Below are 66,990 nucleotides of genomic sequence, written 5' to 3'. Positions count from 1 at the left end.
TGTGACAAACGAACATACTTGCAAACAGACAGACAGCACAGTCTTACATCCTACTCTTACTGTGTGTGCGCTAAAAGTGTTTCAACTGCATTAAAATACTGATATACTGTGCTACTGTACGACCGTAATTAAATGCTGTGTAGTTTCAGAAATGTCCACACGATGGCAGTGTTTCTCAGGACAGTGGCACAGCAATGTATTGTTCTGCATTATACTGAAGAGCGGTGGTAGCACAATTATAGCAGCTACAATTGGGTGGGGATGCCATTGGTAAAATGGGATCCCGGTATGCTAACTGTGCCCTTCCTGAGTCATCTTCAATGGCAGTGCAGACACACAGACAGTGACACCACAATAGTTGTGTATATAACTGAGGTCAGTGGTAGCAGCTGTAACAGGGTGAGGCTGCTATTGGTAGAATGAGACCACAGTGTGAAGATTTTCATGTTTTCATTTTGTGACGCCCAGTAGGATCAATACTCACTGGTAACACAGAGAGATTTTTAAATATCCCAGTGTGATCCTATTCGAATCCCACAGTTTTACTCAGTAAAAACCCCGAGCCAGCAGAACCATTAGCAGACCACAGTAACACGAGCAATGACAACTTCACAGTGGACTGGGAACAAATATACTGCAGTGTTGTGATGAATCCCAGCCCATTCAATTGTGTGAATGAAAAGTTCAAAGACAAACATCTTCCCATAGGACTACAGCAAGCTCCATAGTCAAGAGGCAAGTATTATTAATTATTAAGTGCAAGTAGGTGATCTATTGCACTTATTGGAAATGCACTTATTTTGCACAGATAAAGAGTGGAGAGCTTGGCACAGGCTTCCCCCTGCCTGTACCACACGTGACAGGGACCCTCACCATGCCACACCCCTATTCTCTATCTAATGCACCCACCCTTTCTGTAAAATCAATCAATCAATCAATTAATCAATTGCTATAATTTATTATATGTAGTGCCTTTCAAAGTGGACCACCATCACAAAGCGCTTTACAAGATAGTGAGGAACAATGCATAATACATTAAATACAGTGGAAATACAGGGCATAGTACATTAAATACAAACAGTAAAAAACAATACAAATACATTAAATACAAGGCTAGGGTGTGAATTCTAAACATTGAGGATGTGTGTGACATACAGAATCATATGAATAAGATGGAGTGAAAAACCTGAATAGCAATTTAGACAACAGCTAATAACAGATATCAGGCTTAAAGAGCATTGAAAGCAAGAGAGAACAAGTGGGTCTTCAGAGTTGATTTGAAGCGAGCGACTGGGAGCTATAGTCAGTAAAGCTGGGAGAGTTCCAGAGTCAGTGCCATGAAGCTAAAAGAGTGCTCTCCGAGTATGGTGCACTTTTGCTTGGGTATAACAAGCAAGCCAGAGTCAGAGGACCTCAGCTGTGTGCCTTGTAGGCAAGCAGAAGAATTTTGAAAGTAATCCTGAACTTTACAGGTAGCCAGTGCAGCTGGGCAAGACAGGGGGTAATGTGATCATGTTTTTTACCTCTGGTAAGGATCCTAGCAGTGGCATTTTGAACCGGTTTATGGAGCATGACATAAGACCACCATAGAGGAGATGAATGTATGACAGAGAATCACTGCATCTGGGAAGGAAAGGTAGGGACAGACCATTGAGATGTTTTGGAGGTGGTAGAAGGAGGATTTGACTACAGAGCAGATTTGGACATCAGGGGAGAGGTTACTAACCAGAAGTACACCAAGGCTTCGTAAAGTGGAAGAAGGAAGAATCAGACAGTTTCCAAGGTTCAAGGCAGCAATATTGAGATTCTTGAGTTGTGTTTTCTATCCTGCTAGAAGAAGTTCAGATTTGTTAGTGTTGAGCTGAAATTGGCAGACATCCAGGCCTCGATGTGTTGCATTCAAACTGGACCATGGCAGAGGGACATCTAGGGTCTAATTCAGTGGTCCTCAAAGCAATTTTGGCACGAGCATAAATTGATCTTATTGGACATTTGCGGGCATGCTGACTATTGCATAGGTTCTTATCTTACACAGTGCCTTCTCGCTATATGGTTTCAGTGGGGTTATTCTTGGCTCACTCTAATAAGGCCAAGTCTCAGGCAGTAATTGTGCGTGCTGCGCTTATTCGTTAAATAATTTACATAAAATACGCAATGCAAATATTTTTTAAACAGCATATTTACACAGATAACTGTGAATAAACTAAAATAAAAAAGTGTAGATAGCATCTCGCTTTATTTCAATTTGACAAATTTGTCAACACTACTCTGTTTAAAGATTGCTCATCTCCAGTGCAATTACAAACGAAGAGGAGTCAAGGTGGTTGAGTACTATACTGGGTTTGTGATAGGAGAGTGTAGATTTTGTTCTGAAAGAAAGAGGGAAAATCATGACAGCAACTGTTTCAATGATCTGGCTAAGGGTGGTGTTGTAAAGGGTCAGGGCGTCATCCACCAAAGATGGGAGGGTAGCAGTCAGAGGGGAAGAAGAGACACATTCTTACACTCTCACAGTATTATAGGATTTAGCAGATTCTTGGGACTGAATGAAATAACAGTATCAGTAGTATCTGAAGGTGAAGGGATATTAATATTGGCAGTGATAAGAAATCATCACAGAGAGAGAGATATCTGAGATGGAGAGATTGCTGATGTCAAGACCCCTGGTAATGAGCAGATCCAGGGTGTGTTGGCACGGGTGTGAGTGGGGATGTTGACAGATTCAAAGAGCTCAAGACAGTCTAGGAGCATAGCAATGTCGGTCACTAGAGGGGAAGAAGACAAGTTGACATGAATGTTGAAAGTCACCTAGGAGTAGAATTTTGTCAGTTGAAGTGCAAATTAGGGTGAGGAATTCTACGAACACTGCAATGAAAGCAGAGTTGTTCTTTGGTGGACGTTAGATGACAGCAAGGGTGAGGGACATGGGAGAGGGGAGTTTAATAGTGAGATGCTCAAACGAAGGTTGGCAAAGAGAAAGTTGTGGTAGCAAGCACATAGTTAATGATAACAGCAGTGCCCCCACCTCTCTGCCAGTGAGGTGTGGCTTGTCAAATAGTGAGTAGCCATTTGGGGTGGATAGATTTAGTAAGTGCTTGTCATTTACAGAGTGGCGGGTCTACTAGGCAGAGAAGATCAAGATTAGTATCAGTTATAACTTTGCTGAGAAGCAGAGATTTTTTTGTCAGAGAACGACAGTTCGGGAAGGAGAATTTACAATTTGTAGCAGACAAGTAAAGGAAGAGAAGAAATTATTAGCGGTATGTGAAGCACGTACTTACCAGTGTTCATTCTAGGAGTGGTGAAAGAGTAGGCACACTTTGTCCAGGGAATCCAGATGTTTGGTGTCAGAGTAGGAATGAGGCCTCTAGCAGCCATTTGGAGAGGTTTGGGAAAGGTCCTCCTCAGTCTACCTATCCTTGCTCTGACTGCCACAGCTCAGACTGCCCTTGGACATGTGGCCCTTATACTGCCACAGCTCAGACTGCTCTTGGACGTATGGCCCTACGACTGACTGGCACTTAGAATGGCTGGTGTTGTAAGACACTGTTTGCTAATTTATACTATCCTGTAGGCCTAGAGCCATTTACTGAATGCAATATTCTAATCGACCTCACAATTCAACACAGACCAGCACAGTTAACAAAACTTAATTACAAATATTAAATGCAGAGATAGTTACCCCAGCAACAACGATTTGTTCTGAATCAGTTAAATGGAGAGAGTTACCCCAGCAACAAAAGTACTGAACCAGTTAGTTCAAAGTTTCCGGGCAATTTTGAAAATCCTTTTTTTTTGTTTGTTTTTTGTTTTTCTTTAACGCCCTAACGTATAGAAAAAAAAAGCAAAAAACATGCAGATTATTATTGGATGTTACAGAAGTCCAACTATTATGGGATGCGCTTTGTTTCTTAACAGAGATGGCATTTTTTGGGATGGAATGTGTGTGTGTGGGGGGGGGGGGGGGGTTGTGTGGGCTGTTGCCTTGGTAACATAGCTGCAGCAGGGCAGTATTATGGGATTGATATGTGGCAGCAGCTGACTTCCATTATGGGATGTGGGTTGTTACGGCAACAGGGAATGAGGCAGAACTTCTTTTTTTATTAGCACTAAACAAACTGTCCTTCTGTCTGTCTGTCTGTCTGTATGTACACAGTTAGATTGGTCACTTTTACAGTTTTACTATGTCAAGAGAATTGCTTGTCCAGTTTTATTTAAACTTTGTATGATCATTCTTTCATATAAGGTATTCAGAGTATCAGGATGTCTGTCTGTCTGTCTGTCTGCCTTTTTGTCGAAGGCCAATAGTGGGTGTTATCTCATCGTTATTATATCATCAGAAATCTGAATAGACCAATTATTTCTTTCTGGTATTGTCTGAAAGCAATTTAGCAGTTTCCCTGTGCTTTTCCCATAGTTAACTCTGCATCTCTCATAGCGTACCATGATTTGCTAGGTTTTATATATGCTTTACCATCCTTTGTCAGCTTTACATTGTGCATGCTTGACCATGCTTTCAATGTGCTTTATTACGCTTTACCATGCTTTCAATATGTTTATTAAACTTTTCTGTGGGAAAACTTTATAGGGGATGCATCCTGACAGTTGAGCTGAAAACAAACAGTAGTGCAGTGTGCAATGTACTTCTATTGCAATAAAATACAGTTAAATACACTAAGAGCCGGGAACACAACATACAGGAAACTGCACCATGACCACAGAATAGCACCCTGAACCAGGGCAGTGTGGGGGACCACATTGAGTAGTCATCTCCAAAACAAAAAACAGAAACCCTGAATACTGAAGAAGTGAGCGCCACAAGCGTATCTTTCAATGGTACTCCGTAATACAGGACACATTGATTACATGTGTATAGAGGCACTGCAGTATTGTAGGCCAGTAGTCAAGTTCACAGCTTACAAATGAGGGGTTTCTATGTGTGAAAACGCACAAAATACTGTCATTAAAATGACATGCCTGACTATTATGGGATATGAACAGTGGCAGAGAGTGTATTATGGGATGTGCTGTGTGTGATTAGTATGCCTATTATGGGATGTCACTATGCAAGTGGGGGAGGGGTGTGTGGGTGTAATATTATGGGATGTTGCTAAAGTTAGGCGGGGCTGGTGTTCATGAATATTATGGGATGTGAGAGGACTAAGAAGGCCTGCATCTTTTGTGTCTGTCTCTGTCTATCCCTGGTGACCCAGGAAGGGGGTTGGGGGATATTATGGGATGTCACTTGATACTGGAGTGTCAGAGGTCAAGGTATTATGGGATAGGCTGGTTGCTTAGGTAACTCCTTTTGAGATCTGGGCTTTGCGAGTTTTAATATGGGGGAGGGGCAGTCATCGTTTTTTTAATATATTTTGCCTTTTATGAATATGTACCCCTATCTGATCAGATTTATTATAATATATTATAATTAAAAAATAATAATAATTACCGAATAAATTATGTCAGTGATTTTCATGTGAAAGTGAAAAAAAAGAAAAAAGAAAGAAAATGGTGATGAACCATGTTGTAGCTTTTGTTTATAGATTTTTCTTCCAGAGCTATAATAAGACCTCCTATACAGTACAAGCAGGGGCATGTCTATCCTGTTGTAGTCCATTGTATGCTATAATATTATATTGTGTTGTGGTGTGTTGTGTTGTGTTATGTTTTGTTCTATTGGGCTCATAGAGTGAGACACAAGTAGTGGCAAACAGGCTTTAAGGGGACGACGGGGGGACGACTACCCACCTAAAATATAAACAAACTGGACTATCAGCATATAGGAGACTACGGTACAGCACAGGGGAGCAGGCAGAGGTAATGTACTACAGTATATGAAATATTCATTATACTAAGTGTTATTTTGTTTAAGACTCGATTGGTATTGTTTAGTGGAGCAGATAGTATTGGGATGTGTACCCAACAGCAAACCTTCAGTGCTGATCTTTATTGAACACTATGGAGTTATATTAATAATACTGGTTATTATGGTCTGCCTGTTCATTTCCATAACAACCCACAATGGTGTTCACCAATACTATGGGTGCAGCCACACTGTAAAGGGATTGGCTACAGGGGTCTTCTTATCTCCATGGAAATGGCCTTATGGTTATTATGGTCTGGGTGTAATTGTAGCTTATGACTCTTATCATTTTGGGCTGCCAGACAGTTTCCTTGACAACCTATGGTAACAGTTGTCCACTGATTGGTCATTATGGGCTGCCCATAATCTCCATGGCAACTATAAGAAAAAAATGCAATCTTGGCAGTAGCATATTATGCTGCTAGCTCCCATGTCAATGGTACACCCCAAGAACACCTTATAGAAGTAATATTATGGGATATACACCAGTTACACATTACATACCTGACACCTTGTACACCACTGCTATATAATACAGGATCATTATGGGCTGTAGGTGTCTCGATGGTAACGTGCACATTTGACTCCACGTGACCACTGATATAGGTTAGTATTATGGGATGGGGAACCATGACTGTGGATTATTATGGTCTGTCGGCCCGACCTGTCTCCTTGACAACGGCAGTTGCTAGGGCCGGAAGAGGGGGGTATTATGGCCTGGCCGTTGTCAAGGCAACCTCGGGGATATTATGGGATGCTTGCTCCCTTTTTTCATCCCCTTTTCTTTGTGTGTGGGTCTGGCGGGGGTGCTTGATCCTTCGGTACTGAGAACGGAGAAGCCATTTTATAACGCTGTGAGGAGCTATACTGTACAAATACAACGACATTTGACCTGATATTAGGATCGACCCAACGAAAATAAACACAGGACATAGTCGGCGAACTGCGGCAACCGGCTTATATATAAATATATATCTATATATGTATATATGCAAGGCCGCTGAACATACAAAACATTTGGATAATAATAGTTTTGTTAAGAACAACCTTTGGATATATTTTGCATTAGTTTGCTTAGAATAAGATTTTTAAGGCGGTATTTATGTGTGTGTGTTGCTTATAACCACGCTTCACTTGATCCTTCCCTCTCGAACCGGCATAGTGGAGTACGGACCGAAGCAGACAAAGGACACCCCTTGACAAAAATAGAAAATGTCGGGCAGCGAAGATGATATGCCAGAGTTTGGTGAAAACGAAGACCGCTCTCTGCTTCAAGGTAAAACACATTATTTTGTATGTAAATATAAAGTTGCATTGCTAGTGGCAACGTTTAATTTTTTTACGCGGCGTTTTATCTTATCCAGATCTGTCAACAATGACCCAAATTCAAAGACGCTGGTTGCCTGTTATTTATTATTTTTAAGTGGTTTGTTGAGTGTGTGTGTAGTTAAATATCCCTCATGCTGATGCGTGTCTCTACGTATGTGTGATGGTCGAAACAGAAGTACTTTTTTTTTTTTTTTTTAGATGATAAAACGCGCCATTGGATTTTGACTTGAAAGTTTGCAAAATACAGCATTGTCATTTGTTGGCTAAAATTCACAAAATATCTGACCAGATTACTACTGTAATGGTGAACTTCATTATTTGTGTTTGGATTTTGGGTTATGGTAGAAAGCCGGTTGCGCGTGTGGCGAATTAAAACGAGGCCTAACACCACTCCTACCGCCCCTCTGTCTCCTGCTAAAATTAAAGTTTTTTAAATAATTTAACTGATTTTTTAGCATGTTACGTGTTTGCTAAGTATGTTGAATATTGTGGTTAGACTACAGTACTGTATACAGCAAATGCTGCAAATATGTATAATCGGCGTCTTACTATAATTAACATGAAACCAATACCATATTCCCAGTACCTGTAATTGTGTACTATTGTGTCCCCCCCCCCCATCAGGAGGGTGTTCAATATATTGAAAAACGATGTAAAGGGACTTTAATTTAAGCGGTATGTCAACCCCCGGTAGTGTACTACATAGATCCTGTGTAGCCGGCACGATAAGTAAATAATACAACCATATAAATACACATTTTATGAAGTGAAACAGTCAGATGTAATGTGTTAAATATGAGGCAACTTGCAACTCTGTGCAGCCTTGTTCCTAAATGTTTATTCGTGGTTCGGTTTTAAGGTTGGGCCTATCATCGGTGTACTGGTAGTTGACACCGACATCAACCTCATACAATTAAGTTATCATCATCTCCAGTTTAGTAAACGTAGACTGTTAATATTTGTTTTTTTCTGCACAGTCTAATTTGATTTTTTTTTATCCAGTGACTCTCGTAGCGTAGCGGACTAAATACCGGAAATGGTTCATTAAAAAAAAAAAAAAAAAAAGTTGGTCTCTTCTGTTGTAGCTGAGTTTTGAGGCCATAATTAAATTTAAAACCCATTACATTTACAGTATCTAATGCATTCCTTATGCATTACATAGTGCATCCTCGCAGCATTTTAACATTTAAATATGATGGCAATTTTGTTAATATAATAATATCTGATGTAATCTACTTTTATTATCGTCATTAAGTTGTTACGTATTTAAAAGCATCGAATGACATTCTGGTGTTGATATGAAAACACCCGGTAACAGAAGTAGAACTTCTGCAAGTTATAGTAATTTTTTAATTTTTAGAGTTGGGGGTGGGGGGGAAGCGGGGGCTGGCGCGGGCGCGCCGCCATTATGGTGTAATGTGATTCCAACATATATTGCATACATTTAATGTAAAATGCGCAAAATGTTTTGTATTTTACAAACATGTACATTAAAAAATGTGTAATTTTTAGTTGATTGTATGACTAGATGTTTGATTGCAAGTTAATGGACGTGCATGTCATTGGCAGACAGATCGCAAGCGGCATTCTCTTTGTTATATAAAATGGCCTGCTGGTGACAAAGTAAAAATGCTAACACAGTTCAAACTGATTTTGTGACTCATCCACACGAAAACAACTTCTGCTGCTGGAACGGAGTTGTTTTATTGTCAAATCTGATAAAAGATTCGTTGTTTCTCAATTAAAAAAAAAAAAAAATCATTTGTGTGCTCTTGTGCATGATTTTTCCCTCCTGTCTGATAACTGCCAAACCAGTCCTTCTTCAAAGACCCCTAGCTTCCTACAGACAGATATTGTGCAGTTCCATCCTGTTAACTCGTGGATGGCAAGTTCTGGTCCAAGGGAGGCTTCTCCTCTGGTTGGTTGGTGTTTGTGCTGCACCAACCGGTTATTCACAGAAACTGGGAGCTGACAATAGGGTGAGAGTTGGTTGATTGGGCTCGCTTTAAAATTCAAAATGAAACCAGTGAAGAAACATCTGCTTCATTTGTGTTCATTGCTGGTTTTCTTAAGCCCTGCATACATGTGGAAACATGTTTCAAGACCACATGTTTCCTTGTGTATGCTGGATGTTTCCAGAAACAAGGGCACATGATTCTTGGCATAGACCAGGGGTTCTCCTTTGAGAAATATTTTGCCTCTAGTCAATCGGAGATACTATGAGTATGAGTAATCGATCATGTGACTTTGCAAGATGGTGACCTCTACAGAAGATCATGTGGTTTGGAATCCTACTACAATCAGTTGTTTTATTGCTATGTGTTCTGATGCAGTGTAGTGCCATTGTTATTCGTGGTGTACAAGCCTCTAACTCTAAAGAGTCTGGATCCATGCGAACAAAATTGCGCTAACTTGAGCCTAGCGCACTTACAGGGTTATGTTCCGCTCCTCTCACCTCCCGATTTTAGGATCCACACGACTGCACCTGTACTTTCCACTTTTACAAAGGTTTAGTGCAATTATAAGTGCAGCACCACTCTGTGCAGTAAGGCTTTCCTCCATTTTTGGAGTGTGTTTCATTATGTATGCACGGCCGACTGTGGAGAACCTGGGATGAAATTCATTAAAATGGGCACTAGCACTGTATGAACTGATTATTAGGATCGGGCTCTCCAGAGGTTAATTCACCATTCTAAGTGAAACATGAAGAAACTGCTGCTTGGGTTTGTGTGGATCGCTGTTCTCCACAGTCTGAAAAACAGCAATCACAATCCAAGCAGCTGTGTGTTCTAGGGGTACGCTGATTTAAGATTTACTTGGCTGAGAGCTGATGATTACCCATCCAATACCGTCTGATGCTAATAAGGCATAGATACAGCAGTGCATGTATTGTAATTTACACTACTGAAACAAGGCATATATTTAAAAATTAATTGCAGATGACAAATCCGCAGATATTGTTCATTGCATTTATTTCTAAAAAGGAATATCAAGGATAGTGGAATTGAAATCGGCTCCTTGCTTGACAGTGATTTCTGCTGTATAAAATAACGGTCACATAGATACAGTAGCATTGTGTATTAGTGCTGGGAAACACTCCTTGTAATAAAAAAATGAAATGATTTACAGTAACATGCACTTTGACAACTTCTAAATGCAAAATTTAATTCGTGTTAAGTGTGTATTACGTTTATGCAATGCTTTCAGCATGGCTACACGGATCACAAATGAACTGTCTTGCAGCTTCAGCCAAATTTGGGAAATGGCAACATGTGTGTTGCATATGACTGCAAAGACAATTCCTGTCTCTGTATTCCTGCATACGCATACCAAACCAAGCATTGAGTTTGAAGCGGTGAGAAGTTAAAGCATACAGTAAATATCTGTGTACGTAATCTGCTAGAACAGCAGACGGCTGATTTGTGTAATTTTACCTTCTATCGGTGCTGATTCTGATGTGCTACCGATTATCGGCACACCCCTAGTGTTTTCACTTGTTCCATTTGGAACAGTAGACTCTTCTTGCTGCAGTGCCGAATTCGATGGGGGTTTGCGCTTGTGTGTGTCCTGGAATGCCGACTGTTTTATTGAACACTTCCCTCGCTGTCTCCCCTCCCTCAGATAATGACGAGGATTTAGATGAGGACCTCTCTGAAAGTGATACCCCGAAACCCAAGAAGAAAAAGAAACCCAAGAAACAGAGCAAGACCCCCAAATCCAAACGAGGGAAAAAGGAGGTAGTGGTTATTACAATTCTTAAAGCGGCTTTTCTAGACTTGTTAAAAATGTGCAGGTCAAATATCTGCATGGGTTTAGTGTTAATCCAGGAGACAGTGTATTTATTCAGTGTGTTCCATGCTTGCGCACAGCAGTGTTGTGAGAACATGGTTCTGTACACAGCAACGCTGCAGTGATTCAGGGCTGCTTTTCCATGGTGGCTTTCAGACTGGCTCAACGTGTAATCCTTAACTTTTAAACTTTCATAACATGGAATCCAACATCCTTGGTCTCCGTTCAGTCTTGTTGGTAGTAGCCGTTCTTGTAAATCATAATTCTCTTGATTTTCAGTTAGATTGGCTGGACTATCTGTAGTAGATAAAAATCAAAAGACAAGCTGCATGTGTTGCCCTTACAAAACTCTAAGTCAAGTATCTTTTGGTTTTATTAGCTAGAAAACTTTAGATTTTTAAGTTTTTCCTCAGTGTTGCCTGTTTCCTGTAGGATATGGACGCCAGCTCCCCCGAAGCGGGTGACTTTATGGTGGAGGATGACAAGGAGGCCCGATCGGAGAGTGAAGGGAGTGATTACACCCCTGGGAAGAAGAAGAAGAAGCAGCGACTGAGCGCCAGGAAGGAGAAGAAGGCGGGAGGAGGAGGAGGGCTGGGGGCAACGCTGGCGGGCAGCGGGAGCAGCAAGGCTAAGAGGAAGGAGCCGGAGCCGGAGGAGGAGGAGGAGGAAGAGGAGGAGGAAGACGATGATGACGACTCAAAGGTCAGGTCATTTTCAACTCTCTTCTAATGGGACTGAAACAAAATACTGGTGATACAATACCGATCCCCCACATGCGGGCTGTGATACGATCTGCTTCACCATACAGGTCATGGTCCTCGTCAGGGTAGGGGTCAGTTCCTGATTTTCAATTTCTGTTCATGTATTTCCCAGTCCCTTGTAATCAATTCCAACATATCATTGATCAAAATTGCATTCAGCAGTGTTCTGTTAAAATGAGCTTCTCCATGGCAACAAATTACTTTAATTGAAGTTGGTGTCGATGATCAATTAAATTGGCTTCAAATGAAAGCAGTTGAACAATTGCAATAGCTATTATCTAAAATATGAAATTGATGTTGAAAAGGAATTGGAATTGAAGAACAGAAATTGAGCCCAACCTAGGTACTAATGGCCAACTTGTATGTTGCATAACATTAAATGATCATTTTAATGGCTTTTGTTAAATTAAATGGAAAGGGAGAGTATGTATTGATGCCAGCTAATATAAATAATATTCTAATATAAAAATTTTGCAGTGGATAGTATCAGTCTAATTCTTTGTCTCAGGAGCCCAAGACCTCCGCTCAGCTCCTGCAGGACTGGGGGATGCAAGATATTGACCACGTCTTCTCCGAGGAGGACTATCGAACCCTCACCAACTACAAGGCCTTCAGCCAGTTTGTGAGGTGAGACCCCGCACACCACAGCGTGCAGAAGCTCCAGCACTGCCCCGCGGTCAGACACGCACGCTGTGCACTGCCCCCACAGGCCGCAGGCAGACTCTGCACCACCCCACAGTCAAACACATGCATGCTCTGCACAGCCCCCGCATGCAGGCATGCAGGCAGGCACGCTCTGCACCGCCCCACAGGCATGCAGGCAGGCACGCTCTGCACCGATCCGTAGTCACCGACACGCACGCATGCTCTACACTGCCCCACCCCACAGTCACAGACACACACCCCCCTTTGTAATCCCGGCCCTCCTTCCCCTGTTCCCAGGCCTCTAATTGCTGCCAAGAACCCGAAGATCGCCGTGTCGAAGATGATGATGGTCTTGGGTGCGAAGTGGCGTGAGTTCAGTACCAACAATCCCCTGAGGGGGAGCTCTGGAGCCTCGGCCGCTGCTGCAGCCGCTGCTGTGGCTGCAGTCGTGGAGAGCATGGTGGCAAATCAGGAGGGAGGGGTTGGGGCTTCTGCCCCCAGCAGCACAGTGCCCCCTGCAGCTCCGGCTGAGGCACTGCCGCCGGTACGCAAAGCGAAGACCAAGGAGGGCAAAGGTGAGGCGCAGGGGCAGCACCCGACATGCCAGCTTTCCATGGGTTCCATTTCATGTAGGAACATATTTAAAAAGCATTCTGTGGCCATATTCAGAAAGAACATTTCTTCAGGGATGGCAGTGAGACTCCCATTGCGTAGTGGTTTGATTAATTACTGGTTTTTCTATGAGTTTGACACACCTGAGCATGTTACCAATACTCTGTGGCTAATCAAGTTAGTAGTGAAACTGCTATGCAATAGGAACTCCATGAAGTAGGAGGTTATGAATATTAACAAATGGATTCAACCAAGGTTTGTTTGAAGTCCAGTTTCTGTTTTTTTTTTTTTTTTTTTTTTATATAGCACTAGGAACTTTGACTGCCTCTTTTTTAAAGAAGTGCAAGTCAATTGTATTGCCTCGTGTGAGCTTTATTAATCCTCCCACCCTTTTTTTTTTTTTTTTTTTTTTTTTTTGGTATAGTGTAGGTTGTCAAAGCTGTTTAATAAATGACTTATCATTTCTGTAGAGAGAATCAATTGGCGGTAGATATGGTGACTTGGATGCTTGTTTTAATGCCTGCATTTCTCTCTCACTTGCTCTCTCTCCAGGCCCAAATGCTCGGCGCAAGACGAAAACAGCCCCCAAAGCTCCCGAGAAGAAGAGCAAAGCCAAGAAGGTGGCTCCCCTGAAAATAAAATTGGGAGGGTTTGGAAGCAAGCGCAAGAGATCATCTGTGAGTACTGGGGCTGCTTCAGTAGGAAAGGGGAAGGAGCTGCCTAGAAGTCTATAGGAAAGAGCTCCACTCAACACTGCAGAGCTGTATACAGAGAGAGATACATTAGGACAGAGATCAACAGTGCAGACCTGTAGAAAGGCCTGTAACCAACCATCCCACTTACTGGATTTATCAGAATTCAGTAATGCGCCACCCTTGATAGAACGCAATATGCAGTATGGCAGATGTGGAGGAGGTTGTTGGTTTTTGTTTTCTTAACAATTCAGATTTTACATGTGCAGTTTTTGCAGAGATGTTAAGCTGTGAATGGTTCCAGGAGAGCTTATTTGTCTGTAAGCCACCTGGTGGATGTCTGCTGCTACTGCACATACAGAAGAAAATGTTGCGTGTCTGATGATGACTGTGTAATAATGTCTGCAGGGATGGAAATGGACAGCATCATTGACAGCAGTTTACTGTTTCCTGTGTAATGGTAACAATCAACAGGGGTGGGAAATATTAACTCCTGGGAAAAAAAAAAAAAAGGAGTTTCACCCATTCCAGGTTTTACTGAAAGGTTGATTAGCCCCAGTGTATATGTAACAAGCACAGGTGTCTTATTAAACTCCTAGTGAAACCAGGAATGTATTAAAGTGCTGTGCAGTGGAAGTCTGGTTCTTATGAGTTTTGTTATCCTGCGTGTTTCAGAGCGAGGAGGATGATCTCGATGTGGACTCTGACTTTGATGACGGCAGCATGAACAGCTACTCTGTCTCGGATGGATCCGCCAGCCGCAGCAGCAGGGGACGCCGCAAAGCCAAGGCAACGCGCAAGAAAAAGAAAGGTAAGACTGTTTTGTCACCTCCAGGTTGGGGGTCCATTACGAACGGCACTGGTTTTATAAAGGAATGCTAACCAGGGTGACTTGAATTTTCGGGTAAGAGTAGAGATTAATCATGATCGAACATCATCACTGCACCCCCCCCCCCCCCCCCCCCCCCCCCAACTTTTGCTGCTTAAACTCCAGAGCTGCTATAGGAAACTATACAGAGCTGTATAGAGAAATGCATCCTTCTTGGAGGGTGTAACATTGCGTTGCCTTTTTTAAAGCATCGCTAACCAAGCTTTTTTTTTTTTTTTTTTTTTTTTTTAATAATTCTTACCCTTTCATTGCATTTGCAACATTATAACCATTTTTAGTTTTGAACATCTTCTGGTCCTTCACTGGTATTTTATACAACAGAGTTTTTCTCTGTTCTAGCAGTGTTAGAAACTCACACTAGCCCCGCTGCACAGAGTCCTGGGGTTCCGATCTCCTCAGTGGTCTTATTGAAATAAGGAGCCAGGGGTTTGCGCAGTCAGACCTCTGTTTGTTTAGTAGTGTTTTCCTCCCTTCTCTATAGCTGCACGAACAACTCCTTCTATTAGTAAAGGTATGCTTTCGGGTGTGAGAGACTCCATTAGTTCAGAGCAGGTTTGGCTGTGCATTGCAATATTATCACTAATTGAGGGAACTTAGGAAATCCAGGATTGTGTGCAAGACTGGTGTGTGTTTTTAACCCTGTGTTTTGGTCAGTGAGTCATACCCCTGTATCCTGTGTTTGTAATCCTGTGTGCTGGTCAGTGATTCAGCCCCCCTGTATTGTGTATTTGTAACCCTTTGTGCTGGTCATTGATTCAGACCCCTTTTATTGTGTGCTATAGGAGATGAGGATGCTGATGGCTATGAGACTGATCACCAGGATTACTGTGAAGTGTGCCAGCAGGGCGGAGAGATCATCCTATGCGACACCTGTCCTCGAGCCTACCACATGGTCTGCCTGGACCCCGACATGGAGAAAGCCCCCGAGGGCAAGTGGAGCTGCCCCCACTGTGTGAGTCAATACCCCTCTCCACCGTCTGGGCTACACACTCTTCAGGGCTTGCAAAATTTTGATAATGATACTTGCCCTTCGGGCAGTCCATTGTCGACATTTGGTTGTCCAGAAAAGTCAGGCTGCCCATAATTGACCTATGGAGTGTGATTTGTACAAAGTACACTGTACTCAATACAGTTACAGTATCTCAGGGTTCATATACTTTTTCAACATCAAAATTCTGTACTTTTTCCAGATTTCCATTTGTTTTTACCAGACTTGTTTTAGTTAGTTTCTACTAGTATTTTGATAGTTGACCACACAGCGGGCAGCCACAGAGCATTATAGCTTTTTTGATCCAGAGCAAAAGCTGCTGCTGGTTTTCTAGAAGTATTTGTCAGAATCTCGTGGTGCATAGCTAGCAAGAAGCAATGCAGGTATGCAAAAGAGAAGTATGATATAATCTAAGAAATGTCCAATATTTGAACTACGTTGCATTATTTACAAAGAATATACAAAGTTGTATACTTGTGCCAAAATAGGGTAGACTAATGGTCCCAATAGTATACTAAAACCAGACAATTCTGGCACAAGTATACTTGCAGTATGTTACTTTTTTGTAAGGAATGATACTGGACTCTGATCCAAACTTCTTAATACCCTCTGTTAAATGTTGAACACTATGGGTGCTGAAAAATAACAAAAATGAAATGACAAATGTACGCACATTATATAGTAAAATGTGCAAGTGTGATCTATTAAGAATTTGCCTGTCTGACTCGGTCTCTTGTGTCCCTCCACAGGAAAAGGAAGGGGTGCAGTGGGAGGCGAAAGAGGACGTGTCGGAAGCGGAGGAGGATGTGGAGGAAGCCGCCGTGGAGGAAGACGATCACCATATGGAGTTCTGCAGGGTGTGCAAGGACGGGGGGGAGTTGCTGTGCTGCGACACCTGCCCCTCCTCCTACCACATTCACTGCCTCAACCCGCCCCTGCCGGAGATACCCAACGGGGAGTGGGTGTGTCCTCGCTGCACTGTGAGTATGAGAGGAGTGGCTGCCCAGCCCCCTATCTCCAGCTCAGCCAGGGTTCCACAAATCCTCTTTTCTGTCAAGATCCCCTGACATTGCATACAATGGATCCCTCAATGAATCCCTAAAAGTGAAATGTCCCTCCTGTAATTTCTGTTTTGCTGTACAATGATACGCACTGACTGCGTTGCAGTAGTCAAATGTAGATTATGAAATGTACTGTCAGGCTAGTGTCCCGTGTTAGTGAGAATAACTACAAAGCGCTTGAATGCAGCGTTCGTGTAGATCGCTGAGTTCCAGTAGAAGGTGCCTTGCTGGTATCATCAGGGTCTTTTGTGCCAGTCTCCCTCTAATCACTCCTCCTCGTTTTTATTTTGCTCAGTGCCTCCCAATGAAGGGCAAGGTGCAAAAGATCTTAACCTGGCGCTGGGGGGAGCCCCCCTCCCCCACCTCGGTCCCCAGGCCTGCCGGCTCTGGACTGGATGCATCCCATCCGAAGCCTCTGCAGGGGCGCCCTGAGAGGGAGTTCTTCGTCAAGTGGAGCAACATGTCCTACTGGCACAGCTCGTGGGTCTCTGAGCTGCAGGTGAGGTAACAGCCAGGCTGGCCAACAGTACAAGCACAGGACTGTCAGAGGATTATTAAGGGTTAATTTGAGGATGTGGTGTGATGAAACATGGTGCTGCTTGTAATATAGCATGTACTGTAGATAGGATGCCAAATGGGGCACAAGGGTGATTTTTATCAATCGGAGACCGGTTTTAAATTAACTCGTTAATTAGTCAATTGTTAATGGTCAAGATTTTATTAATTGCTGTACCACTTTAATAATGGAAGTTATTTATTGGGTTTTCGTTTTAAAATAAAAATTGTACATGATTTAGACGTCTATACAGTATAATGCATTGAAAAATGAATTGCTATTAAAGTGGTTTTGCTGTTAAACATGGTATGTTGTTCCAGTTTTCTATTAAATGTGTGCTGTGTTTTCACTGACACACCTCCGTGTGCTCTCTTCAGTTGGAGCTGCACTGCCAGGTGATGTTCAGGAATTACCAACGTAAGAACGATATGGATGAGCCGCCCCCTGTGGACTTCGGATGCGAGGGGGACGAGGACAAGAGCACCAAGCGCAAGAACAAGGACCCCCTGTATGCGGAGATGGAAGAGCGCTTCTACCGCTTCGGTATCAAGCCTGAGTGGATGATGATCCATAGGGTGCTCAACCACAGGTAAGGGGCTGGGCTGGGACACAGGCACTGCACAGGGACCGGGGCTGTGTGTACAAACACTGGACATGCAGTAGAGCAGTACATGCAGTAGTAATCAATACATGTACCAATCCATCCGTCACTATAAAACAAATCTGGGGCTGACAAGCAGGTGAGGATTGATGCTGTTGACTGGGCTAATATACTATTTAGAATGACATTGCTGCTTTTCTTAGACTCTGTAGAGAACAGCAGTCCACACAAACCCAAACATCTGTTTCATTGGGACTGGTAAATTAGCCCGACTTTCAGAGCGAATATTACCCTGCTGTATTCCACGAGACATTGCAGTGAAGCCCTATTTATGACATCACTGTGCCGCTTCCAGTTTTTATTGTGCTGTGTGTTTCATATCGGCACGACTGACCAGGTCACCTGCTTGTGTAAAATCAGACCAGACATCTTTTGGAAGTCCATTCAACTGCCATCCATTCAAAACTGATAATAGGCCACGTGCCTCAGCCACTTAATAGTATTGACTTAATCAACCTTTTTTTTTTCTTTAAATCAAATTGACAATGGACTGAAAGGATGGTAATGATTAGAAAACAAATGTAGCTGGATTTGTAACTTGTATATTAATAATAAAGTGGTATATAATAGATGTACGGGACTGAGTCTCTGCTTGGGTTATATCACCACTCAGTCTCGACTTTGTTTTGCTCTGTTCAGTTCTACTCGTGCTGATATTACAAGCTGACACACATACTCGCACACACTAACATTGAGTGAAATCTATACTCTGCGACTATTATAAGTGTAGTTACTGCTAATAGCTTCCAATAGGGACAGGACTTGCATGTGATAAGGCATCTGTGTGTATCTCTCTCAGCATCGATAAGAAGAACAATGTGCACTACCTGATCAAGTGGAGGGATCTAGCCTACGACCAGGCAACCTGGGAGTCCGAGGACATGGAAATCCCGGAGTACGACTCCTTCAAGCAGAGTTACTGGCACCACAGGCAAGTGAACTCTATCAACCGTAAGCCCATTCTCTCGGGGACAGGCAGCCTCAGTTCAGGGTGTGCTCCCAAAGCAACATTGGAAATGTTGTTGTTTTGGCACCTACAAACAAGCACTAATATTGGATCGTTTATTTGTGTTCCTGAGTCTTGGTCCAGCCTGTAGTGAGCAGTCGCTCTGTAGCAATACTGATTTTGGTTTCCAACTTTTTCACTCTCCCCCTGCAGAGAGCTGATGATGGGGGAGGATGGGCGCCCCGGGAAGAAGGTGAAGCTGAAAGGGAAGCTGAAGAAGCTGGATCGACCCCCGGAGAACCCTGTAGTGGATGTGAGTAACCAGGGAGGCCCCTGACCCACGCTGTCATCATCATCAGTTAAACACCCTGCAGTGCTGCAATACAAATACTAGGAAGGGTCCCCGAGTGTCTTCCTTGGTACAAGCATGGCTGCATAGTGTGCTGGTAGAGCCCTATGGTCAGGGGAGCGCAGGTGTTTTCACTGAGGATTCTGGAGGAAGTGTTCCATTGGCTGTGGTGCACCTGTAGGTTAGGAGGCAAAAACGGCGGGGACTGTTTTTCCTCATCGCACTGCAGAGAACCCTGTTGGCCAGGTGCTCAGAGAGGACACCTGCAGAGGTTGGTAGCTCGCTGACATACGCTTTTGAGTTCCAGGGTGTAGAAGAGGAAGCTGGCTCTTAGGGATGGGACGGTGTAAAATTTGCACGGTATGATAACCATTAAAAAACAAACAAATGTGGTAACCTTAAAATCACGGTATACAGTACATCATGAACGTTCTAAAATAAAGGCTTAAATGAAGAAAGACTAGTGGAAACGCAGTGTAACAAAATGTTTTTTTTTTTTTTTTTTTTGGTTCCTGGGTAGTAAATGTTATTTCCTAATTGCTTATGCCTCAAAAGTATAGAAAATGGTTATTATTCCCCACAAACTTTGCTTTTGTGATCAGGACAGTGATATTTTGAAATTTACCTATTTTCCAGAACATTCCAGATAGATTCAGTGCTGAGTAAACTTGGAGTAACTTCTGGAACTTTCCAGTAATACAAATAGTAGTATAAATACAGGGGCCTTAAGCCCACCGGTTCAGTTTAGTTCCAGCTGCCTAAGTGGATAAATATCTGCATTTTTCTAAGAGATGGCATCAGGAGGCTGCAAGCATCCGGCAGACGCATTTTGCTATGTCTGCGGACAATTTATCAAGACAAGAGCGAAAAAGTACTCCGTGGAAGCATCTGCTAAGATGTGTGAGGCCTACAAGGCATATTTCGGCATGCCTGTCGGAGATCAAGACAAACCTTGGGCACCTCATTTCACCTGCGAACGCTGCAAAAAAACTCTGGAAGGTAAGATGGACAATTGTTGCTCAGAATTTTATGTTATAAAATTTGTTAATTTTAAAAATTAGTAAAAGTTTTTAATTTTAAAATGTTTTACAATTTTCAATGTTATTGAAAAAATATCATATGAAAAATGTTGCGAGAATCTCTTACACATTAGTCATGGGTGAAATAAATGTATTTTTGTAGGATGGTACAGAGGGGAAAAGAGAGCCATGAAGTTTGCTATCCCAAGAATTTGGCTGGAACCCACTGACCACTCAAGCAACTGCTACTTTTGCATGGTGGACCCTTCCAAACGTCGGACTGGCAAGAATGCACCTGCTATCATGTATCCGGACCTTCCTTCATCCATCGCCCCGGTGCCACACTGCCATGAGCTCCCCGTACCAACTCCTCCGGAGAGAGAGCAGCCATCTTTAGAAGAGAGCAGCAAGTCAGAGAGCGAGGAAGACGTTGTAGATCCACATGACAATTTCAGAGGTGGAGCTGAGGAGAGAAACCCATACTACCCCAACCAAAAAGACCTCAACGACTTGATTAGAGATCTTGGTCTCACCAAGTCCAATGCCGAGCTTTTGACGTCTAGGCTCAAGCAGTGGAACTTGTTGGATGAAAGTGTGCAAGTCGCAGATCAGAGGAAGCGTCACCAACCTTTTTCCAGCTTCTTCACCTGTCAAGATGGGCTCTGCTTCTGTCACAATGTGACCAGTCTGTTCGAGGCAATCGGAATCGCCTGTAACCAGAACGAGTGGCGCCTCTTCATTGACAGCTCACCCAGGAGCCTCAAAGCCGTGCTGCTCCATAATGGTAACAAGTACCCATCTCTTCCCCTGGCTCACTCGGTGCACCTCAAAGAGGATTACAACAGCATCAAGACCTTGCTGGACGCCTTGAAGTATGATGAGTATGGCTGGGAGGTCATAGGAGACTTCAAAATGGTGGCATTCCTGATGGGTCTCCAAGGTGGTTTTACCAAGTTTCCCTGCTATCTTTGCCTTTGGGACAGCAGGGACACCAAGGCGCACTACCACAGGCGGGACTGGCCACAGCGGACAGAGTTCTCTGTGGAGAGGAACAACGTCAAGTGGGAGCCACTGGTGGACCCCTGGAAGGTGCTGATGCCACCACTGCACATCAAATTGGGCCTTATGAAACAATTTGTCAGAGCTCTAGATAAGGAGTCGGCAGCCTTCAGGTACCTTCAAGACTTCTTCCCTAAGCTGTCTGAGGCAAAGGTCAAAGCCGGTGTCTTCGTCGGACCACAGACAAAGAAGATCCTGGAGTGCAATGAATTCCCTAAGAAGCTCACTAGTAAGGAGAAAGCAGCTTGGAACAGCTTTGTCGCAGTGGTTCGGGACTTCCTGGGCAATCACAAGGCCGAAAACTATGTGGAGCTGGTTGAGACTCTGGTGAAGAACTACGGCACAATGGGCTGTAGGATGTCCCTCAAAGTCCATATCCTTGATGCTCATCTTGATAAATTCAAGGAGAACATGGGAGCGTACTCGGAGGAGCAAGGCGAGCGCTTCCACCAGGATATACTGGACTTTGAACACCGCTACCAAGGACAGTATAACGAGAACATGATGGGAGACTACATTTGGAGGCAGATTCGTGAAAGTGATTTACAGTATAATTGTAAATCTCGAAAAAACTACTCGCTTATAAATCTTTTGTAGTCATTTTTGTATTACTTTAGTATAAATACATGTTAATTTGGATTCATATGTTTTTTTTTTTTCTGACTTTGTGAACGAAAAGACACACATTCGCCCGTTTTCTCATTGGAAATAGGTAAATTTCAAAATATCACTGTCCTGGTCACAAAAGCAAAGTTTGTGGGGAATAATAGCCATTTTCTATACTTTTGAGGCATAAGCAATTAGGAAATAACACTTACTACCCAGGAACAAAAATTGTGTTGAATAGTGAAATCACTTAAATTACTGTAATTCACAAAATAAAACCAACAAATCAACTTCCTTTCATGGAAGGATTTAAACATTTGGTATTTAGTATTTTACTATGCCAAATAAGTTGGTATGTTTTTATTTTTTTTTATATAGACAGTCATCCATCCATTATCCTTAAGCACTTAATCTTTTTCCTGAGGGTCACGGTGTTTTTAATGTGGATTGGGCTTCCCATACACGCTACAAAACAATAACACACGGCATTTGCCGACATCTATAAACAAATATAAAACAATAAACAAATACAAAATAACACAGGGGCGGAGGGGGGACCCCGTTCTAAAATAAACACTGTACAGGGCTGCTCGCCTGTTGCAGGGAGGGAGAAATATATATATATATATATATATATATATTATATATATATATATATATATATATATATATATATATATATATATATATATATATATATAAAAAATTTGGGTATCATATTTATAAACACAGATGCAGGTAGTGGCCAAATAAAATGGAAACACCAATGTAAAGTCATTTATTAGGGTGTTGGGCCTCCATGTGTGGCCTGTATGCGCCGTGGCATAGTCTACCAGCCAGGAATAATGCAGGAGGGATGCGGCACCATTCTTCAACTCGCACCTGGTTGATGGAGGTGGAAAACGCCGTCTCTGCCGTCATTCCAGAATATCCCATAAACTCAGATGGGTTCAGATCTGGTGACTGAGAAGGCTATGACATATGGATAACATCGGTGTCATGCTCATTAAACTATTGGCTGACCACACGTGCTCTGAATGGGGGCATTGTCATTCTGGAAGACCCCTCCCCCGGCAGGAAAGAAATACTGCAACATGGGGTAAAGATGATCACTCGGTACCATTTAAGTAACGATTAGCATTGACCTTGCACCCAAACCATGCAGGAAAATGCACCCCACAACATTATGGAACCACCAGAACCCTTCACTGTTGGAACCAAGCACTCAAGGCTGTAGAGTTCTTTAGGTTGACGCCACACGTGCACTTGTACATTTGTCGAGAACATGGTGAAGGATGATTCATCTGACCATATCGCATTTCTCAGTCCGTTGCTTGTGCTCTTTGCACAACTGGACTCACAAATGTGCATTGCCAGATGTGATGAGCGGTTTGTGCACTGCAACCTGACTGGTATCCCGCTCTGGAGTTCACGGCGGACCAGTTTTTGATGAAACTGGCTGCTCACACTCCAGTTTGAAATTTCCAGTCACTTGATCTGCAGTGGCTCGCCTGTTTTGCTTTGCAATTCGAATTAATGCACATATACCATGATGCTGGAGTATGCGCTTCCGCCCACTGTTGCCCTTTGCTTTGTCTTTCCCTCAGAGTTCCATGCCGACATCACTTTAGACCAGTGGTTTCAAACTCGATTTACATGCGGGCCAATGTCGACCCTGAAATTGTTATGTAGGGCCAATGACGTTACAGAAGATGGTTTTTATGGTTGAGAGTAACGCAGGCATAGCTCTGTCATGAATATAGGTTGTCAAAAAGCACTTTGTTTTTTCGCTTGTTCAGCAACCACGTGACAGCAAAAAAAAAAAGAAAAAAAAAGAAAAAAAAACTTAAGGATCTGACTACTCTTCTTTCATGTCACACTTTTTGTGTTTGGTTGATTTGGAATAAAAAAATCAATCTGGGATTCTTGCATGTTGGATTAAGATTTGGTGCATTTTGAAATGATTCATGTCAGATTGATTTTGAATAAAAATTCAGCTTCAATTCGGCATTTTTGCTTTTTCATTTGCGTTTTAATTATTTAACAAATTAGATAGACAGAGAACTGCATACGTGAAACGAACAGGTACGTGTAATTCTAATTTTATTCATATTTGAACATGTGTCCAGCTCATGGTTTGTTTCTAAAATCCTTTGCAAAAGCGTTTTTATTTGTATCACACAAAAAAACGCCTCCATGAACACCTGATACCTTGTTTTGTTCCGAGGACCAACTTGAAACCACAGACAGTTTGGTTAGTGTTTTTTTTTTTTTTTTTTTTTTTTCTGTTGTACTATTCATTAAAAAATGCTGTATCCGAACACGGTATATATAATATGTATTGTATGTTCTCAATACTGCCTCTTTAAAATTGCAGCAGAAAATAGTAGCAGTGTAACATCACTGCCTTAAGTATCTTTTACAAACTAATCGGTTGTTAAGTAGTGGACTCATGCTAGCTGCAACCACCAACATTCAAGCTTTCTCGTACTCCCTTTGCTGCTTGTTGCATCCAAACGAACACATAGAATGTGGATAACATTTCCAGTCTAAGACATGCCCTCCCCCAGTGTCACAGACAAGCGCTCATACAGCTGACTGCAGCAGCAGGAAAAACAACATCCAGGAACAGCGATCTTGTTCTAAATCTCCAGAGTTCTCTGGGGCGCTACAGTGTTTTAACACAGCATGGTATGAATGAAGGACATTTTGTAAAGTATTTAGTTTTGTTAGCTATGTTTATTTTAGGACTATTGACAATATAAAAAAGTCCAGAGTTTCCAATATCACAATATATTATCAAATGTCATGGTGTAGGATCAGGAATATTTTTTTTGCGCTTACATATATACATTGTTTCGATGGCAACGTTGGAATGTAAATGCCGTATTACTTCAGTTTGGCGCCGCCCTCGTATTGATGCCACAGTCATATATCAGTTTTATAAGAGGCCGCCCTCGAGTAAACGCTGCTATCAAAGAAACGTTAAGATTGTTTTTTGTTTGTTTTTTTTTTCTCCACCTATTAAAAAAAAAAAAAAGAGTAATCAAATAGATGTGCAATGCCCCCGAAGAAACGGGAGCCTCAATCTAGCACGAAAATTACAAACTAATGCAAACACATATAGTGAGCACATTTTAATTTATGGTGGTACAGTTCTGAAAGAGAATCCAAAATTAACTATGTACAGAACAGCAGTCCTTCTGAAGTTTTTCTAGGTGGTTTTGTTTTTAGTTAAATTGTAATACCTGTACAAATAAAAACAATGTGCTTACTATCTAGGAGAGATTTATTTTTGGTTTCTCATGTAGAGAAATTACAAACAAGCAATTTACATTGAGAAAGAGTAGGATATACTGTAGTTTTTACTGAAATCAGTTGATATTCTGAGGTAATTTTTAGTGAAGAAAAACATCTACGTCTCACTCTTAACTGCCACACCAACATTGTCCCACCCCTTAACAACAAATACACTCCCGATTCGCTGGTACAGTACTCCCCTGACCCTCCAACTCCCACCTAACAGGCTTGTGGTAACTGTCACCAATAAATGTACTGTAGTCAAAGTAGGTTCGCCACACACGCTGCTACATACAGGTAGGCTACCGTATTAAAGAAAATAAGCAACCGCGATACTTGTAATTTAAATATTTCAGCATTTGAAAATCGTATTAATAAAGGCTGCCCTTGTATAATCGACGCCCTCGTTTAAGAGCCGCAGTCATTTTGATCAATTTAAAATAAACGCCGCTGCACCAAATTGAAGTAATATGGTGGATGCAGAAATCTTCATATGAACCTGCATACACTTTCTGTTAGACCTAGTGATACAATACGTTACATTATTCAGAACTTTTCAGTTACGACTGAAAACACGGACATGAAAAAAGCACAGATGGAAAGTGTATGTGAATAACAGTAAATACAGTGGTATAATCAAACATATCCACAGAAATGAAATTCTCATTTATCCCCCCAGCCCACGATCAAGTTCGACCGGCAGCCGGATTACTTGGACTCCACGGGGGGCACGCTGCACGGGTACCAGCTGGAGGGGCTGAACTGGCTGCGCTTCTCCTGGGCTCAGGGCACCGACACCATCCTGGCAGACGAGATGGGGCTGGGCAAAACTGTGCAGACCGCAGTGTTCCTGTCCTCGCTGTACAAGGAGGTGAGGTGCTACAGGCACTATGGAGGGGAGACACAGTCTATATAGACACTACAGACTGCTAATCTTAAACAACAAAAAAGATAACTGCACTTACCCTTTTAGAAATATATAGAACTTGTGCTTTGTCATTAACATTCAGAGTAAGATCTACACTCTGCGACCATTATAAGTGTAGTTACTGCTAATAGCTTCCAATAGGGACAGGGCTTAAGGCATCTCTCTCTTTGTTTCTCTCGTATTCCAGGGTCACTCAAAGGGGCCCTTCCTTGTTAGCGCCCCTCTCTCTACCATTATAAACTGGGAGCGCGAGTTTGAGTTGTGGGCGCCTGAATTGTACGTAGTCACGTATGTGGGAGACAAGGACAGCCGAGCCGTGATCCGTGAGAACGAGTTCTCCTTTGAGGACAACGCAATCCGAGGGGGAAAGAAGGCGTCCAGGATGAAGGTACTCGATACAGCAATACACTGGTACACTTAATACAGCAATACACTTATCCATACATCAGTACACAGCTTGGTTTAATCAATCCATAAACACAGGACAATCGCAGGTAATCAGTACATGCACCAATCCATCCATCACTATAAAACACTCAATAAAAATACCAAAGTTCTGTGGCAAACGTGGCTAGAGTCTTCCTCTGTCTGTCATTGTATTTAAAAAAACAAAATCTCTTCTCTCACTTGTGCAGAAAGAGGCGTCTGTGAAGTTTCATGTGCTTCTTACCTCCTATGAGCTGATCACCATCGACATGGCCATACTGGGATCCATCAACTGGGCAGCACTGGTGGTGGACGAGGCCCACAGGCTCAAGAACAACCAGTCCAAGGTGAGTGGAGGGGATGGGGTCTGAGCAGTAATCCAGAACTGCGTATGTAGTGTTGGCTCTGCTGTAATGCTGCGGAGCATTGCTGCCCTCCTGTGGTGGCCTTGTGGAGGTACAGTAATAAATATGTAATGGTTTGCTCTGACCACCTTTTGTAGAGCAGTGATGCCACCCAGTGGTAGCCAAGTAGTATAAGTGTTACCTGTTTGTTCCTACATTGAGATGCTCTGAATGTGGTTGCATCGTGGTGTAGGTCACTGATGTTTTTGTATGTTTTTTTTTTTTTGTTCCTCAGTTTTTCCGTGTGCTGAATAACTACCCTTTGCAACACAAGCTGCTTCTCACAGGAACCCCCCTGCAGAATAACCTAGAGGAGCTTTTCCACCTGCTCAACTTCCTCACCCCAGAGAGGTTCAAGTGAGTCTGTCCGGACTGCACAGCGCACTGGTGCTATAGGAAAGAGAACCACTCGCACTGCAGAGCTGTGTATAGGAAAGAGAACCATTCGTACTGCAGAGCTGTGTAGAGGTCTATAGGAAAGAGAACTCCACAACACTGCAGAGCACTCTTGAAATACAATGAGCCGATTTCATTAGCTGCCCCTATGTTGTCAATGTGTACAGTTACTTGGGACTGAGAGAGTTGAATTGATATAATTCGAGGGTTTCAGACTTATTAATCTAGTTTCTGCAGGTTTTCCCCTCTGCATTGGTGAGATTGATTCACAGTTACTGTTTCGTTTTGTCTTTTCTCCTTGTCACTGACCCGGAGGAATTTGAGGTATTGTATTGCTTTGTCTGTAATGTGGAGAGTTGGTGAGATTGAGTCTCCATGTTTTATTTTTCATCTGGATGGCTTCTGGTGGCTATTTATTTATTTATTTATTTATTTATTTATTTATTTATATTTCTCCCCTCCTCATCGGTAACCTGGAGGAGCTTGTGATTTTGTATTTTACTTTTTTTTTTTCTTCCCTCTCTGCAGTAACCTGGAGGGCTTCCTGGAGGAGTTTGCTGACATTGCAAAGGAGGATCAAATCAAGAAGCTGCATGACATGCTTGGGCCCCACATGCTGAGGAGGCTGAAGGCCGACGTCTTCAAGAACATGCCATCCAAGACAGAGTTGATCGTCAGGGTGGAGCTGAGCCCTATGCAGAAGTGAGGAGTGAGACTGTGAGGGATGTGTCGAATCTGGAATTAGTTTCTAGTGTGAACAGAACAAAGCTGCATTAACTAACTTGGATTTCACTGCCAGGTTGAACTCCTGGATTGATTGTGCTGAAGTGTGGAAACAGTATACCTGTGTGTGGGAGAGACCTGAGATCTGTGTGGAGGGGTGGCTGGTCTGTCTGAAGGCTGCAGACCATGTCCCACAATCATGCATTAAGTTTTTCACTAAAATGTAATGATTCCTAGCTGGTGAATGCTTATGACATCCTTCCACCCCTCTCTGAAACAAAGCGGGCATTGTAGGGGCTCCAGTTTGTCTCGATTCCCTCGTAGTTTTAGCTGCAGGAAGGCACACCAGCTTCCTCCCTGCTTGAAGCTTTGTCACTCCAGGGATAGAAATGAGACTCCCATTACATAGCAGCTTGATTCATTCATTCCTGGTAGTAAAACCTGGATTGGGGTGGAAACTGTTGTGCAACTTATTTCCATCGCTGCACTCATGAACTAAACAAACAGCCTGCTGATCCCCACAGGACTAGGTTTGGTATCAAACTGGACATGACTGTGGAACAGATCTATTTTAATAATTAAACCAGCTTCTGCTCAACAGTATATAATGAAGTAAAAGGCAGGTCTCCAAATTTATAGGGTGGTGGCTGGATTAGTACGGACTTTGGCACTATGTAGACCCACCTCTCTTATATCATTACAATGAGAATCCCAAGCATAGCTTCTCAATGCTGAGGACAGACTCTTCACACTGGTGTGTTTATTTTTTCTCTCCAATTTCAGGAAGTACTACAAGTTCATCCTGACCAGGAATTTCGATGCTCTGAACACCAGGGGCGGGGGCAATCAGGTCTCCCTGCTCAACGTGGTGATGGACCTCAAGAAGTGCTGCAACCACCCCTACCTCTTCCCAGTTGCAGCAATGGTATGCTCTGCCACTTGGAGAAACTGCATCCACTGGGCTGTACCAGCTCCCCTTTAGAGGGGGGCATCTGTCTGTAAAACACTCAATTGTACTATAAAATACAAAAAAATTAAATATAATGCCAAACATTTAAACTGGAATTCTTTTCAGTGTCAGGACTTTGAGTTGAAATGTTTGTTCTTAGTATTAAATATTTAAATTCTGTAAGTGTGTATGTTATGTTATTTTTAATTATTTTAATATATTTTATTAAGTTTGAAGACTATATAAATTGTAAGCAGACATTTTTAGTTTAAGATATTGTACAGATCGCAAATGGGCAGCATGCAAAGCCCATCAGTGATACAAAGTAGCTGTAGTATGGCTTGCAGATCAGTGCAGCTGTTGTAGCTGCAGTATTGATCCGCGTCTCTTGTGCCCCCTGTAGGAGGCCCCAAAGATGCCAAATGGAATGTACGATGGCAGCACACTCACCAAGGCTGCCGGGAAGCTGTTCCTGCTGCAGAAGATGCTGCGAAAACTGAAGGAAGGCGGACACAGAGTGCTGATCTTTTCACAGGTGAACAGAGACACAAACCACACACACACAGAGTGCTCATCTTTACAGGTTAACACAGATTCGCACACAGAGATAGAAGCATTTTTAGTTAATGTCTTGAAGACTAGTCTTGCCACAGTATTTATGATTGCTAGTAAACTACAAACTGCACAGTTTTTATATTTGGGTGATTTTCTGTGCATTTGAAAGAAAAAGGCACATCTCGAGGGCAGGCAGCTTGCTTCTCACTAGCTGGTGGAATTATGTCTTGAAAGTTGCTATCTCTGTTTTCTCAGATGACAAAGATGCTAGATTTGCTGGAGGATTTCCTGGAACACGAGGGGTACAAGTACGAACGCATCGATGGAGGAATCACAGGGGGCATGAGGCAGGAGGCCATTGACAGGTTCAATGGTGAGTATAGCGCCCCCCGGTGGGGTGGCCCCACCGGGCAGGTTCCCCGTCCAAGTTGGGTGGGCCTCTCAAGGGGGGGGGTCCAAACCTCCCCCCCCCCGACCAAGTGGGGTGGGTGAAGGTTTCACCCCACCCACACCCCCTCTCTCCGTCCAAGGTGGACTCCACCCCTGGGGACCCCTTGGGGGTCCCCCAACTCCATCAGGGGAGGGTGGGTTATTGGTGGGGCAGGTTTATTGGGAAGGTGTGGGGGTGGGGTAGGTTCATGGTGTGGGTGAGTTGATGGGAGGGGGGGCAGATTCAGTGAGGTGGTGTGGGGGGGGCAGGTTTAGGTGAGAGGAATGAGGGTAGGTTCAGGGTGGTGCTGGGAGGGGCAGGTTCAGTGGGTTTGGTTGAGGTGAGCGGCGGGGGGGCAGATTCAGTGCGTAGTTGAGAGAAGGGGGAGGAGTTGGGGGTGGGAGAGCAGGTTCAGGGGAAGGGAGTATTCTGTTTCGAAGTGTTCGGCGGCCCCCTCTAACCAAGTTGATGTGCATTTCATTTTCATGCTGCCTTTTCTGTGTATTGCATAGCAAGAATGTATGAGAAAGTACACTGAACTTGATTACAGTTAGCCACCAAACATGTAGAGACAATCCTTCAATATAAATAAAAACAAACAGCTGATATGTTCTAAAGTTGGGGTTCTAATGGCTTCCAATGAGGACGTGACTTCTAATTTGCATCAGTGTTCCTAACCTGGGTTGGACACAGCAGGCATTCTATTAATAAAGTAGGTCCTTGCATTTTGCTAAATTTCTATAAATTATCCTTTTCGACTTGTCTTGAAAGTGAGATCACACCTGCATGCTATGGGGCGGGTGTGTGTGTCTTGGAGGTCTTCACGAGTCTACGAGGACCTATACCGAACAGTTTTTCGAGTGCAAAATTGTTACCCAACACTCGGGTTGGTCAGGTCCAATTTTGTTTACTCGGTAATACAGAAACTATTGATCTTTACTAGTAGAGGCTCTCTTTGGTACTAAAAATCATTGTTTATAATTCCTGTTGCGTGGATTGGCTTCCCCCAGTAGCACATGACACGGCTTGCAGAGCGCAGCCGCAGACACGGGACCCACATCGAAGGGGTTTCTTTTAGATCATTTTTAAGTCAGGAGTAATGGATTTGTGTATGAAGGATGTGAAAAACTTAAATGAATTCCATGAACAAAAGCTCACAGAAAAATGCAAGTCTATGGTGTGGGAATTGTTTGTTTTGTTGTGAACAAAGAAGGAAAATTTCCCTTTCATTTCAATTCCATTTGCTGTTGTTAAGTTTGTAATAAAATCACGCATTTATGAGTTTGTAGTTAAGTTCATTTGGTTTTCAGATAATACATTTATCTTTTACATAAACATATTTAATTTTACAGTCCTTGTGTAGGTTCATGATGGAATAAACACTGTCTGTAGTTCAGTCAGATTTCCAGGTTGACTGGAAAAAAGCACTGCTCTAATATTGTGTCAGTGCATATACTAAGCTGGAGAAAGGAAAAGAGTTCCACTGTTTTTTTGGGCCAGGTCTGACAAGAATTTTACATAGTCAGGTTGATTTAATTTGGACCCGTGGAGACCTCTAGTGTGTTTACTCACTCTCACAAACAAACATGTCAGAACTTATCAATATCACACAGATACCCTCTGTGCTATAGATTTCTGCAGGCAGTAGTAACGCTAAACCACTTCCCAACTAAAACAACTGGTTCACTTTCAAAATGTGAATTTGGATGGTTTTTTGTTATGGTTCACAAAATGTGTACCCCCTTTACAGAATTTCCCAATATGAAATATTGGTATGATCTGTTAAATGTTCTTCTTCCTCTGGTTTGTTTGCTCCCCTGTTGGATCGATTTACCTGTGCTGAATGTTGTTTGTGGTGTGTCTGCAGCCCCAGGCGCCCCTCAGTTCTGCTTCCTGCTGTCGACCCGTGCCGGAGGTTTGGGGATCAATCTGGCCACTGCTGACACTGTGGTGATCTACGACTCTGACTGGAACCCACACAACGATATCCAGGTACCCACGCAACGCAGCTCTGTGTACTCTGGAGCGCAGTGTGTTCATCTGGCCACAGCAGATACAGTGCGAGCGGTCAGTCTGTGATATAAACTGTGAAGTAGACAGATTCATTAGGGGAGGAAACAAGTCTGATCCATCACTAATACCCACGCTGGACTCCGCACACTTTAGACAACAGCACACTTTGTTTAATGTTTTGATGGGTTGTGTTTTAAAGGGCAGAGGAGTTAAGCAACGTGGAACGGGGGAGAAACTTTTTTTTTTTTCACTTTTTTTCTTCAATTTGTATTTTAATACCTCATAGAAAACACTAATTGAATACTGTGTTAAATCCTTGTTGAATTTAATATAAAATAAGAAAGTTGACTCATTTTTTTTATAGTTTAACCCTTAGTGGTCCATTTGTCAGGTCCAATTTATTTTCACATGCACTGTTTAAAAGGCACTGCATAGCAAAATGACACAATGCATCTCTAGCCAAGTTCCACCCCTTGTTCGCTGTATTTTTCACATACCTGTAGGTGGTCATGCATACAAATAAATCTCTCCTGATCACTAGTTTTTTCATCAAGCTCCTCAGTAATGCTATCAAAGCCATTATTTTGTTACTGTAACATCTCAAAAAACTTTGCAAATATATTTTGAGTGCTGGATGCAGAAGCAGCTATCTTTGTTTTGTGTATAGGGGGTATATGTATTGCTCAGATACAGTCCCTTATTTTTTCGGCCTTTATCGGTCTCACTCGGCCAAAAAAACGACCGGAGACCTGTGCTTGACATCTTTATATATGTGTGTGTGTGTGTGTGTATATATATATATATATATATATATATATATATATATATATATATATATATATATATATATATATATATATATATATATATATATATATATATATATATATATATATATATATATATATATATATAAGTATGTATGTTACGTAATATTTTCTCTGTAGGCATTCAGCCGTGCTCACCGTATCGGGCAGAACAGGAAGGTGATGATCTACCGCTTCGTGACGAAGGCCTCGGTTGAGGAGCGCATCACGCAGGTGGCCAAGAAGAAGATGATGCTGACCCACCTGGTGGTGCGGCCCGGCCTGGGCTCAAAGACCGGCTCCATGTCTAAGCAGGAGCTTGACGACATCCTTAAGTTCGGCACGGAGGAGCTGTTCAAGGACGAGTTTGGGGAGGGTAGGCTGTACACAGGGGGGTCCATAGATGGAGAGGTGATGCCAAGAGTGAGGGAGGCCTGTCTTTTCCTCAGTGTGATGTCATTTGAGATGTTGTGGAATCTTAATACATCTCAAATTTCAAGTTTTGGTGAACATAACAAATATATTCTGGAAGCTTTGGATTTGTCTAGATATGCTTGACTCATCAGCTGCAGTGTGGCTGAGTTGTGAAGGCTGTGAGTGAACCTGGACAAGCAGCTCCAGCATTGCAGGGGATTGTGATGTCAGTGCCGAGAGAATCAATGTTCACATTAGAAATATGACATCAAACTGTGGACTGGAATCACCAGGTCTCTCAACAGTAACCTGAAGCTCACGATTGCTGTATTTTTGTATATGTGTAGAGATGCAGTAGAGTCAATTATCAGATATTTGATCAGCTGTACTGTCTAATCAACCGAAGGTACCTGTAATCATATGATGAATTATGCACACAGCTTTTGCTACTAAAACGACTACGAGATTTAGCTGCCAATAAAAGGACCAGCAGACTAAAGCAAATGAAAATTACAGAATTATTCAGATCGCCAAAACTTTAGATGCAGCATTGTGTTCTTTCAATTCTCACAGTTTAGCAAATTGTCACCTTGTTTTTGTTTTTTCTTCTATTTCATCAGTGAGGGCTGGAGATCCTGTTATTGAGCAGCTAAGAACTTTTATTAATTTCAATTGCATGTTATTAGTGCCTTAACAAGAAGTATCACAGTAAAGACACTTACATTTTTGAAGTTTAATGATTCCTAAAGTTCTGTAATTATTTCAGTTGTACTGAATTATTTAGATTTTTTGAAGTTTGGTATATGGTATGTTTAATTACAGTATTTCATTACCTTAGCTATAGGTGTTGAATTTTATTGAGTTGTAATAATTTAATGATTTATAAAGCTGTGCAGTTTTGTATGTTTAATGTGATTAGAAAAGTTTACTAGCTATATCGTCTGTAGGTAATTGTGTGTGTTAACTTTATTATATACATTAAAGGTACAGTAATTAACTTTGAATATCCATACAAATATGCAAACTAGTATTGCTCCCAATCTGGATAACTGACTCTACTGTACATTACACACCAATACGGTACTGGCATATCTTCGCACTGTTCCGTGTAATAGAGACTGCAGGCTGTAAGTCGTGTATTTGTATTGCTCTATGCAGTAAGGTAGTTGTAGGTTTGGAGGGGTGTGTGTGTAATGTTAGCCAAGCTCACTGACTGTGTTTCCGATGCTATGCAGGAGAGAACAAGGAGGGCGAGGACAGCAGTGTGATCCACTATGATGACAAAGCCATCGACCGGCTGCTGGACCGCAACCAGGACGCTACGGACGACACAGAGATCCAGAGTATGAATGAGTACCTGAGCTCCTTCAAAGTGGCACAGTACGTTGTGAAGGATGAGGAGGAGGCGGTGAGTACAGTCTGAGGGCGGAGATCCAGAACGGTACACACGCAGACCTTGGTGGTGGGGTGTGTGGGGGGGGGGGATTCAGCTTTGAAAATTAATTTGGAAAGAATTAGCTGTGAATCACTATAACACAATTTTTGTTCCTGGGTAGTAAGTGTTATTTCCTAATTGCTTATGCCTCAAAAGTATAGAAAATAGCTATTATTCCCCACAAACTTTGCTTTTGTGACCAGGACAGTGATATTTAAAAATATCACTATTTCCAATGGGCAAACGGGCAAACATGTGTCTTTTTGTTCACAGTCAGAAAAAAACAACATATGAATCCAAATTAACATGTATTTATACTAAAGTAATACAAAAATGACTACAAAAGATTTAGACGCGAGTAGTTTTTCGAGATTTACGATTATACTTCTAAATCTTTTGTAGTCATTTTTGTATTACTTTAGTATAAATACATGTTAATTTGGATTCATATGTTGTTTTTTTCTGACTGTGAACAAAAAGACACATGTTTGCCCGTTTGCCCATTGGAAATAGTGATATTTTGAAATATCACTGTTCTGGTCACAAAAGCAAAGTTTGTGGGGAATAATAGCCATTTTCTATACTTTTGAGGCATAAGCAATTAGGAAATAACACTTACTACCCAGGAACAAAAAAAAAAAAAAAAAAAAAAAAAAATTGTTACACAGTGTAGTCATAGAAAGGAGCCTTCTCCTTATTTTAGAGAGCTTGGATTTGATTGAAATTGTATGTATGATTTTATATTGTTTATTTAAACTTTTTAATTGAACGTTGTATTTTAACCACTTCATGGTACCACAGCTTGTCTGTATCTGTTGATTTAGGATTTGTTATTTATTGATTTGTGAAACAATGAAATACTAATAAAATATGAGGAAACTGCACCACTCAGCTGTTCGAAGTCACATCCCCATTAGGAGCAACAGTGCTTAATGTTGCTGAGACTGCAGGTCTCAATGACAAAGCAGTTGAAACTTTTTTAACCACAGCGGAATATTCATACAGATGTACATTATCATCTTTCAGTCTGTTTTTGTTTTTATTTTGAGTTTACATCAGTCAAGACTATTGCATTTTATTTAACTATGCATTTGTCAGTATAATTTGGAAGAAACCTGAAAACTAAGACTAGATCTGTTTCCAGTACAGCCACAGGTCTCACCACCCTGTGTCTACCTGTGTGTGTCAAACAATCCCCATTTTATAAGTAAACCATGTGTACCAGATGTGTGGTGTATAGCAAGAGTAGAGATGCTGCAGCTCTTCTCCTCAGCTCGCCTCTCCTCTGTTCCTGTCGGTGTGGTGTATAGTAAGAGTAGAGATGTTGCAGCTGTTCTCCTGGGCTCGCCTCTCCCCTGCCCCTGTCCGGTGTGTTGAAGGAGGTGTGGTGTATAGTAGGAGTGGAGATACTGCAGCCCTGCTCTGAACTCTCTTCTCCCCTGTCCCTGCCCGGTGTGTAGGAGGAGGAGGAGGTTCAGCGTGAGATCATTAAGCAGGAGGAGAGTGTGGACCCAGATTACTGGGAGAAGCTGCTGAGGCATCACTATGAGCAGCAGCAGCAGGATCTGGCCAGGAACCTGGGCAAAGGCAAGAGGGTGAGGAAGCAGGTCAACTACAATGATGGCTCCCAAGAGGACAGAGGTAAAGGTAGAGAACACACCGGCATTGCCCGGCTTTATTATTATTATTATTATTATTATTATTTTATTATTATTATTATTAGAACCTCAGTTACAAACACAACAAGCCAAAAGAGGCTGAATGACAACCAACCAAGCACTACGTTAACCCAGGTTTTCCTGGACGTTTTAAATCTTTTTTGTACAGTTTCAATGGTAAGTTTTAAATTGAGCCTTTTTCCATGTATTGTAGTTTTTTAAAAGCCTTGATGTAGTCCAGTACATCCAATATTTGTTTTGTGCAAAAGTATTTTTAAACTTTCATGCAGCAGCCTCCACTCCCCTTTTATCACAACCTCTTGCAAAGTAAAGGAATGGGGCTCGCCACTCTCTTACACTCTCTCTCTCGTGTGCTCTCTCTTACACTTTTTCTGTCTCTGTGACCTGGATTAACAAACAGTTTTATATTCCCTTGCGATCTGACCAATAGACTGGCAGGACGATCAGTCAGACAACCAATCGGATTACTCTGTGGCGTCGGAGGAAGGTGATGAGGACTTTGACGAGCGAACAGAAAGTAAGAACCATGTTTGAATTCAATGTATTTATTATATACTTTGTGTGGGAGTCTCTCTTACTGTTTGTCTTGTGAAGTTGAGCCACTTCAAACCTTTTCTCTCTCCAGACGCTCGTCGGCCGAGCAGGAAGGGTCTCCGGAATGACAAGGACAAGCCGCTACCACCCCTGCTGGCTCGAGTGGGGGGCAACATTGAGGTGAGGGGCCTTCCTTCTGGGTCCGCTCATCGGCATAGCTAATACCTACCATTCTAAATGAATACTATCTGTGGTACCATTTTCAAGTTTTCAGATCGATCTTTTACTGTTTGAAACAACAATTTTTTTTTTTATATACATATGGTACAGTGGAACTGCAAAATAGTGAGCTAGTATTTAGGATTTTACAATTTGAAATCGCCCTTATCCTTGACACTTGGACTAACAGCAGATTCAGGTTTGAGCTGTCCTCAAGGGAAACTGACACTGCGCCACACCCTGCACCTGCTCTGCTTTCTGCACGTGCGCATGAAACAAAGCAAATCTCATACTGGAAACATGCTAATCGAAGTAGTGCAGGGACCACATCCTCTCTGAACTACAGTACTGTACAAACTGCACTGTGAGAGTACAGAGCGCTGCCCCCTATTGTCATTGAAGTGCTATGAGCAAGTCAGTCAATCTGTCTGCCTTGCTTGTCTCCCTGTGTGGAAGAGAGATGGCTCGGGGCTGCAGTGTGGACACAGAGAAACCCTGTCCACACGAGGCCACCTGTCCACAGAAGTGGACTTGTCCTTAAAGGCAGGACTGCACAACTGTTTGAATTAATAAAAAAAAAAAAGAAAAAGATGATAAACAAAACTAATCTACTGGCTTAAGTTTTGGAAAGGGAACTCCAAGGATGGAAGTAAGACTCCCATTGCATAGTAGTTTGACCCATTCCTTGTTTTACTAGGAGTTTAATAAAACACACCTGAGCTTGTTAGCTGTACACTGGGGCTAATAAAGCTTGCAGTAAAACCTGGAATGGATGAAACTGCTGTGCAGTAGGAGTCATATTCATCCACAAACTCTGTTTTATGACTGCTGTTTCTCCACTGTGTCAAAACTTAGATCACCAGAATACACATAGCCCAGTAACTAGACATTTTTTTTTTTTTTTTTATAAACATGCATGTTTAGATGTTAGTTTGATGCACAGATTTTGTCAGTGTTGTGAAGCAGACAAAGCTATTGGCACTCACAGTAGTTTGAGACTCGATGCATCCTTTGCTTTTCAGAGTGTGTGACAGTTTATCCGGAAGTCAGCTAGCCAGGGCAGCCCTCCTGTGTGCGACTCCTCTTGACCCTGTTTGTTTGTCTGTCTGTCGCAGGTGCTGGGATTCAATGCTCGGCAGCGCAAGGCCTTCCTGAACGCCATCATGCGCTATGGCATGCCCCCGCAGGACGCCTTCACCACGCAGTGGCTTGTCAGGGACCTCCGCGGCAAATCGGAGAAGGAGTTCAAGTGAGTACATGCATCTCCCTGCCCCTCTCTTCACTGCCACTTCCTCTCGTGCCGATTTTGTACAGTGCCTTGACTTTTTTCACATTTTGTTGTCAGTACCTCAGTTTCATGCATTTAAATGAGGATTTTTTCCCACTTATCTACCCACCATATTCCACACTTAAGGGAAAAAAATATACAGTGGCTTGCAAAAGTATTCAGACCCCTGACCAATTCTCTCATATTACTGAATTAGAAATGGTACATTGAAATTTCGTTCTGTTTGATATTTTATTTAAACACTGAAACTCAATCACTTATTGTAAAAAAATATTTTGGCTTAAGTATTCAACCCCTGTGCTGTGGAAGCTCCCAGTTTGCACCGATGAAAGAAATTGCTCTAACGAGGACACAATTACCTTACCATTGGCCTCCACCTGTGAACCATTAAAATTGCTGTCACATTTTCTGGATAAAAACCCCACTGTTGAAGGATCATTGGTAAGGCTGTGAATCCAAAGGAAAATGAAGACCAAAGAGCATTCTACAGAAGTTAGAGATAAAGTAATACAAATGCATAGATTAGGGAAAGGGTACAAAATAATATCCCAGTGGGCACAGTTGGATCAATAATCAGGAAGTGGAAGCTGCATCACACCACCCAGGCACTGCCAAGAAAAGGCCGTCCCTCAAAACTCTGCGCTCAAACAAGGAGACTTGTGAGAGAAGCCACAGAGGCCAATAATCACTTTGAAGGCGCTACAGAGTTCAGTGGCTGGGAGTGGAGTAATGGTGCACCAGTCAACCATATCAAGAGCTCTGTATAACACTGGCCTGTATGGGAGGGTGGCAAGAAAGAAGCCGTTACTCAAAAAGTACCCTCTGAAAGCACGTCTGTGGTTTGCCAGAAAGCATGAGAGTGACCCAGCTGCGATGTGGGAAAAGGTTTTGTGGTCAGATGAGACCAAGATAGAGCTTTTTGGCCAAAACTCAAAGTACTATGTGTGGCGCAAACCTAACACTGCCCATGCCTCAAGACGCACCATCCCTACAGTGAAGTATGGTGGTGGCAGCATCATTCTGTGGGGATGCTTCTCATCAGCAGGGACTGGGCATCTCATTACAATTGAAGGAAGAATGAATGGATCAAAATACAGGAAAATACTGCAAGAGAATCTGCTTCAGTCTGCTAAAAAAACTGAAGCTTGGGAGGAAATTCACTTTTCGGCAGGACAATGATCCCAAGCACAAGGCCAAAGCAACATTGGAGTGGCTCAAGAACAAAAAGGTGAATGTCCTACAGTGGCCCAGTCAAAGTCCTGATCTCAATCCCATTGAGAATCTGTGGGACTATTTGAAAATTGCGGTTCACAAGCGTCGACCAACCAACCTGAATAACCTGGAGCAAATCTGCCAAGAAGAATGGGCCAAAATAACTCCGACACTGTGTGCAAAGCTGGTACATACTTACCCCAAAAGACTTAAAACTGTTATTGCAGCGAAAGGTGGCTCTACCAAATATTAATGTGTGGGGGTTGAATACTTATGCAAGCAAGATATTTCAGTTTTTTATTTTTCTTAAATATTTCCCAACATAAAACCAATGTCACCTTACAATAATTGATTTTGAGTTTCAGTGTTTTAAATTTAAAATATCGAACAGAACGAAATTTCAATGTACCATTTGTAATTCAGTAATATGAGAGAATTGGTCAGGGGTCTGAATACTTTGCAAGGCATTGTATATATTAAAAACACAAAACTAAAAGATCATAATTGGATAAGTCTCCACCCCCCTGAGTTAATACTTGGTGGAAGCACCTTTGGCAGCAATTACAGCTGTGGGTCTTGGGGTAGGTCTTTACCAACTTTGTACACCTAGATTTGGCAATATTTGACCATTCTTCTTTACAAAACTGTTCAAGCTCTGTCAAGTTCTTTGGGGAGCGTTGATGGACCCAGCAATCTTCAAGTCATGCCACAAATTTTCGATTGGATTTAGGTTGGGGCTCTGACTTGGTCACTCGATGTCATTTACCTTTTTGTTCCTTAGCCACTCCAGTGTAGCTTTGGCTGTGTGCTGAAAAGTGAATTTCTGTCCCAGTTTCAGTTTTCTTGCAGAGGGTAGCAGGTTTTCCTCAAGGACTTCTCTGTGCTTTGCTCCATTCATTTTCCCTTCCATGAAGCATCCCCATAACATGATGCTGCCACCACCATGCTTCACAGTATTGATGGTGTTCTCTGGGTGACGCGCTGTGTTGGGTTTGTGCCAAACACAACGCTTTGCATTTAGGCCAAAAAGTTGCATTTTAGTTCAGGCAGACCATAAAACTTTTTACCAAATGGCTGCAGAATCTCCTGAGTTTTTTTGCATACTTCAAACAGAATTCAAGGTGGGCCGCCTTGAGTAATGGCTTTCTTCTTGCCACCCTACCGTACAGGCCAGATTTGCAGAGTGCTTGGGATATTGTTGTCACATGCACACTTTGACCAGTCTTGGCCATTTAAAGCCTGTAGCTCTTGGAAAGTTGCCATTGGCCTCTTGGTAGCCTCTCTGATCAGTCTCCTTCTTGGAGGGACGGCCTGATCTAGGCAGGGTCTTGGTGGTGCCGTACATCTTCCACTTCTTAATAATCGTCATGACCTTGCTCCCAAGGGATATTCAAGGCCTTTTGATATATATTTTTTTTTATACCCATCACCTAATCTGTGCCTTTTAACAACTTTGTCCCAGAGTTCTTCTGAAAGCGCCTTGGTGCTCATGGTTGAGTCTTTGCTTTGAAATGCACTACCCAGCAGAGGGAACCTACAGCAACTGTTGAAATTGATCCTGAATTCATGTGAATCAATACATTTAACTTGGTGTGTGATTTTGAAGGTGATTGGTTACACCTGAGCTAATTTAGGATTACTATTACAAGGGGGGTGGACTCTTACTTATCCAGCCAAACTTTCAGTTTTTGTTTTTAATTTTCTACAAATTTCTATAATTATTTTTTTCACTTAGAAGTTGAGGGACAGGATGTATAGAGAAACAAAAAACCCAGCTTTTTTAATGCATTTTAATTCCAGGCTATAAGGCAACAAAAGGTGAACATTTTGAAAGGGGGTGTAGACTTTCTATAGGCACTGTACGCGTTCATGACTTTCTCTCTCTCTCTTTTTCAGAGCGTACGTGTCCCTGTTCATGCGTCATCTTTGTGAGCCGGGTGCGGATGGAGCGGAGACCTTTGCCGACGGGGTCCCACGGGAGGGTCTTTCCCGCCAGCACGTGCTGACCAGGATTGGGGTCATGTCCCTTATCCGTAAGAAGGTGTGTGTTTTGTTTATTTTAGACTTAAATTCACAGGCAAAACTATAAGCACTGCTGTTCAAACTTCACTGTATGTGGAGGTCTGTCTGCCCTGCTTGTATCCCCCTGTCTGGAGAGAGCTGGCTTGGGGCTGCAGTGTGGACACAGAGAAACCCCGTCCACACAAGGAGGCCTGTCCACAGAACTGGACATGTCCTTAAAGGCAGGACGGCACAAATTTTCAATCAATAATAAAAATAGACTGCATTTTTTTACATGTGGATAGGGAAGATAGCTCGGGCCAACTGGGGGCATTGTGCTTTTAAAGCATGCGGAGCTAGGCGGTAGTTTTCAGGTCTCGCAATGCATTCTGTAGTGTATAAACAGTTATTTAGCCTGTTTCTCTCCATAGAAACCATGCATTTGAAGTTCACAACAACATTTGTAACACGCGAGTCTCACATTATCTAGGTATTGTTTAACAGGATGTTGGAAACTAGAATACTTATAAAATAATTCCAGTACTGTGCTAAGTATCATAATTAACACATTGCAGTTTTGTTGAGTTGCTTTGTAAAGCTACTGTCAGACTGCATGGGTTTTGATTGGTTGGTCTCCAGGTTCAAGAGTTCGAGCACGTGAACGGTCAACGGAGCTCATGCGCTGAGCTTATCAAGAGGCCGGACTTGAATTAGGAGAACAAGAGATCCTGAGACCAGATCTCCCCCACCCCCAAAACCCCCACCCCCAGCACCCCCCTGGAGACACGCAGCCCAACACACCTGCCACCACAGCCTCCAGCACAGGTAAGAGAGGGACCCTATATCCTGTACTGTAAACCCTACCCCATGTACCTTATACCCAATACAGCGCAGGTAGAAACGGAGACTCTGAACCCTACTCCCTAGCCTCTTCCACACAGCACCTCGGCCAACATGTTCATCTCTCTTCTTTCCACAGAGGAGTCTATGAAAACAGAGGAAGTGGGGAAGGAGATGGAAGGCAAGGAATCTCCTGCAAAGCCAGAGGAGCAGGCTGAGGTAAGAGAGCTGCAAGAGACACTACACTGCCCCTTTGAGAAAGAGAGCTCTTTGATATCGCAGGGCTCCCACATGCGGCTATGTGACTGGGATAACAATGCCTCCATTGCATCAGCATTAAACCACAGCTGTGGTAAAGATGTGTACACAATGGCTTTTACATCTAGTGTGCTGTTCAAACTCACTGAGCGTGGCGAGCACTGCCCCCGATTCTCATTGCAGTGGAGGGAGTCAGTCGGTGTCTGCCCTGCTGGTGTCCCACTGTCTGGAGAGTGGTGGCTTGGGGCTGCAGTATAGACACAGAGAAACCCCATCCACAGAAGGAGGCCTGTCCACAGAATTGGACATGTCCTTAAAGGCAGGATGGCACAACTGTACATGTCTGTCCATACTAATACAAGTCTGAAACGTGGCTACTCGAACCAATAAAATCATGCTGGTTTTTTGCTTCTGAATTAATTCCCCCTTTTTAACAAGCCCCTACCCTGTTACTTGCTGTGTCTAATCTATCTTTTTGTTCCAGGAGTCTAAAGCCTCAGAAGGGGAACTTAAGGCCGCTGAGCAATCTGAGAAACCTCCAAATGAAGAGCGTAAGGATGGGGAGAAGGAGAATGAAATAAAGGAGAGGAAAGCCCAAGAGGGGGAGGTTGTCAAAGGTGACGGTTCAGAAGGCAAGGAGAAAGCAGAGGAGCCGATGGAAACAGACGGTAAGGGTGAGGCTCGGCTCCTGAAACAGAACTACAGGTGCAATCATGATTTCCCCTGACAACGCAATTCTGTGCTTTATGGTACGCAGTCACTGCACTGGGGCTTGTTAAGCATCTTTCTGGCCGCTAGAGGGCAGTACATAGTTAGAAACTGCTTTGACTATAGATTTAATAGGAGGATCGAGGTCACATGCTAAAACTAACAAATAACAAAAGGGCAAAGCTAACTTCTAGTAAACCTATTGTGTAAGGGAATAGCCCAAAATAAATTGTACAGTAGCATATATCAGTAAGTTAAAGTATGCTTTTTCTTAAGAAATGGATACATGTATTATGCACATGAAGGTGGTTTTAAGTTTTCCTACTTATTATAAAAAGTAAGTTGTCGTATATTTTACGAAAACAAATACATACAGTAGTCTACTAAATCCATTCCACAAATATTTGCTTATCAGTCAGTAATAGCTAATAAAACAAAACTATGGGTAGCCTAATTTTGACACACAAACAGAATCTGATTTATATTTTCCCAGGACATTTGGCAGCTTTAAAATAAACATGACACTTCTCTTGTGCAATTTAAGAACATATTTTGTGGTAGAAAGGTAATCCTATGCAGCAGTATTTTCTTTATGATGCAGTAGCAATATTATGACCTTGGCCAAACCGAACATGCAACACAATTTTGTTTTTACACATTGCAGACACATACAAAATAAAATAATTTGGATATAATTTGGGGATCTTGCGTCGTTTACAATTTGGTTGTATCATGTGTACTTCCAAAGTTATTTAACTTTAAAGTTTTTTATTTTAAATACAAACCAGCGCTTGCCGATTTGCGTCATTCAGTACGTTTCCAAGGTTTCAGTAGACTATAAAAATAAACTAATACATGTTTCTTTCATTTAGGCTTATAGCGCACTTCATGTAGCCAAGCCTAATGTGAACATGAATCAGATCCACTGCTGCAACATGCTTTGGTGTTCGAACGAGTTGACTTCAATGCATAAATAAATAAATAAATACACATTTGGTTTTTCATATTAGTTCATTAGGCTACTGCAAGCTACTTACTCTGCTGGTATTCTGACCCAGTTGATCTGCTCTGCCAGCATTGCATGCAGTGGCTGCTATGGACGTGTGTTTCATTGTCTGAAAATAGATAAACAATAATACAGATTATGGTAAATATCATTGTTTCATTAGCTGTGCATATGAGACATTTATATCGCATACGGTTTACTTACCTGGGGGGGACGGGACACAGGACACGATGCTCTGTGAAATTCTTGTGAAAAGGGGCTGCTACTTTTTAAATATTTTTTCCTTGAAAGTACGGTCCAATGTTCCTGCAATTAAGAATCATTTTTAAGAGTTCACAGTCAATTTCAGAAAACATGTAGCCTAAGGGGTCTGACCAAGCATAACTAAGTCAGAATATGTCTACACTGGATCTTGCCTTCGAAAATAAGTAGCGGCCCGTGTCCTTGCTTGGATATAGCCCCTCCATATGTGTATTTTCAATGGGTGCTTTAGTTTTGGCTTCCAAGCGAAGCACCCCTTCTTGTGAAATGAATACAGGCCATATCTCTCAAGCTGGACTGATATTTCATTATGTGATTTTCACAGTTGAAACAATTCCCTGCTTTCCTGCTAACGTCTTGCTTGTGCCAAATGAAGATCGTTGTTCTTGTCTCTGATCAATGGACAGAATCTGGGAGGTTTTTTTTTTTTTTTTTTTTTGCTTTTAAATAAAGGCTACATGAAGGAAAAAAACACTTATAAAAATAAACAACCAACCAACCCAGGCACAATATGAAATGCAGCGTAGCCTACTTTGTACTTCCATCTCATTTTTCTTCTAATTCTTCTGACTACTTCTGGATATCCAAATTCCATGCCTATTATGGACAATGTCACAGACCGCCTTGGCACTGTTTGTCATTCTCTTCAGTCACCTGCCCCTTTACCGGATGATGTGCAAAACCAGTTACTATGCAGTGCCAACGTTCTGTCACACATTGTAATCGGCAGCATTAGCCTGGAAAAGGAAGCAGAAATCCATGTCTTGAGCAGAGGAAGTGTGGAAAGATACACTGCATTGTTATCCAGGGCACTCATTACAACTGAATGGTATCACAGGTGGGCAAACAATGTAAATTATGATGGATCCAGAGGCAAAAAAAGGCTGCCTACGAACCTGAAGCAGATTCTATGGGGATACTTGTGCAGGCGGTTCAGAGTGGAACTCCAGCACAACACTCGTAAAGGATGGAATAAACAAACAGCTGTCCATGAAGTGATGTTAAACACTGGTGTTTATTGTGTAAAAACTTAAAAATTTTACGCAGTTTGTTCAAATACACATTGTATTCACAGTACAGTCTTTGTGTATTTGTTCTGTGTACAAAATAATCCTTACACACCCCAACGGAATGTAGAACACATTTAACACCCCTTCCCCACAATACATTGAAGGAGTACCACAAAGATGTGAACATGAGGTTTCTCTAAGCATAGTCCCTACATTCCACATGTGACACGGAAAAGTTGTTGATAATATTAGGCTTAGGCTATTCAAAAAGTTGAATAGTCTACCACTGGTAAAAAAAAATGTAATAAATAAAAATAAAGTAACACAATAGGCTACTCAATACTTACTAAACTAATGACTACAGCCTAATAATATCCCATAATTTTACACACAGAAACCAAAAACAAAATAGGCTGGACAAATAATTTGACGCGACACCTAAGGCGTCCACTGCAGACAGGCCATTTTTTAGTTCCTCTGTCAGTCTCTCTTAGGGAGAAACTTTTGAAAATGGGAAATTTAAAATAAAAACATATATAACAAATTACATGAAAAAAGACAACAAGGGATCAGAGAGCCGTACAGTATAGCCTTAACTATATCGTCAACCCTTGCCCTGCAAAAAATGTTTCATATTGTGAAGGTCGGTTAGTTTTAATTATACGAATGGAAATGAATTTGATTATGTTTCTATATACATTTTATAAATTGTCTGCAGCAAAACAGTAGACCATGCAGTTTACTCTCAACTTTAAGTTCCCACTTTTAAATGCGAAATGAGGAATACTGCATCAGTTTTGCTTCAGTGCTCTCGATGTACTGGGCTATCCATTTTGTTAAATATTTAATAATATTTATGGTTGGGGGTGGCGGAGCTTTTATAAAAGTATACTGACCCCAAAGGTTACCGTTTATCAAAAAATAGTCCTGGGAAACTGGATTAGGACAAGTAGTTACCCATAGGTGAAAGTAATAATGTGCATAATGATGATCTTGTCACTGCGAAGTTTCTGAATGGTGTTTTGCAGTAAAACACTAGACATTGCTGTTTACTCTTTTTAAAGAAGCAAACGTACAATTTAATTTACAGAGTTTTTAAAGCACATGACTGTCATACAGTGTCTGTATTGTGATGTCAGGCGACCACAATCTGCCTCCCACTGTAACTCCTCCCGTTGTTTACCAGCTGCTGTTTTTCATACTCAAACAGGTGCTTTCACACTCCTTGATCAGCACTAATCTTGACGAGCTAATGTTTTAGGTGAGGTAATCCAGGATTAGTGATGATCAGGGCTGTGAAACCAGTCACTAAACTGAGGTGTAAAACTGGAAGCGTCAAGTAGCGGTCAAAGTGTTTCAGCTAATGCCTTCATCAGTGTCTCTGGTTCTCCCTCAGTAACAGAAGCCCAGGGTACTTTTTTTTTATTAAGCCGTTGGGATCTGTTTTTAGTGATCTGTCTTGCTTATTTTTCTTCAGCAGTGGAAGAGAAGGAGGAAAAGCAGCTCCCTGTTGAAAAGATGGACATCAGCCCTGCTGTAGACATGAAGAAAGGTGAGGCCCATTTGTGTCTGTCTCCACAGTAAAAGCATGGCTATCTGCAGTGGGGGAGGCAGCAGGCTTCACTCAAGAGCATTCAGTGGTTCATTGCTGATCGTACACAACATTTTATTGCTCCACAGCGCATTAGCCAATATTTTGAAACCATGCAGAACTTGGAAGGAATATATGGTCTGCATATCTGAAAGGATGATGATGATGATGATGATGATTATTATTTTTCCTCTCCAGAACAAAAGGATGAGAAGCCAGAGGCTGAGAAGGGAGCAGGGGGAATGTTGGCAGCGGAATCGAAGCTGCAGAACGGAGAGCTGGCGAAGGAGCCGAGCGAGGAGAAGAAGAGAGCCATGAAGCAGCGGTTCATGTTCAACATTGCCGACGGGGGCTTCACAGGTAAGTGTGCCACTCCCCCATAAATGCACACATGCCGCACTGGAACACCAGCCCAGAAACACTGCATACACGCACACCACACTGCCTCTGAGATGCAAGTACCAGCTCAAACACACCACTGCTTGGCAGGTCTGTAAGTATAATTTGTCAGTGTGTGTTTGTTTCATTCCCACGCCATTATTAAGAAGCATTTAAATTTTTATTTCAGTCCATTGAGGCATTTAGACGTTATAAGAATTGCAAGCTGTCAAACATCTAACAGGTCACTTATGCTACAGTTTAGACATGTTTAATCCTCAGCTGTTCAGTGAAGCCACTTTGTATTTTCTGGGTTTTTTAATTAAGGGTGTCAATCTGTTTTTCAGAACTGCACTCGCTGTGGCAAAATGAAGAGCGCGCCGCCACTGTCACTAAAAAGACCTACGAGATCTGGCACCGTCGCCATGACTACTGGCTGCTCGCTGGCATCATCAAGTATCCTTTATAGCATAAAGCGATTGCAGTATTCTACGCTCTACGCCATTTGATAAGGGTTTTAATGTCATTTTATTTCATTTTTTAGAATAAACGGTTTAAAATATCAATGGAAGCCTGAGCTGCGATGACATTAGAGAGAATACAAATGTGTCTGTGGCCCAAAAACTGAGCACCACTGCCCTGATATATGGCAGGATGGGAGTGAGCAGTAGGCAGATTAATACAGGACCTGAATATATGCTTGCTGTCCTTCTTTTAACCCCACTATCGGGACAGAAGGGTATAGAACCCCATTGCCAGAGCTGGGCTTGCAGGCTCCTCTGGGTCTGCACCCTGCACTAGTATTGTCTGCCCTGCCACCTCCTATGCTGATGCTGTAGAACCCCATTGCCAGTGCTGGGCAGACTTGTAGTGGTGTTGTTTCCTGACCCCTCCCCTCAGTCACGGCTACGCTCGCTGGCAGGACATTCAGAATGACCCCAAGTACGGGATCCTGAACGAGCCCTTCAAGGGCGAGATGAACCGGGGCAACTTCCTGGAGATCAAGAACAAGTTCCTGGCACGCAGGTTCAAGGTGAGGACTGAGGCCTGCACTCTCTCCTCTATGATCCCCATTCTCATCCTGTATCCTGTACTCCCCCCCCCCCACCTACCCCCTTCCATTCTTAATCTCATCCTGTATACTGCACTCTCCCTCCTCAATCTTATCCTGTATACTGCACCCCTCCAATCTCCATCCTTAATCTCATCTTGCATACTGCACTCTTCCCCCACCTCCCCGTCGCCATCCTCATTCTCATCCTGGATATTGCAGTTTCTCCTCCTCTATACCCATCCTCACTCATCCTGTATACTGCAATGTTTCCTCCCCTCCATCCCCATCCTGTCATCTTATATACTGCACTGTTCCTCCCCCTCCATCCCCATCCTCACTTATCCTGGATACTGCTCTCTCCTCATCTCCGTAAAGAGCTGGCAGTTGTAACCCTCTCCCTTCTCTCTCCTCTCTAGCTGTTGGAGCAGGCCCTTGTGATTGAGGAGCAGCTGCGGCGCGCTGCCTACCTCAACATGTCGGAGGACCCCTCCCACCCCTCCATGGCTCTCAACACCAGGTTTGCGGAGGTAGAGTGTCTGGCAGAGTCCCACCAGCACCTGTCCAAGGAGTCCATGGCAGGGAACAAGCCGGCTAATGCAGTCTTGCACAAAGGTAGTGCTGTAAAGCAAGTGCCTTCATCAGTGTTATTGAAACTAGAAGAGGCAGGCTTCCCATGTTAACTGCTTCATAATGTAGTATTTTCCTTTTGGTGGCTATTCTGGAAACTGTAGTGCTCTAGTTTCTTTTTTTAAAAGAACAATATTTTCAGTTTCTGAAGCAGCTCTGCTGCACAGTGGGTCTGCACGGGGCAGCAGTGAAGATGTTCTGTTCCATCAGTATTCTGAATAACACCAAGTGTCTATCACCACTATTAAGACAGTTGGTTTAGTCTTTAATAGTTAGAATGATACACCCTAAAGGTTCTGTTATGAACACTGAAGGCATCGGTGTACTGCAATAGAAATAAACATGACTCTCCAAGGAAGTGTTTATTTGTCATACTTTGAAATGGTTTAAATGTGTTCATATGTTTAATGGACCTTATTATTTTTTCTTTTTGTGCAGTTCTTAAGCAGTTGGAGGAGTTACTAAGCGATATGAAGGCTGATGTGACCCGTCTCCCAGCAACCATCGCCAGGATTCCTCCCGTTGCCGTGAGACTGCAGATGTCGGAGAGGAACATCCTCAGCCGATTGGCCAGCCGGGGAACCGAGCCACAGCCACAGCAGGTAAAATTCAAAGAATAGAGAATAAAAACAATGCTGCCAGAGTCTAGCCAGCCTGTGTGCCCTGCTCTAAACAGCTCAAATACACAGACATATGGTTACAAGGCTTGTGTGCTGTCTTCACATGCTGTTCTTTGAAGAAAGTAGAGTAGACATTGAACACTGAAGACAGAGGGGCTAATGGTGTGTTCATGAGACTGGCACATGTGGGCTACATCTTCTTGGTCAGGCTTAGTGTAATGGGCTCTCTCTTTCACTCCGTAGGTGGCACAGCAGTAAAAACCAGTGTCCCCTTCTGGATTAACAAGGGAATTCCAACCAACTGCAGTCCCTCCCACAACATTCCTTCATTCCTGATTGGCGCGCAGCTGCTGAATTGATACCCCCCTGCTTACTGAGACGAGACCTCTCGAACTTCATTGACGGGGGGGGAGAAAAAAAAAAAAAAAGTTTTTTTTTGGACCTTCACTTTTAATACAAAGACAGACACAACAACTTTTTTTCTTTTTATAAAAACTATACAAAGAAAAAAATGTCGTTTTAAAATGAATGAAAAACAAAGTGACAAGGACTTGAATAACTTCTGTACATATTATTGTTTAGTACACAGCAGGTGGCAATATGGGGGGTGGGGGGAGTCTTAAACAAAAATAAAAATACTTGAAGTCAAATGTTTCTCAAGGTTATTTATTTTTTATTTTTTTGCTTTTTGAAGAGTTACTCACCATTACAGATTCAGGCCTAGTCTGTCTGTAGCGATGGTGTTCCGCCCTGCTCCTGAAATCGAGGTAACCAAACAACGGCCAAAAGAACGTTTTTTTTTTTTTTTGTAATTTTGCATTGCAGTCTAGTGACGGCGTGCTGAGTCTAGTCTCCACTATCACTGTAGATACAGCCTGTTTCAAGGCTCAAGTGCTGTCCTGTGTACAGTGGAAAACCATGCCTGTTAAACTCTATATTTAGTTCCTGTTCAGATCAAAAAGCTGGAACCACGAGGGGGCTTGAGGAGCAGAGCTGGAAACCACTGATCTACAGCGAACGAGGGAGAGGGAAAGAGGTGTTCTGAGGGCTAAAGAGAAAAAGAATATTGACTTTTCAGCACGCACACTTGGCTACCTCTGTTGTGCTTTTAGAAATAAATAATGGATTGTGTACTAATTGTATATTTAAAAATAAAAAATAAATGGAAACACAAATGTGTGTTTTATTCCAAATGTTGCTCTGCAATACAATCCAATCCCACCTTGGACTGCATTCGGACACTCGTCTTCAATTTGCTTTTCTAAATGCACAAAGTATTTACACTGGTGGTGGTCATTGGGATGTGATTTGCATTTTAAATGAGAACCTTGAAACAAGAATCATATGTAGCATTATCTAAATAAAGTGAAAAAGAAAATCTGTCATTGAACATGCCGCTGTGCAAATGGACTGGGCCCAGTCCTGTGGAACAGGCAGGCCATTGTAAAAGCACTGAAAGACCAACATCTTCAGTAATGATTCAAAGACACTTCTGACTTTTACGTCCCTTCTGTAGCAATCTGTTTAATGGGGAAAGGCATGTGCTTTTTTCCAGCAGGACTGAGCAAGTTTAATTTGCAGATCTGGTAAGACTGGATGTGGCACAGGGTCTGTAGCTCTGCTGTGCTTGGAATGATCCAAGTGTCTTGCACTTCCTACTTGCACCAGCATCTTTAGAACTGATTCCCAAGGTTGTATCCATTCTCAACCCTTGTGGCACTAGCAACCCCCACTCCACAGACTACCAAAGAATGTGAACCAAAAATGTACAATCTGTTTCTAACCACGTAAGCTTGTAAATATGCATGCTTCTTGGGGTTTCCTTTCAAGTTCGAAATGTAACCATTACCGTCTGGGTATTCACCTCTAAGACCCGAGACCTGAATAAGATGGAACGAAGCTGCTCGCAGAGCCTGTGACGCAATCATGGCCTGTCCCTCAGCACATAAATAAACTGCACATACAGATGATCTTACCGTTTTTCCTTTCAAGAACTGACCTGACAGGAGGAGTGTGGTTATGACCTCCTTTATTTAAATGCATGAAACTAAGGCACTGATGCAACAAAATGTGAAAAAAGTTCAAGGGGGTGTAGACTTTCTATAGGCACTGTATATAACATATTCCCATATTCACTTTCCCTTCTGTCCTGTCAAGTTTCCCAGTCCCTGCCAATCAGAAACATCCCCATACATGATGCTGCCACCACCATGCTTCACAGTAGGGATGGTGTTCTTTGGGTTATGCTCCGGGGCTTTGCTTTTACACCAAAAGATGCTTTGCGTTTAGTTGCGTTTTAGTTTCGTCGGACCACAAAACTTTTTGCCACGTGTGTTTTTCCATACTTCAAATTGGATTTGTGGGCTTTCTTGAGTAAAATGCAGACCAGATTTGTGGAGTGCTTGGGATATTGTTGTCATATGCACACTTTGACCAGTCTTGGCCATAAAAGCCTGTAGCTCTTGCAAAGTTGCCATCAGCCTCTTGGTAGCCTCTGATCAGTCTCCTTGCTTGGTCCTCCAGTTTGGAGGGACGGCCTGATCTAGGCAGGGTCTTAGTGGTTCCATACACCTTCCACTTCTTAATAACTGTCTTGACCATGCTCCAAGGGATATTCAAGGCCTTTGATATATAATTTTTTTTTACCTATCTCCTGATCTGTGGAGTTCTTTTGAAAACACCTTGGTGTGCATCGTTGAGTCTTTGCTTTGCAATGCACTACTCAGCAGAGGGAACCTACAGGAACTGCTGAATTTATCCTGAAATGTGAATCACTACAATTTAACACAGATGGAGGCCACTTAAATTGGGGTGTGATTTTGAAGGTGATTGGTTACACCTGAGCTAATTTAGGATTGCTATTACAAGGGGGGGTGGACACTTCTCCAACTAAGCTATTTCAGTTTTTAATTTTAATTAATTTTCTACATTTTTCTATTTTATTCTACATATTTTTTTTTTCACTTGGAAGTTGTGGGGTAAGAACATAAGAACATAAGAAAGTTTACAAACGAGAGGAGGCCATTCGGCCCATCTTGCTCGTTTGGTTGTTAGTAGCTTATTGATCCCAGAATTTCATCAAGCAGCTTCTTGAAGGATCCCAGGGTGTCAGCTTCAACAACATTACTGAGGAGTTGATTCCAGACCCTCACGATTCTCTGTGTAAAAAAGTATCTCCTATTTTCTGTTCTGAATGCCCCTTTGTCTAATCTCCATTTGTGACCCCTGGTCCTTGTTTCTTTTTTCAGGCTGAAAAAGTCCCTTGGGTCGACACTGTCAATACCTTTTAGAATTTTGAATGCTTGAATTAGGTCGCCACGTAGTCTTCTTTATTCAAGACTGAACAGATTCAATTCTTTTAGCCTGTCTGCATATGACATGCCTTTTAAGCCCGGAATAATTCTGGTCGCTCTTCTTTGCACTCTTTCTAGAGCAGCAATATCTTTTTTATAGCGAGATGACCAGAACTGAACACAATATTCAAGATGAGGTCTTACTAGTGCATTGTACAGTTCTAACATTACTTCCCTTGATTTAAATTCAACACTTTTCACAATGTATCCGAGCATCTTGTTAGCCTTTTTTATAGCTTCCCCACATTGTCTAGATGAAGACATTTCTGAGTCAACAAAAACTCCTAGGTCTTTTTCATAGATTCCTTCTCCAATTTCAGTATCTCCCATATGATATTTATAATGTACATTTTTATTTCCTGCGTGCAGTACCTTACACTTTTCTCTATTAAATGTCATTTGCCATGTGTCTGCCCAGTTTTGAATCTTGTCTAGATCATTTTGAATGACCTTTGCTGCTGCAACAGTGTTTGCCACTCCTCCTACTTTTGTGTCGTCTGCAAATTTAACAAGTTTGCTTACTATACCAGAATCTAAATCATTAATGTAGATTAGGAATAGCAGAGGACCTAATACTGATCCCTGTGGTACACCACTGGTTACCACACTCCATTCTGAGTTTTTTCCTCTAATCAGTACTTTCTGTTTTCTACATGTTAACCACTCCCTAATCCATGTACATGTGTTTCCTTGAATCCCAACTGCGTTCAGTTTGAGAATTAATCTTTTGTGCGGGACTTTGTCAAAAGCTTTCTGGAAATCTAAATAAACCATGTCATATGCTTTGCAATTATCCATTATCGATGTTGCATCCTCAAAAAAATCAAGCAAGTTAGTTAGACAAGATCTCCCTTTCCTAAAACCATGTTGACTGTCTCCCAGGACCCTGTTACTATATAGGTAATTTTCCATTTTGGATCTTATTATAGTTTCCATAAGTTTGCATATAATAGAAGTCAGGCTTACTGGTCTGTAGTTACCTGGTTCAGTTTTGTTTCCCTTTTTGTGGATCGGTATTACGTTTGCAATTTTCCAGTCTGTCGGTACCACCCCTGTGTCAAGAGACTGTTGCATGATCTTGGTTAGCGGTTTGTAAATAACTTCTTTCATTTCTTTGAGTACTACTGGGAGGATCTCATCTGGCCTAGGGGATTTGGGACTTGCTGGGAAGACTGCCTCGTTTAACTGCGTTGTTCTGCTGTGCTGTTGGCTCCTCCCCTCACCCATGTCTCAGAACAGCGCTGAATTTGAATCAGCTGCTCCGAGTTTCAGCTTGTTTGTTATCAGAAAAACACACGCGGCTGTTTGACTTTGAGCTGCTGCTGTGTTTCATCAATGTCCTGTGTTTTCTGATTAAAGCAATTCAAGATGCAATTTCTCCTTACTGCTTCTAAACTGCTCTGTACTTTTCCACGCCTGTACTTCTCCCACTCGCTGTCGATTCCACTCACTGTAGGATGTGTACTATTTTAATTCCAGGCTAGAAGACAACAAAAGGTGAAAATTTTGAAAGTGAGTGTAGACTTTCTATAGGCACTATATAATATATATATATATATATATATATATATATATATATATATATATATATATATATACACACATACATACAGTGCCTTGCAAAAGTATTCAGACCCCTGAACAATTCTCTCATATTACTGAATTACAAATAGTACATTGAAATTTCGTTCTTTTCGATTTTTTTTTTTAAAACACTAAAACTCAGAATCAATTATTGTAAGGTGACATTGGTTTTATGTTGGGAAATATTTGTAAGAAAAAAAAAACTGAAATATCTTGCTTGCATAAGTATTCAACCCCTGTGCTGTGGAAGCTCCCAGTTTGCACCGATGAAAGAAATTGCCCTAACAAGGACACAATTACCTTGCCATTGACCTCCACCTGTGAACCATTAAAGTTGCTCTGACATTTTCTGGATAAAAACCCCACTGTTGAAGGATCATTGGTAAGGCTGTGAATCCAAAGGAAAATGAAGACCAAAGAGCATTCTACAGAAGTTAGAGATAAAGTAATACAAATGCATAGATTAGGGAAAGGGTACAAAATAATATCTAAGTGTTTGGATATCCCAGTGAGCACAGTTGGATCAATAATCAGGAAGTGGAAGCTGCATCACTCCACCCAGGCACTGCCAAGAAAAAGCTGTCCCTCAAAACTCAGCGCTCAAAGAAGCTCAAGAGGTCTTTATTGCAGATTTGCATAACTATAATTCTGTGCTTGCAAATGATATTGATGTGGCCTCACATATTACAGTAGATAGATCTGATGTAGAGCGTGCTGGACGGTCACTGTCTCTAACCCCTTCCAAGTCACGGCTTCTAAAAAATTGAAAACAGCTGAAGACAGGGATATGTCCGAATCAAACAATATCTCTGACATTTTGAGAGCCGTTTAACAATCTTGGATCTCGGTTTGCCATAGTTGAGAACCAAATGAAACAAAATTCCTTGTTGATCGCAAATCTATCAAAAAGTTTTGATTTTGCTTGTGAAGAAATGAAGGGATTGGGAGTGAAAGTTAATACAACTATTGAGAAAGTGGGTGTTCCCAGGAAACAGATCACAGCCACACAAGAAAGATGTTCTGACCTGGAACCCTATGGACGAAGATGGGATTTGCGAGTTTCCTTTTACCCTGAAAAGGAGAACGAAAACACCCGAGCCGAGATGATTGCCCTCATCGTGAAGATTTTACCAGAAGACAGAAGTAAGCTGGGGTTTGCGGTGAATATGGTTCATAGGCTAGGCAGACCTCGCAATGACGGGAGACCACGTCAAATCATCATTCAATTTACTATGAGAACATACAGTGATCACCTCTGGAAACAGGTCTGTACGTCACCAGTGGTCAAGGAACTAAGGTTTGGTTCTCAGAGGACTTGACAAGAGAAGAAAGAGGGGCTAGAGCCAGGCTATGGCCACTTGTGGAAAAGGCTCGAAATGACGGCAAGAGATCTCATTTCAGGGGCTCTGTTGCTTACATTGACGGAAAAAACATTGAATCAACTGACACTCAATGATCATATCACCCGCCTCCTGATTTGGAAGCTTCAATATAATAAATCTGACGTTATTTCAGAGGGACATATTAGAAATTCTAACATAAGGTTAGTATTGTGGCACGGTGTCATAGTGGTTAGCGCTGCTGCCTCAAAGAGCCAGGGTCCTGGGTTCGAATCTGGCTTAGGGGGTCTGTGTGGAATTTGCATGTTCTCCCCGTGTTCACATGTGTTTTCTTCAGGTATTCTGGTTTCCTCCCACAGTCCAAATCCCTCCCATAATCCTTATTAGCACAACATCGTATCCTAGTGCTATACCTCTTAGAGGAGGTGACATGAATGAGCCACCTGATGAATGGATGGCTCGCTATCCAAATGCCTTTACTACGTTTAAACCAAATCCAACCATTATGTCATTCTGTACTGATTTAAATGTTGAAGACATCTGGCAGTGTAAACATCCTAGTCACACACAGTATACCTGATTTTCTCATGATGTGATAGGTGTTACAGAAACTTGGTTGTCTAATGATGTGATAGGTGTTACAGAAACTTGGTTGTCTGAGTGTTTGGGGACGAATATAATATTTGTTGGTATACACTGTATAGGAAAGACAGGGGTAGCGCTATACATAAGAAACTGAAGCCCAAGTCTTGAAGCCCAGGTGTTAAACCTGGACAAAGAAAAAAAGCCGAATCAATATGGGTCAGAATAACGGACAGAAATTCAAAGGGCATAATAAAAGAAGCATGCTATAGACCGCCAGATTCAGACGGTGAGCACAATAATCTGTTATACAATGACATTAGATATGCGTGTAGCAAAGGAGAAGCCATAATAATGGGGGATTTCAACTTCCCCCATATAAAATGGGAAAACCTGGCGGGGAGCACAATTTGTCAAGGCACCGACTAGAGGGGAGGAATGCCTTGATTTAGTCTTTTCAAATAACGAAGATAGAATAACTAAAACAGAGGTCACAGAACCACTAGAAAACTCAGACTACAACATGGTCTCATTTGAAGTGTTTTTTAAAACCCCAAAAGTAATGACTAAAGCTAAGGTTTACAATTTTAGAAAAGCAAACTATGAAGGAATGAAACAGAGACTAACAGAAGTAGACTGGAGTAAAAGAGAGAAAACATCCACAGAAAAAGGATGGCTGTTCTTCAAAAATGTAGTACTAGATGCGCAAAACAATTACATCCCTAAAGTAGACAAATCTAAATGTAAAACAAAATTGCCAAAATGGTTTAATAGATCAATTAAAAAAAAAAAATTAAAGCAAAAAAAGGCACTTTACAGAGCGTTAAAAAGGGACCAAAAACTAAGTACACAGAAAGAGTACGAAAGGCCAAGAGAGAAATAGAAATGAACATTGCTAAGGGGGCTAAAACCAATTCCAAAATGTTTTTCCAATATTACAACAGCAAGAGAACATTCAAAGAAGAGGTTAAATGTTTAAGAGATACAAATGGCAAAATCGTAGATGAAGAAAGAAAAATAGCAAATATATTAAATGATTACTTTTCACAAGTTTTTACAAAGGAAGATACGGACAACATGCCCCACATGTCATCCAGTTCCTCTCCAGTTTTAAATAACTTTAGCATAACCGAGGCAGAAGTGTTAAAAGGACTAGGAGCTCTTAAAATAAACAAATCCCCTGGGCCAGATGAGATCCTCCCAGTAGTACTCAAAGAAATGAAAGAAGTTATTTACAAACCACTAACCAAGATCATGCAACAGTCTCTTCACACAGGGGTGGTACCGACAGACTGGAAAATTGCAAACGTAATACCGATCCACAAAAAGGGAAACAAAACTGAACCAGGTAACTACAGACCAGTAAGCCTGACTTCTATTATATGCAAACTTATGGAAACTATAATAAGATCCAAAATGGAAAATTACCTATATAGTATCAGGGTCCTGGGAGACAGTCAACATGGTTTTAGGAAAGGGAGATCTTGTCTAACTAACTTGCTTGATTTTTTTGAGGATGCAACATCGATAATGGATAATTGCAAAGCATATGACATGGTTTATTTAGATTTCCAGAAAGCTTTTGACAAAGTCCCGCACAAAAGATTAATTCTCAAACTGAATGCAGTTGGGATTCAAGGAAACACATGTACATGGATTAGGGAGTGGTTAACATGTAGAAAACAGAAAGTACTGATTAGAGGAAAAAACTCAGAATGGAGTGTGGTAACCAGCGGTGTACCACAGGGATCAGTATTAGGTCCTCTGCTATTCCTAATCTACATTAATGATTTAGATTCTGGTATAGTAAGCAAACTTGTTAAATTTGCAGACGACACAAAAATAGGAGGAGTGGTAAACACTGTTGCAGCAGCAAAGGTCATTCAAAATGATCTAGACAAGATTCAAAACTGGGCAGACACATGGCAAATGACATTTAATAGAGAAAAGTGTAAGGTACTGCACGCAGGAAATAAAAATGTACATTATAAATATCATATGGGAGATACTGAAATTGGAGAAGGAATCTATGAAAAAGACCTAGGAGTTTTTGTTGACTCAGAAATGTCTTCATCTAGACAATGTGGGGAAGCTATAAAAAAGGCTAACAAGATGCTCGGATACATTGTGAAGTGTTGAATTTAAATCAAGGGAAGTAATGTTAAAACTGTACAATGCACTAGTAAGACCTCATCTTGAATATTGTGTGCAGTTCTGGTCATCTCGCTATAAAAAAGATATTGCTGCTCTAGAAAGAGTGCAAAGAAGAGTGACCAGAATTATTCCGGGCTTTAAAGGCATGTCATATGCAGATAGGCTAATAGAATTGAATCTGTTCAGTCTTGAATAAAGAAGACTACGTGGCGACCTAATTCAAGCATTCAAAATTCTAAAAGGTATTGACAGTGTCGACCCGAGGGACTTTTTCAGCCTGAAAAAAGAAACAAGGACCAGGGGTCACAAATGGTGATTAGACAAAGGGGCATTCAGAACAGAAAATAGGAGACACTTCAAGAATCCTTCAAGAAGCTGCTTGATGAGATTCTGGGATCAATAAGCTACTAACAACCAAACGAGCAAGATGGGCCGAATGGCCTCCTCTCGTTTGTAAACTTTCTTATGTTCTTATGTTCTTACCCCACAACTTCCAAGTGAAAAAAAATATGTAGAATAAAATAGAAAAATGTAGAAAATTAATTAAAATTAAAAACTGAAATAGCTTAGTTGGAGAAGTGTCCACCCCCCCTTGTAATAGCAATCCTAAATTAGCTCAGGTGTAACCAATCACCTTCAAAATCACACCCCAATTTAAGTGGCCTCCATCTGTGTTAAATTGTAGTGATTCACATTTCAGGATAAATTCAGCAGTTCCTGTAGGTTCCCTCTGCTGAGTAGTGCATTGCAAAGCAAAGACTCAATGATGCACACCAAGGTGTTTTCAAAAGAACTCCACAGATCAGGAGATAGGTAAAAAAAATTATATATCAAAGGCCTTGAATATCCCTCATTCTGTTCTGATTTAAATGTTGAAGACATCTGGCAGTGTAAACATCCTAGTTTATTTATTTTAATGTTCTTGAAGCTGACACCCTGGGATCCTTCAAGAAGCTGCTCGATGAGATTCTGGGATCAATAAGCTACTAACAACCAAACGAGCAAGATGGGCCGAATTGCTTCCTCTCATTTGTAAACTTTCTTATGTTCTTATGTTCCTCACAGACTTCCTATATGGAACAACAGATGCATTTTGTACAAAAGGAAATCTGTATTTAAACACAAATGGTTTGCTAATGATATATTTGTTTATGATATGTTAAAACCCAATGGTGACCCTCAAAATTACTTAGAATTTTTGGATAAATTTAACGTTTCAGTGACTCCAAAAGAATATGCAATAGTATTTGACACCATTCCTAGTAGCCTTTTTCACCTCTGTAAATCATCATTTGAATACAGTCACCTAGACCCTACCATTCTAGATTTGTGTATTTGTAATGTTAGTTTAATAATAATAATAATAATAATAATAATAAGTACAATAATAGATTTGTAAGACAACACTTCTCAGACTTAGATTATACAAAACCTAAAGCTGGTGTGTCCTGGAACTCATTACTGAACTTCAATGTTAATTGGAAGAAAACATGGACAATTTCTAATAAGTATGCTCTATTGCCAAAAATTAAAGAGATTCAGTTTACTATCATTCATAGGGTTTATCCAGTTAATTATTTTATAAATAAAATACATTCAAACATTGACCCAAATTGCACCTTTTGCAGCTCTCATACTGAAGCAATCCCTCACTTGTTTTTCAGTTGTACATTTTCTAATATATTTGGAGAAGTTACTTATTGGTTTCTTGATTCTTGCATTATCATTTATTTCTCAATAAAAGATACAGGGTTCAATCTTTGCGCAACCCCCTCGCTAAATTTGTGCCTCGCAAAAAAATATGTTTGGCACAAAATGAGAGATATTCTAAAATGGCACAAAACAGTTGCGCAACATTGGAACATAGCAGTATTCTAAGCAATTTGCAAATCTGTTTGTGCCTCGCAAAACAGTCTGCGCATTCACTACCAATATAGCAACTGCACACAACAGCCAAGCGAGAATGCAGAATGATGGACAGTCACCATTAGTAATGGCATAACCCAGACAAGCTGCTATCATTTGTGTCGCCACAGTATGTACCGATATGACAGCAGATGAGACCACACAATATATTATGCACACATACATTCAGGACCATTCAAATACACAATTGGCTCCATAGCTAGGCGAGGAGTTTTCAAATTAACGAACTGATAATGTCACTGTTTTATTGAATACGGACAGTATTGTATCACAAGGAAATACTATACAGGTTTCTTTAAAGGCAGGCTGATCCGACGTAGCTGTATGTTTTTGAAGTAAATTTTTTTAAAAAATGCTTTGGATACTGTCTTTTTTTTCTGAATGTTTTTTTTTTTTTTTTTTTTATATAAGCCGTGGTAGCAGACTCTCATCTGTAAATGTAACAAGGTCATTCACCTGCAAAGTAAACATCAATCAAACATTTTTATATACACAATACACCACAGAAATGCATTATGTTATTTATTCTACTCACCCATTTGAACATCATGATTAAGCCCAGTCTGTAAGGTTTTGAGTGTCGCCGGAATGGATTTTTTTCGTTATGCCATTTTTTTTGTTAGAATAATAATTAATTCTAAATACGCTCCTAAAATAAGTGTATGATGTATTTATACAATAAATTTACAGATATGTGGCAACATAGCAAAGTAAACAGGCAAGACCACCCCCTCCCTGTGGACTGTTACTCCGACATTATTTGAGCTAGTGGTGCGCAGTTATTGGAACTAGCGCATCACAATTATCGTGCAGATATTGGTATATTCAGACGAATTAGGGCTTTCACCCAATTCAAATTTGATTGCACTATGTGCATATTGAATGTTCACCTAGAATACATTTGCATCACATGTTTCTAATTACCGATCCATTACCATATGCTAATAGGACTGTATTAAAGGAACAGAAGGAAGGGAGTGTGCTGGACAGAGGTGAGTGCATGTTTCCACACGTCTGTTGGGTATGGGAATACGCAATAAACTTCACTATTATATGAACATGTTATATATGTTATTATGTAAACAAACAAAAAAAAGAGGCTTATTGCTTGTATGTTTTGGCCGCAAATTGACTATGGTGATGCATCACCATCAACTTTAGGTAAACTGGACTTGCTATATCATGCAGCATTGAGGTACATTACAAATACAAGAATTAATACCATCATTGTATATTATACGATTTCGTAGGCTGGACTTCTTTGGCTTTACGCAGGTTGAAGCACTGGTATATTCTGGTATATAAGGCTATTCAATGTAAGTTATATAAATATAGTTATTTAAATGAATACCTTATAGCTTCCCATAGTAACCATAGCCTCAGATCTCATTCTTTTTTGCATTTTAAAATGCCAAATGTGTGTACTGAGGCTGGTAAAAGATTCTTTGCTCATTATGCCCCACGGTCCTGGAATGAGTTCCAGTCCAAACTAAAGCTGCAGACCCAGATATCTTTATTGCAGTGTAAGAGTAAACTGCATGATTTCGTCACTGAGAGTTGTATTTGTTTTTAATAGTTGACTACTTTTGTGTAGTTTGTTTTAAATGTGATATATTGTGTCTTAATTGTGTTTTATTGTGTATTTGTTCTTGTTGTCCGACTGACTTGCTGCTGCCTGCTTGGCTAGGTCTCACTCATAAAAGAGGTTTTAATCTCAATGTGACTACCTAGTTAAATAAAGGGTTATATATATATATATATATATATATATATATATATATATATATATATATATATATATATATCTCCTGGTATTGACTGTTGATCTACTAAAAAAACTAATAAAAAAATAGGAAGATATTGCATAGTTGGCAACCAGTTTGGGGTCATACAAGTACACATATATTTGTGCACAGCTTTTGCAAAGACTTTGTTGGGCACACAAGCCGTCGTCTTATATATTATAGATTATAAAACGATGACTCGTGTGTCTAGAAAAAAAAAAGTTTTTCTGAATCAGGTATCTAGAAGGACTAGTATTCCAATAGTATCCAAATACTACGTGGATATTTGGTATCACGTTTTCAGAATACGGACGGATTCATTTGGAATACCCTGTTTACATGGCATGGAATAACTATTCACATTTCCCACTATTCCGAATACAACTGGAATCCTGATGAACAGGATAACCAGAACAGTTGCCCGGATAGCACTATGGGTGCAGTCAATTACACCTACCACACGCGGCAGATGCGCAACCTCATAAAAAAAACCCTGCATTATCTCCTCCCTGTTTGCTCTGGTACTGGGGAATTTAAAAGAAATACAATGAGTTCTGGTGTTAAATCTCCCTGCTGACCTGTGAGGGCGCTAAAGAACAAGAGGAGAAGTATCTGGAAGGGCTGGCCTGACAGTTCGTTTCCGGGACCGGGAAGTCGGTCAGCCTGGAAGGAAGCGAGACTCTGCTGTCAGACCGTATTGACCTGAAAGGTAAACGAGGGGCAGCTGAAAGTAATAAGGCAGCTGCAACCGTTTACCTAGATGTCATGCAGGAGTACATATAGGGGCCAGGGTAACGCTGATCTTTTCCTTCGTTTGGGTAAAACGTCTGGAGAGAGAAGGAGCAAGAGAGGAACTTGCGGTGTTTTGTGATATACATGTTGTGTTTGTTTATTAACTGTCTGTGTTTGTTTCACTGTAGACAGTTAAAGCACTACTCAGGAGCTGTCGCAAAGGGTCAGCACTGTCCGGAGCACCCCTGCACACTACCGTATCCATGTTTTCACCATTCACCCTCACGACTGCACTCACCCAGGACTGGTGACCGTCTGTTTGTCTTTGTTCGAGACTGTGCCCTATTTCTGTTATCCCCGAGCTTTACACATCGTTGTGTATTGCCGGGGATTGATGTATTTGTCGGTCACCAGACCTGGAAAAGCAATAAAGCACTTTTCACTGGATTATCATTGTCTGCCTGTCACTCCTGCACCACATCACCGCTACACCCGTTCCCCCTACTAACCACTTTGCCACAATCATACAAATCAATTTAAACCCATAAATAGATAGTGGCCTGTGGCAAAGTGGCTGGTAAGGGGAACAGGTGTAGCGGTGATACGGTGCAGGAGTGATGAACAGAGAACGGTGATTCAGTGAATAAGTGCTTTATTGCTCTTTTTCCAGGTCTGGCGACCGTCAAATAATAAATCCCCGGTAATACATAACAATGTGTAAAGCACGGGGATAATGAAAACAAGGGCACAGTCCTGAACAAAAACAACGGCACGGTCACCAGTCCTGGGTGATCGAAAACGTGCAGGTGCTCAGTGCAGTGGTGCTCTGGATAGTGCTTTCCTTTCGACAGCTCCGGAGATGTGCGTTGACTGTCTATTAGTGCGACAAAGACAGACAATTACAGACAGACAGAAATAACACACAACACATATAACACTTTTCACAAATACTCTCTAAGAGCTCCTCTCTCAGTCCTTCTCTCCTAACATTAACCCAAACGAAGGAAAAGATCAGCGTTACCCTGGCCCCTATATGTAATCCCGCATGGCATCTAGGTTGCAGCTGCCTTATTACTTGCAGGTGCACCTCGTTTACCTTTCAGGTCAATACAGTCTTACAACAGGGTCTCGCTTCTTTCCAGGCTGCCCCACTTCCCCGTCCCGGAAACAAACTGTCAGGCCAGCCCTTCCAGACACTTCTCCTCCCGTTCTTTAGCGCCCTCACAGGTCGGGAGGAAGATTTATCACCAGAACTAATTGTATTTCTGTCACATATCCCACTGCTCAGAGTGGAGCCGAAGGAACACTCGGCTAAATCTACCTTTCCCATTACTCCCCCGTCCCAGGAAAAATAATCAGCATTTTGGTGGTCTTTCCCCGCATGGTGTACCACATGGCACATAAGGGCTGCAATGCCAGATACCACAGAGTTATCCGGGCATTGCTGTCCTTCATTGTGCTTAACCACGTGAGTGGGGCGTGGTCTGTGACCAGATCAAATGAGTGTCCCAGCAGGAAGTATCGTAAAGAGTGAGTAGCCCATTTAATGGCCAAACACTATTTTCGACTATGGAGTAGTTACGTTCCCGAGGTAACATTTTTTTACTCAGGTACAATATCGGGTGTTCTACTCCAGCTACTTTTTGGGACAAGACTGCACCCAAACCTACATCCGATGCGTCGGTGTGGAGGATGAATCTCTTAGTGAAATCTGGAGTAATAAGAGTGGGGGCCTGGCAAAGTCTACACTTAATAGTATCAAACGCCCCGACACTCAGCTGACCATTTAATTAAATTTGGAGCACTCTTTTTGATGAGGTCGACTAACGGGTTAACCACTGTGGCGTACTCGGGAATGAAATGGCGGTAATAACCGGCTAAGCCCAGTAGTGACCTCACCTGAGTCTTGGTTTTGGGGATCGCTGCATCAACCAAAGCCTGGATTTTGGTGACCACAGGGCTCACCCTTCCATTCCCCATTAAAAATCCCAAATATTGAGTCTCTGTTTTGGCAAACGCATATTTCCTCAAGTTACCTGTCAGTCGGGCTGCCCTTAGAGACTGAAGAACGGCTGCAACCCTAGCCAAATGCTTTTGCCAGGTGGAGCTGTAAATCACCACGTCATCAATATACGCTGCTGCATATTCATGACGTGGGCATAAAACCTGGTCCATCAGTCTCTGAAAGGCAGTGGGCGCACCATGTAGCCCAAAAGGCAATGTTTTAAAGTGGAACAGCCCTTCTGGTGTTGAAAATGCGGTTTTCTCTCTGGAGCTGCGGGTTAAAGGGATTTGACAGTATCCTTTCGTCAGGTCCAGAGTGGAAATAAACCTCGCTTTTCCCAGTCTGTCTAAAAGTTCGTTGACCTGAGGCATGGAATATGCATCGAACTTAGCAATAGCGTTCACCTTTCTGAAATCCACACAGAAGCAGTTGGTGCCGTCTTTCTTGGCCACTATGAAAATTGGACTGCACCACTTGCTCCTGGAAGGTTCAATCACCCCAAGCTCGAGCATATCCCATACCTCTTTGCGAACGCCACTTCGTCGACTTTCCGGGATCCGGTACGGTCTCTCTCGCACTGTGACACCTGGTAGAGAGATAATGTCATATTCATCTAAGTTTGTTCTGCCGGGAACGTCAGAAAAAACATAGCTGAACTCCTCAATAAGCTTACGCTGCTCTCTTTGCTGATCTGGAACCAATTGTTCCCCCATTGAAATTGCTCTTGTGCTCGGGGTCTCTGGACAGGGGCCTAAATCATCCTCCATATTGCCTAGGGCTATAAATAACCTCCCTTGCCTGCCAGGGCTTTAACAAATTAACATGGTAAATTTCACGTTCATTCCAGCTATCGGGCTGTCTAACTTCATAATTTACTTTCCCTATAGCCCAAATCACCTCATATGGCCCCTGCCATTTAGCATATAGTTTTGACTCTGATGAGGGAAGTAGCAGCATTACCTTGTCCCCTGGTCAAAAGGTGCGAATCCATGCATTTTTGTTGTCATGCTGCTGCTGTCGGTGCTGAGCCGATCTGAGGTTGTCTTGGGCCAAACGATCAACCAAATCCAGGCAATCTCTTAGTAGGAGCACATACTTCACTACATTTTTGGACGAGCCTTTGTGCTCCTCCCACCCCTCTCTCAGCAGGTCGAGAATGCCGCGAGGCTGCCGGCCGTACAGGAGCTGAAAGGAGGAGAACCCCATTGAATTCTGCGGCACTTCTCTCAACGGATAAGGAGGTAGGGAAGAAGCGATGCCCAATGTTTCTGCTCCTGTGTTACGAATCGCCTCAGCATCGACTTTAAGGTCTGATTAAAGCATTCCACCAGACCGTCCAATTGTGGATGATAAATGGACGTCCTGATGGGATGTATTTTTAATATTTTGTACACCTGCTGTAACATATTGGACAGAAAATTGGTCCCATGATCGGTCAAAATCTCCTTGAGGATCCCTGCTCTAGCCATAATCTGCGCTAACTCTGTGGCTATTGCAGCGGCACCAGTGGACCTCAATGGAACTGCCTCACAGTATCGAGTCGAGTCAGAAGTTAGCAAAGGGCCCACTATGTCCATTGCAATGCGCTCGAAAGGAGTGGAAATAATCGGCAGTTGGACCAAAGGGGCGAGGCGCACTCG

General features: G+C 42.0%; 1 protein-coding gene across 1 annotated transcript; it reads left to right on the top strand.

The window, feature by feature from the left end:
• The first annotated feature begins 6,506 nt into the window (after window positions 1–6,506).
• On the top strand, window positions 6,507–49,905 carry LOC121325289 (chromodomain-helicase-DNA-binding protein 4-like). Its single transcript, XM_041267725.1, is given in 38 exon segments — window positions 6,507–7,139; window positions 10,814–10,929; window positions 11,414–11,683; window positions 12,251–12,369; window positions 12,685–12,962; window positions 13,552–13,676; window positions 14,367–14,502; window positions 15,363–15,532; window positions 16,318–16,548; window positions 16,925–17,128; window positions 17,563–17,774; window positions 18,646–18,777; window positions 19,006–19,105; window positions 25,805–25,996; window positions 26,241–26,441; window positions 26,689–26,826; window positions 27,119–27,240; window positions 27,808–27,981; window positions 28,786–28,927; window positions 29,355–29,486; window positions 29,762–29,879; window positions 31,804–31,928; window positions 32,897–33,131; window positions 34,405–34,577; window positions 36,065–36,245; window positions 36,714–36,800; window positions 36,909–36,997; window positions 38,152–38,285; window positions 41,433–41,577; window positions 42,177–42,362; window positions 42,465–42,596; window positions 43,120–43,303; window positions 47,098–47,172; window positions 47,410–47,571; window positions 47,937–48,045; window positions 48,490–48,622; window positions 49,060–49,255; window positions 49,709–49,905. Coding segments are annotated over 38 exon segments (5,904 nt in total). The 5' UTR covers window positions 6,507–7,075; the 3' UTR covers window positions 49,891–49,905.
• The last annotated feature ends 17,085 nt before the right edge of the window (window positions 49,906–66,990 follow it).

This window comes from Polyodon spathula, chromosome 13 (assembly GCF_017654505.1).
Source record: "Polyodon spathula isolate WHYD16114869_AA chromosome 13, ASM1765450v1, whole genome shotgun sequence".
Classification (NCBI taxonomy): Eukaryota; Metazoa; Chordata; class Actinopteri; order Acipenseriformes; family Polyodontidae; genus Polyodon; species Polyodon spathula.
This window is presented reverse-complemented; position numbering and strand designations above follow the sequence as displayed.